The 59,169-nt window shown below is 35.5% G+C and overlaps 1 protein-coding gene and 3 pseudogenes across 1 annotated transcript; 1 reads left to right on the top strand and 3 right to left on the bottom strand.

Annotated features, from left to right (window-relative positions):
* Nucleotides 1-8,086: 8,086 nt before the first annotated feature.
* LOC143690018 (olfactory receptor 6C74-like) lies at nucleotides 8,087-9,022 on the bottom strand (annotated as a pseudogene).
* Nucleotides 9,023-27,600: 18,578 nt separating this feature from the next.
* LOC143690017 (guanine nucleotide-binding protein G(I)/G(S)/G(O) subunit gamma-10 pseudogene) lies at nucleotides 27,601-27,803 on the top strand (annotated as a pseudogene).
* A 2,592-nt stretch (nucleotides 27,804-30,395) lies between these two features.
* Nucleotides 30,396-31,334, bottom strand: LOC143690016 (olfactory receptor 6C74-like). The gene has a single exon (XM_077168030.1). The coding sequence runs from the start codon at nucleotides 31,332-31,334 to the stop codon at nucleotides 30,396-30,398; it is 939 nt and encodes a 312-aa protein (XP_077024145.1).
* A 24,449-nt stretch (nucleotides 31,335-55,783) lies between these two features.
* LOC143690015 (olfactory receptor 6C74-like) lies at nucleotides 55,784-56,717 on the bottom strand (annotated as a pseudogene).
* Between the last annotated feature and the right edge of the window lie 2,452 nt (nucleotides 56,718-59,169).

Below are 59,169 nucleotides of genomic sequence, written 5' to 3'. Positions count from 1 at the left end.
AAGCAGCATAGCCTACAGCAATGGAAAAGAAATTTAATACATTTCAATCATGTAATGTGTAGTAGAAGTCATGTTGAGATAAATTTAATGCACTATAAAGATAAGGATATTCAAACCTACAGCTAACTAGCAATTATAGACACAGCAATAATAGATAAATTGAATTGAAGCACAAAATACTTGCCAAACATTATGATCACATATTTATGCTTATTCTATGAGATATAGTGAGGGAAAAAATAAAGCACAACCACAAAGAATTACAGCTTGTATAGCTAGTAAACTGCAGAACAAATATTCAGCATTCAGAGATGCTATTTTCTGAAAGTATCACTTTAAAATTACACAGTTATATATAAGCACAATAACTAGCACGTTTCTTCCCCCCTCCCTTTTTTTTAGCATGTTTCTTTAAAAAAAATAACACCAGTGTTATTTCTATGGAGTATTTCTATGGAATAGAAATAGGTGACTTCATCATGAAAGCATAAATGATCATACTTCTTTTCAATGGGCATTATGTAAGGCAGTGTTTTCTGCCTTGAGAATATTAAGAGAATTATTTCTAACTTCTTAAACAAATTATTTTTAAAAGGCAGAACATATATATAAAAGACCATACAAAGAAGCAAAAGCTAATTGTCAAGTGAGTGGCTTTCTAACATTATGTAACACTATTCCAGAAGGATGCACCAGAGAAGCTGGATTCTAAGATGGAGCCTTGAAGTAGGTAAGAGTGGAGGCCAAGAATTTCAGGCAGAGGAAGCTCCATAAGCAGAAGCAAAGTGAAATACACAAACCAGATTTGGTTGCAACCAATGATATCAAAATCATCTGTGATAGAAATGTCAACATGCACTAATGGAAAGAACTGCCTCTCCACCTTTCCACCCACCTTGCTGAGACACTTACTCAGGCACATTTGGACAATTGTGGAGCAATCTAGTATATATTTTTTCTCATTTATACATTACCCTATGGTGACATTGATAATGATGCATACATATAAAACTTCTAAACAAGAGTTTCACTTTATCAAAGCATTTTTTTGCCCAACTGCAATAACACAAACATCAATTATCCCCACAACACAACCTTAAAGGCAACAACGAAATTCACCTGAAATCATTAGAACTTTGAAGATTAAATGCAATTATACTTAGTTGTGTTAGATATGGTAAATATGAGTCAAATAATAAAAGTTATAAATGTTTAATTCTGAGTCATCATTGTAATGTATTTTCAATCTCTCACTTTTATCCACAAAAAATTTTTAAAAGGTAGAATAAAATGAGGCTAATACTTTAATAGTAAAAAAACAAAAAAAAGAGTTATAGCTGTATCTAATGGGAAATTTATCTGTAAAAATTATTATATTTGGCATCCCAAGGCATCTGGCCAAAACACTTAAAATCCTGAACAGCTTCCCCACCAGCTGCTCAGTGCTGGTTCACAGAATAATTGGCCAAGCTGAAGTCTCCCTGTGTAAATTGAGCAGAAGCCTGTTTCCCTCCCCCCAGGCAGGTTATATATTTCCTCTGCCATGGGAAAATGTGCCCAAGGTACTGAACTGCCAGGCCGCCTCTTAACCCTGCAACACTTAGACCCAAGCACCCTCATATACCTGTTTCCGACTCATGGGCCATTGCCAATGGCTTATCAGTCTGGGAGGTTTGCAGAAAAAACATGTCTGGAGAATAAAAGTTTCTCTGGTGTTAGGAAGGGACCAATGGCAACAACTAGTGGCATGGAAAGCCACTGTCTATGTACCCATGATGATGTACATGGCAAGGACCCATACCACAATGAACATCATTGCAGATGGTAAAGCATGCACTGAGCTGATTTTTGCCTGTGATGAGGATGGACATCCTCATGAGAGAGAGGCAGAAGATGAGAAGAAATTAACTTACTCTCAGTAACATCCATGAAATAGTTGAACTTCCCAAGACTGCTTCCGCCACGGGGGGATCTATCTCCAAATAGGACATGGGAGTTTGACACTTTGAAATTATGAATGTGCATAATATAATGTTCAATAAACTCTGAGGAGTCAAGAATGCAAATGAAAGCCTTAGAGAAATTATTAAATAAAGATAAAAAGAATATGACTAATTGACATATTAAGGAAATAATACTGAATATTTAAAATATTCTATCAACATCCCCCCCACTAAAATTGGTTATATTAGTTTTCCAATACTGAGTAACAATTACTCACCAACTTAGTAGCTTAAAAAATATATTTTCATAATATCCATTAACATGGGTCAGCAGTCTGGGCACAGCTTACATGGGTCCTCTTCTCAGGGCACATGCCAGTGCCAAGTTGTTGGCCATTCTCTGTTCTCATCAGGATCCTCCATTGAGGAAGAATCCACCTTTGACAGAGTTACTTTCATTGTGACTGTACAATTGAGGTAAAGTTGGTGGAGTGCAAAAGAATTATTCAGGTAGAATCTTGGGAATTTTAATTTTTAGGAATCCATCATAGGGGTAACGGCAAAAGGAATTGAAATTTCTCTGCCAATACAGTTGAGAAAAACAGATAACAATATATCATTGATCCAAGGCAAAGATGTTACATTAAAAAGGAGTTCAATTATAGTGAGTATTACTAAGATTCATTATGATTTCAATAGTAACATGACTCAGATATGAAAACATTGACTTGGGTAAAAAATGGTAGTGGATTGATGGGTGTTTTATAAATAAGCTAAATATGACCTTTTGTTTAATAGCTCTGTTTGGTGTTTCCTAATTCACAGAAGCCTTGATCGATTAGAAAAGTTTGCTGGCACCAAACTCAAACATCTATACATCTAATTATATGAAAAATAGCCCAAATAATTTTTAATCATGTAGAGATAACTTTCTTCATATATTCTATGAAACTTCACCCTGTGTGTGCTCCCAGCTGATAGGTCACTACACTTACAAAGCCTCTTGTTGTTTCTATCTCTCAGAATCCTTTAGCCAGGGGCAGACCCTGTACCATCACATAGATATGCAAGAAACCGACTTCCTTTCTGTTCTCTCCTAATGGTTTCAGAGTTTTCCTTGCCCTGCTACCTCACAGTTGGCTCCCTAATGTCACGGGCCTCTGGGCGGCTTTTTTTTTTTGCTGTGAGGAACTTTCCCTCTCATGCAAACTTGTCAAAACACGGCCTCCAGTAAAATAATTTGTGTGTTCTTGCAATCTAGTGATCAATCATTATCTTGGACAACTCCAAAAAGTTCAAATTAAAAATCACTATAGTAAGTTACAAACCAATAAGGGAGGGTTGAAGGGGATAATGTGAAATTCTAAAGTAGCAGTAGAAATAATGGTCACATGTAAGCAAGGGTTGAAGCTTTCCAAATTCAGATTTAAAAAACATGCAAGGAGGAATATATATACTTTTCTTACTTGTAGAACATATTTCAGAGTTTGGCATGGGTTACAATTCCATGCCAATTTTAGGTTTTTACTTCTAGCATCTCTAAGATCCTGGAGACTAAAAGAGATATCAAGTTAATGATTCAGCAGTAATATTCATTTGTTGAATCCATCTTCTCTGCATGTCTCCACCATCACCTTTGGTCTTTCTATCCCTCTCTTTAAGGGTGTTTGGGCTTTGGCCATCCTACCTTTTTCATGTTGTAAGGGACTGTCAATAATACAGAGTAGGGAGATGGAGCTACCTGATGTTCTGGAGAGGCTGGGCACTCTATGTTTCAGGACCTAACTGGTCCAGGGACCCATCTGGAGGTTGTAGGTTTCTGGAAAGTTACTTTCTAGTCATGAAACCCTTGTGGAATCTTATATATTGCCCTAAATATTCTTCAGGATTGGTTGGAATGGACCTTGTTAGGGTTTGGCAAGTTATGGTAGGTAGCAATGTCTAATGGAAGCATGCGGAAGAGTGACCTCCAGAGTAGCCTCTTGACTCTATTTGAACTCTCTCTGCCACTGACCTTATTAGCTACTCTTCTTTTCCCCCTTTTATTTTGGATGGAGTTGTTGATCTCATGGTGTTAGAGTAGGGCTCATCCCTGGGAGACACCTCCCAGGCCACCAGGGAGAATGTTATCCCTGGATGTCATGTCTCACTTACAGGGGAGGACAATGATTTCACTTTCAGAGTTGGGCTTACAGAGAGTGAGGCCACATCTGAGCAACAAAAAGAGGTCAGGAGGCATATTTTTTAGGAAGAAAATATTTCATGTATTTTATCAAAATGGAAAATTTGATTCAGCTTTCAGTAAATATAACAGGAAGGAGATGTAAAAATAATTCAAATTAAAAGGCAATTAAACTAAAAAAAGAGACCATCTCTAACTAAAAACTACAAATTATGATGAGAACATTAAAAATGAATAAGAATGTATTTGAATATCTGAAAATAGTGATATTAACATATTTGGGAGAAATGGAGCAGTAAAAACAGCATATAAACTTAAAGTTTAGAAAAGTGCATTTTGAAATGTTCCCCAAAGTACTAGATGTCAGTCTGTAACTTATTCTAATAGGAAAATGATCTATACATCTAGAGGCTAACCACAGGAAAACGCAAATAAATTTAATCCTCTGATTGTGTTTTAGCTTAGTTAAAATATTGATGTTATATTTTTAAAAAATCAGCAATAGTTTTATTTAGAAGAGAAGAGGTTTTATGGTTATGTGTAACTCACAAAAACTTGATATATGTTTTCTGAGGTAGGGCAAGGAAGCTTCAACATATCTCTTTTGAGTAAAAACTAAAATTCTTTCAATCTTGAGCATATTATTTAAATTTTGGAAGACACACTTTGATAAGGAAAACATATTTACACACAAAAATTGGTGTAAAAGTATTTATCTATTAGAAGTTATTTTAACAAAACTAATTCAAGCCAGCAAATTTTATTGGGAAATCAACTGGAAGATTAGAATGAGTTTTAAATAACAGATGGCATGGAATTTTTTAAAAAGAGTAGTGATATAAATGAAGTTGCACAGAAAATTGAGTGACTATCACTGCACTGAGAAGACAGATGTTATTAAGACAGTTGATATTTAAATTGAGTACTTAGAGGGTTCAGGATAAGTCTATTAATCTTGTAACAAGAAAGAATGAGGAACAGAAGATAGCAGTATAGGAGTTTCAGGTCTGAATGATTGCATAAAGTTATAAATCAATGCAAATCCTATCCCATCAGCTTGAACTCAGTGCTTTCCATGGGAGGAAGGAAGGAAAGAAGGGAGGGAGGGAAAGAAGGTGGGAGGGAGTGAGGGAGGGAGAGAGATGTGTCATCTATCATGCAATTCAGGAATTACTGGAGTCTAGGCTTAACTTTAAAAGATATCATGATCTCCTCCCAGACTAAAGAAAACTAAACTATTGAGTTTAAATTTGGCTATTAGTTTCAATTCCTTGTCATCTGAAATTGTCTTAACTTCTCTCAGCTCTATTTTGACCCCATGTGTATTAGTCAGGGTTCTCTAGAGAAACATAAGCAGCAGGAGATACCTGTAATTATGGCATTCATAAAAGTGTCTTGCACAACGTGGGGATATAAGAGTCCAAAATCCGTAGAAAAGGCCACAAGGCAGGCAACTCTGATGAATTTCCTCAATGAACTCTACAGGAGAGGATGGCTGACTGAGGAAACAAGTGAAAAGCTCTTCTCCTTTAAAACCTCTTTCCACTGATGGGATATTATCCAAATGATTGGCTGAAATCCAACTGGTTGACACACCCTTAGCTGATCATAGATGTAATCAGCCACAGATGCTATCAACTGACTGATGATACCTTTTGTTTTATCCACCTGCCATAAAATATCCTTTCAGTAATGGTTAGGCCAGTGCTTGCCTGGTCAGACAACTGGGAATGCCCATCACCTGGCCAAGTGGACACCTGAATTTAACCATCACACCTTGCATAATGTTAATTATAAATTTTATGTTGAACTATTGTTTCAAGAATTGTGTTATTTATAGAAACACTTAAAAGTGTCTGGAATTTAGTGGGTATTCAATAAAATATAGGTCTTATTTTAATATCACAGTTGTCCATCCTACCTCAAGGAGAAGAAAAGCAGGAAGCATTTCAGCATAAAGTATTTGAGCATTTCAGGTGGAATTTCCTCAAGAACAAAGTTATACACATATTTAAGACATTGTGTTAGTATTAAAGACTCAATTTAAAAACAAAACAAAATTATCAGTAGTAAACTACCTGGGGAATCAGAATGCAGAGGTCAGTGTTGATGGTTCTAAAGGATGTAAATGTAAGAGTATATGTCATAAACTGAGAGAAGTCCCAGAGAGAATGAATCATTAGTTCTGCCTGGGAATGGGAAGGAATGGGAAGGAATGGGAATGAGCAAGTCTTAGTTTAGATATGTTAGTCTCTCACTGAGAACTACAGATCATCCTCTATGGTAAAAAATTTGTAGATAATAGTCATTTTAAAATACAAAAAGAAAATATTTCAGAATAGCTCAATGTTAAATTCATGGTATCATTTGGGCAATATATTTTAAGCAAAATCATTCTGATCAGCACATAAGAGAATCAACTCTACGAAGAATATTGATATGAACCATAATTTTCATTTTAATTCATTTTCTCAAAATGAGATATATACATATATACATATAAAGCTATTCATGCTCTTAATTTTTAAATTTAAATAATGCTCTAAGATTATTAGGTCTATTTTCTCCAAGTGGAAAAAAGTGACTAAAGGAAAATATGACCATCATTTAAATAACCATTTGTTATTTATATAATATAAGCCATATTATAAACCCAAACACCTTTTAAATAATCATTTGTTATTTATATAACATAAGCCATATTATAAACCCAAACACCTTTTAAATAACCATTTGTTATTTATATAATGTCATATTATAAACCCAAATATCTTTTACAATCCTCATCATTGCACATATTATGAGAGAAACTTGAATTGTTGTTGTCATTTTTTTTAAGAACTTTATTTCCCTACCTGGCCCTATTTTATTTTAATGCTTCAGACAGTATTTTGGAAAGATATTTCCTTTTTTTTCAAATCAACACACATATAGTTAAAAATAAAGAAAGAAGCAATATTATGGCCAATTACACCCACACTTCCAAAACACAAATTTTATGAAATACTATATTTTTATTTGAAAGCATTCTAGTTATATTTCATTTGTAAAATTCTTGTCTTTTCAAAGCAATTAACTTCAGAGTCCCCTAATAGACTCTGGCATACCGTTAGAAAATCTTTTCTTAGAACTGAATTAATTCCTACAATTTGAATTCTAAAATAATTTTGAGAAGAATAAATACAGTGGCAAGCATTTTTTCATCATTTAAAGCACTCATTTACCATTCAATTTTAAGTAAGCTTCATAAGAATCCCAAATTAATTAGAGAGTGTTTTTTGTGATATGGAAAAATCAATTACATGGTGATTACAATACTAATTTTTAAATAAGCAAATAAGATAAATTTCTCTCAACTATAATTCAAACACATGTTAATGTAAATATCTCTTGCATACAAACTAAATAACTAATTTCTATAAACTGTACTTTGAGGCTGCATTCACAGATTTTTTAAATAAATAAACATTTCCAAAGATGATGGCTAATATCTGCCATTACAAAATTTTCTTTCCTGTAATATGCACCAATAAATTGGTTTCAGGACATAGATGTCAAAAAGATTAATCCAAATGTGTTGTCATTGATTGCCAGTAACAGCATATTAAGTACAGAATAGTATTGCAAACTTTGCATTATGTGATATATTAAATGAAAACATTTTAGGTCTTTAACTAACTAGATATACCTAAAGACAAAAAAGACAAATTGAAAAACTTTAGATTCATTTCCTCCAGATAGCTAAGGAAAGGAAGTGAAATGAGAAAAGGAATGTCTAAAGAAGACCAAAAGAAAGATTATTTTCTTTGTAACAAAGACTTATGAAAATGCAGCTTGAAAAGAGATAAAGATGAATATCAAAGAAATGGAAAAAGTAAAAAAGATAGAAGCTATGTACTGGAAACTATTAATGAAAATTGATAATATTTTTCCATGCTCTTTATATATTGCAACAGTACATTCATTTCTTTGACAAAGAGACAACCCTTTGTACCATATGCATGAAGGCTTTTTTTGCTTATTGGTTCTTTAGAGTGTAGATGAAAGGATTCAAAAGTGGGGCAACTGAGGTATTGAGTACTGCAATTCCCTTGGAAAAAGAAGTTCTTTGTTGTACTAAGGGTTTAACATACATAAAATTGCAGCTGCATAAGAAATGGAGATCACAATCGTGGGAGGAACACGTGGAAAATGCCTTTTTCCTCTGTTTGGTTGAAGGAATTTTTAAGATCGTCAATGTAATGTAGGTGTAAGATAGTATCACCATCACCAACGTGACCAGGAATGTCACTAAAGCTGAAATGAAAGCAATCCTATCGATGATCCAGATGTCTGAGCAGGAGATCTGCAGCAAGGGGGTAGCGTCACAATAGAAATGATCAACAGTGTTGGAGGCACGGAAGTCAAGGTTTAGACCCATGATAAGACATGGAAAGATGGAAAAGAACCCAGAGAACCAACAATTGAGGACAAGCTGTACTCAGACTTTGATACTCGTGATGGTCGTGTAGTGCAAGGGCTTACAGATGGCAACGTAGCGGTCATAGGACATGGCCGCCAGCAGGTAAAATTCAGATGCTCCCAGAAAGAAGGCAAAAAAAACTCGAATGACACAACAGTTATAGGAAATGGTTTTGTCCCCAGTTGCCATTGTAACCAGCAATTTAGGGATGCATGTAGTAGTATAAGAGATTTCTAAGAGGCAAAAATTCCTAAGGAAAAAATACATGGTTGTCTTAAGGTGAGCATCCAGCAGGGTGAGTGTGATGATGATTAGATTGCCTGTGATGCTGAGCAAGTAGGTAACAAGCAGGAAGGTAAATAATACAACTTTCAATTGTGGGTCATCAGTCAAACCTGCTAGGATAAACATGGTCACTCTTGTATGGTTTCCCATTACTGTTCTGGAAATTCTATCAAGTCTGAATAGAAAGATAAGAAAAAAAAGAACACATGATGATCCCTATGTAAACAGCAGTGTTAAAGCTACAGTTTACAAAGCAATGCTCAGATACAGTAATACAATACTCATTTAAGTTTTACAGAGTTATTCTGGTAAGAAAAAAATAGATTGCATTTCCAGAGTATCTGGATATAGAATTAAAACTTAATCCACATTTACACCAAGGAATAAACCACATAGTAGTTTTAACTGTGGGTTATTTTTATATGAATAACATAGAAGGTCCTATAAACAAAGAAAAATGCTTTTCTCTCTAGATAATAAGCAAGAATTGGGATATCCTCTTACGTTTCCTGATCAATTAAAGAAAGTTGCATGTTTGAATCAAAATTATACTCCTCATTATAAGTACATCAGGCCATATTTTGTATCTAGCATGCATGCACACACACACATATGCTGCAAACACACGCCAACCCTGGTCAGTAACCAAAGACAGTACCTCAAAACATTTTATTCAACTAGTCAAACTCAAGTTTCTGATTCCTTTCTCATTTATTTCATGTCTAACAGTATTTGAGTTCAGATAAGTGAATATGGGACATAGGTCAATTTTATTTGGTCTTTTCTGTTGTCACACAGCTGCTTTCCCACTTCCACCCAACAAAAAAGTCAGCATTAAAAAAAAAAATGACACAGCTCTACAAAGTCTCTTTCCTCAATAATTTCATCAGCAAACACATTTAAGAAATTATATTTTGTCTTCAAGATATTAAGAGAATTATTTACAACCTCTAAAACATACTTTATTATTTAAAAGGACTTGTATATAAAGACAATAAATATATGAGGACAAAGGATAGGTAACTGTAATATTATCTAGATGATTCACAAGATGAAAAGGTAGGCTATAAGTTAGATCCTAGATAAGACAGGCTATCCCTAGCAGAGGAAGCAATAATTAAAGATCAGCTATCCAAATCATGTGTATTAATAATGCAAACATATATGAGTTTAAAAAAAGAGATTTTTTTCCTGGGCATTTCTTTCATAGTCAAATAATTATGAAATAATCTATTATGATTTTTTCTCAGTTGCATAAATTACATTGTGCAATTGTAGGAATGAATATATCTAAAACATCTACACCAGAATTGTATCATGTCAACTCATTACTTTGTCTAACCTTAGCAATCACAAGCACCATCTATATCCTAACACAACATTTAAAAGAAAACAACAAAATTCTTATTGTGAAACCATTAGAAGTCAGACCTACAAATGCAATGATGTTTAATCACATTAGATATTTTGAATAACGGCTTCCTTTTAAAAAAGCTTTTCAATGCTAAATGATCAGTTTACTCTATCTTTAATTTTTAACTATTTTCTTTAATCAGAATTTAAAAGGCTGGAGAAAAGGTTAATGTTTTAAAGAACCAAACAGATTAAAATATATTTAACATGGTGTTTTATTTGGTTTGTTAATTTTTTTAATTAATAAATACATTAAAAAATATATATATTTAACAGAAAATATCACCTTTTAATTGTAGAAATACATATTTTTTTTCATCTTTGTATTCATAAAGCAACCTGCCAAATGTGTTTAGACCGCAAACAGCTCTTTAAGAAGATATACATGCATTTCCTCAGGCAAAATGATTTGCTCTTCGATGTTTAGCTCTCTTATCATCATGCTGAAGGAGCACACTGATACTCTATTCCTCTCTACAAGGACCAAGTCCTACCCAACAATTGTTTAAATGGAAATCTCAGTAAAGTTGTGATTAGAAATACTTTTTCAGGTTTTTAGGCTGCTGTATTGAAATTTCTCTTTCACTATAATTTATTTATGTGTTGAATACATTCATGAGTATAACACAAAGTGCCGTATAAAAATTAAACAACTCTTGATCCCATGGAGTATTTGTCTCTTTCTGTACCTTGCAGGAAAATTATTAACGATAACAAAGAATTCTCAGAGGGATTTGAGTTCCAGGAACATCATTTCCCCACAGATTGCCCATTTGTATGACATAAAAATGTTCTCTGTGGGCACTAAATAATTTTAGAATATATGTATATATTGTATATAGTAATATATCTATCTATAGCCTACTTCTTTTAATTATTCCTCCAGAGAATTCTGTATAGCTTTCCCTAATACATGTCCGGCCTCTCACATATGCCTGTTATGAAATGTTAGATACATAGAAAAGGATTTGGAAGCAGAATAGATGACAAGTTATTTCAGATAGGAATAAAAAGTGAGACTATGAGGTGGAGTGCATTTCTTGTCAGAGACAAAGTTGTACCTTACATTATTATTAATTAGTGCTATTATTAATTATAGTGCTATTATTAGTTAATAATAAATTATGAATTCCCTAGTCACAGTTAACATTTCATATCCTATGTAGCCTTTAACTTCCTTTCTGCAAACTGTCTTTATGATATTCTCTAGTGGATCAAAAATAATATTTCAGAATAATTAAGTATTCTCCAATTCTTCCATATTAATAGATTATCCAATTACATATAGGACTAACCAGAATCAAGATTCATTACCCCAGCCTTCCTTTCAACTTGCTGTAGCTCTATGATTTGTTTTGGACAATGTATGTAAATAGCAATAATTTGTTTAATTTCTAGTGATTGCCCTGTGATCAAAGGGGTTTGCTCTCCTCTTTCTTTTTATTACCCTCTTACATTTAATGTACATGTGAAAATATACCATCCTGAGCCATGAAAATTAACAAATGCACTGGGGATGACTATTGCAAACAAGACACAATGAACTTATGCAACAGTTTCAGGATATTAGCCTGAATATTTAAATGAGAGAGAAAACCAAATTTTATCTTATTTGAACCATTTCATATTTGTCTTTCTCAATAAATTTGCCAAATTTATTCTAATATCAAAAACTGAGAGAGTCTAAAATTTTACTCTACTTGCAATATAGCAGGTTACCCTCTCTCCTTTTTTGTAGATAATGAGGAACCAAGACACCAAGGTCAGAGACAAAGGACTTTATTATCCCCTGCACAGAGGGCAGCATGGACAACATATTCTCATCAGTTCCCCTTTTCCACAAATCCTATGGTGCTCTAGTTGGAGGGGGTCCTAGTTGATGTTGCACACATGAAAAGCCTGAGTCTCAAATGAGGATCTCCCAGTTTAGCAAATTTTCCAGTCTTTTAAGCACTGCCTACAACCTACCTAATTCTGTCCACTGGCAAACATTGTTTTTAATATTCTGGTCATCACATAATTATGTCTTCTACCAAAAAGGGAGATGCTATTTCTATCTTCCAAGGCAATCCAAGATAAGAGCTGTCACAAGGTGTGTAGAAATGCCAAGCAGAATTGTTTCTTAGAAACCCATGCTTCTTTTCTAAGCCACCATGGCTCTTGGTGAATTTTCCCGTAAATAGGTCACTTTGTTGGTTTCTCTGATTCATTTGAAGCTCTTTGTTAACCATTCCTACTGTGCAAGGCAGAATGATTCAAAAGGATGACAAGCCAATGCCTGACCTTCACACAGGAAGTACAAAACCAAGGGTGCACAAGGCCCCATGAAAATAAATTGCTTACAATTTTTGGAGGCCACCCATGTTTCACCTTCAATAATCAGAGTGAAGTTCAACAATTCCTCACAGCTGGCTGGTAAGCCTTAAGACTCCCAATTCAGTGCCCTGTTTTGTTTAGTATTACTTGAGGGCAGTTGATTTAATCTGTCTTATTTGTCCACTACTCCTGCTCTTGTACTTCGTCATGCACATCTCAAGATGCTTCCTCACCTCCATCCTCAGTCATTATTTCATTTGTGGCAATTTAATCTATAAAGCCTCTACAGTGCTATTTTTGTCTTCCACATATGTATTTATCCATGTGATAAGTCTCAATTTCACAGCCTTATTAGAATTGGGAGTGGGAGGAACAAAACTTGCTAGTCATGACAGCAACAAAAGAGTATTCTGCCTGCAAGTACCCCAGGGAAGGGCCCATCCTATTTACTCTAGAGGGGTGGAAGTCACAGTTCTGCTGCATGTAGGAAAGGTTCTTCTTCCTTACTGTAGAGATGATGGAAGTTACAGGCTGTTCAGGGGAATGAATCCATCATGTTATTGCAAAGGAGTGGTGGTAGAAGACAGTGTCCACCCAACAACTCTTGTTGCAGTGGTCATTGAGATGAGGGAGAGGATGTGGATATTTATCTTGGTGTTTGCCTTGTGAACAGGCGTGTAGGGTTAAAGCATTTGGGCCTGCTAGGCTGAACCAATCACCCACATGTTTATCACCTCCATCTTTTAAAGGTATTAAGGACTACCAGATTTTGTTCAGACTATTTTATGTCTGCACACACAGCATCTGGGAGGGGCTTCTTCTAGTTCTCAGGTTGGTAAACATAGACGATTAGGGAAAAACTTATAAGGAACTTCTGCTGAGTAATCTTGAGTACCAAAGTCCTTAATCAGTCCTTATTACACCTTGTTCAGAATAAAAATTATCCAATTATAAGTTTTAAAATAAACTTGGTATTAAATTATATCCATAATGCTCATAAATGATGATATTTAAGCTAAATGACTTTCATGAAGCAATACTTTCATTCACAATAATTCACATCAGGAACCAGAATATTACCTATACAGAGGAAGACACCACCAAACATGGCCCCTCCCAAATGTAAATACTATTTTATCCCTTCATCTCAGTTTAAATTTTCCAAATTTTGAACTGTTAAGAAATGAAATTTTAGAAGAATTCTGGCAAGATGGCAGAACAGGATAGGTCGAGTTCACCCCTGCTCCACGTAACAGCTAGAGAAGTGATAGAAAAATGACTGGAACAGCAATTCCAGGGTGTAAGTGACCTGCTAGGGTCTTCTACACCACATATAGAGGCCCAGGCTGCAAAAGCTGAAGAATTCAATTGTATGGAAGCTGAGACCATCCCACTAGTGCAAAGAGCCTAATGTGCCTCTTTCCAAATGGAGGCCCAGAGCCCTCAGGGGTACACAGACAGGGAGACAAGGACAGGGAAGTAAGCCAAGCCACATTCCTTGAACACACTACACTCATGCATGCCAACAGCACCCTGTGTCTCATGATTCTCCGCACAACCCACACATTTGAATCCTATCACTGTCCCCTCTACTGTGCTCCAAGTACCCCCACCCTGACCCCCACCTGCATCCCTGCCACACACTCACACCCACACATGCACACATGCCTGCCCCAGCCAGCATGCATGTGCACAAGCTTACCCCACCCATTCCAAGAACTGCATACCCACACCCAGACCCTTGATCCCTCCACAACCTCAATGCCCCCTGTAGGCAATCACCTGTGTATCTGGACTCAGGCATTCACCTTCATACTCAGACCACATCCACTCTCAATCTGTATAATTGCACAACCCCATCTTGTGCCCCCTGAGCTCTGTGCATGCATCCAGCAGCATCTGACTCTCCCATGCTTGCTCATGTGCACATGTGTACCCAGGACAGGCCTTCCCATCTCTGAGCAAGCACTGACCTGTGCATCAGGGCAAGACCCACCTCTGGCCCATGCTGGCACAAGCCAGCTCCACTGGCCCTGAGCTCTGCACATGTGCACACAAGGGCCCCACCCACCACACATGCACAGCCACATCCACCCCACTGGGCATGTATGCATCTGTGCACTGATCTCTTGGCAACTGCACCCCACAGTCCCTGCTCCATGCACACGCACACCCTTGTCCCAGCCCCTGGCACAAGTGCCCTGCTCCCACACCTGGCAGATGCTCATGTGCACATCTGTGCCACATAGTCCTGCCCTGCACATATGTGCACCCCTGCATCACCCTTTTTCCACTAGTCACCCATGCCAGGGCCCCACCCACCTAACATCACCCACTCCTGACCCACATCCCACAACACCAAGGACCTCTGCACCACCCCTGAACACTCACACATCCACATCCCAACCTCTGTGGATCCCTTCTACTGCTTAAGGACACACCCATGATCTGCTTTCCCTGTGCCCCAACCTCTGTGACCCATACCCCAAACTTTGATACCCATGATCCCTACCTACTTACAAAATAATCCTGTCAAGATGTTTACATGTCTTAAAGGCAACAGAAGTCATACAGCACATGAAGACACAGACAGATATAGCCCAAGCCTAATGACCAAATTAAAACAGCAGAGGAGACACAGATTTTGGAACAACTAATCAAAGATGTTCATATAGCTCTACTAAATAAAATCAATGGGTTGGTTATTGACATAAATGAGATCAAGAAGACACTAGAAGAGCATAAAGAGGAATTAGAAAAAGAATCAACAGAAAACTACCAGGTATCACAAAGATTAAAGATACCTTAGACCAGATAAAAAAAATATATTAGAGCCCCAACAGCAGATTTTAAGAGGCAGAAGAAAGAACAAGTGAACTAGAGGACAGGACAACTGATCATGAACACAGAAAAGAGCAAATGGCAAAAAAGATGGAAAAATTTGAAATGGATCTCAGAGAAATGATGGACAAAACAAAACACACAAATATAATAAACACTGCAGTTCAGGAAGGAGAAGAGAAGAATAAAGGTTAGGAAGATCAGTTGAGGAGATGATGGGGAAAACATCCCAACCCATGCAAAGACATAAATGTGCAAATCAAAGAATCCCAATGAACTCCAAATAGAAAAAATCCAAATGGGCTGTAGGAGAGAGGATTAACATAAGACCTGCGGAACTACTTGGGAGTAGATGGCATTAGGGTGGTGGCAGCAGTAAGCTGCTTTATGTTATCTGATTTATGTAAGATAGTTTAGGAGGAAGAGAATGTTTGTTTACCCCAAATGGTTATTTTAAGTACGAAGGAAGAACACTGAAAGATAAGAACTTTGTTCCCTCAGGAAATGCATGCATGCCTATTGTCATCCTGTGGTATATAACCAGGATCTGGTTAAGAATAAAATTGTCTGAAGTCTGTCTGAAGTAAACTCAAGCTTCAGACCCTCTGAGCCCGTCTGTGTCTTTCTTTCTCTCCTTCTTCCTTTCTTTCTCATCATTCCTTAATATCCTTCGAGCTCTGTTCAAACAGGAAGCAACATTTGGCACCCAATGTGGGGCTCGAAGAAGAAGACTCCAAATCAATATTAAGGAACCAAGGAAAAGTCTCATTAGAGGCATGTGTGTCCAGCTGATAGAAGAGGACTTGAGTCATATTGGTAAAGTAAGCATTTTCCTTGGATCATCAGGGTAACGGGTAATTATAATAGGCGGCTGGAGAAGTATGGAGTATGTATGTATGTATGTTTGTATGTTTATGTGCTGAAAACATCATCAGGGTGTCATTACTAAAATAAGGTTCTAATAAAGTTTGAGTTATTTTGTATTTTAAAGGAAAAAAGACTTTGTGGATAAAGCAGAGAAGAGTTTAAAGCAGACTCCCCATAGTGAGATGGGAGACATTGAGGGAAAAGGAGTGAAGAAAGTTCTGAATTGAAAACAGTTTTCCATGACAATACAGTGAGGCCACATGGGGCAATAACAGAAGGGAGTTTAGGAAAAATAAAGAAACTGTGTTCTTGTTGTTAGGAAGAAAATAGTAAAGGGGAAGAGTTAATAGCATAAAGATGACACAGCCAGGAAATAATAGCCAGGGACAAGGTAACTCTAGTTGGGAAAAAGAGGTTAAAAAAGCTTCTTCAAGATTTCTTAAAAAAAAAACAAAAAAAAAACTTCAAAATAGAAACACAGAAGTGTAAACCTGAGGCAAGGGAAAAGGAAAGCAAATAAATAACTTAAGATGGGATGCATAATTATAAAAATTTTACATCAATATGAGCTACTTTTATATAAAAATTCATATACACCTGAGTCAGAAAATATTCAATAGGAACAATGCCATGCCAAGCAAAAGTCAGTACTAATTAATGGTTCCTGTAGAATTATAATAGATCAGTCCCCTAAGGGATATGCAATTCAGGATTGTAGTTCTGACTCAAAGTGTTCTGTTAAGTTACCTTAGTTTAATCTAAATAATTATTCTACTGAAATTATACCTATGCTACAAATAAAACCTTGTGACAAAGAATGGGAATAGTAACCCCATCTCCTTTTACAAACAGCAATTTGGAAACTGGCCATGAGTTTAGCTCCTACTCATATTTTAAAAAGAAATATAGTTTAAGAACCTTAAAATGAAAAATTCTTGTTAAAAACTATATATTGATAGTTAATGCATATTTGAAACATTAATTAAAGTATTTTAAGTATTTAACATTATTCTAAAAAATGTAATTTTGATGGTAATTATATGTGGTAAAATATTTGTTCAAAGTAATGATTTAAGTATTAAAAATATGAAAGATGTATTTTTATTAATAGGAAAACAGAATAGTTTTATCCTAAAATGAGTAACTGTTACTAAATGACAAACCTAAACTAATATAATAAGTGCTGAGGGTTTGTAAAAAATAGAAATTATGGTTAAAATCAAGAAAGATTTAATGAGTCTAAAATGACAATGTTTTCTTGGACTCTTAGCCTGTTCTAATGAAAAGATATAAAAAAAATTCTAAATAATTAGTTAAAAAGCAAAGAGTCTGTGTTTTATCAAAATAACTTATGTTAACTTTTATCATGTTGTTATCTGTATAAAAAATGCTGATTTTCTCCTGGGTATCATTATACTGGCAAAAACTGCTTCTTTTCTTGCCCTAAACCAGGTGGCTTAATCTATTAATCTAAATACTATGACTATAAATGAATCTATTACTGGATAAATCATATTCAGATCATATAAATACCTATATTCCTTTAAGCCAAAATATCTTAAGGCTTTGTCCAGTCTTTATATAAACTACATATGTATAAACTAAATTTATCCTAAAATAACCATGGCTTATTTTGGGAGCAGATCAGATTTGAGGGCTGAATGCAAGGAAAAAATATACTTATGGAGTCTTTTTTTCATCTGATGTTCCCATTACATGCAACTGATGTTGCTATCACATGACCTTGGTAAGGAATAATTAAAATGTACATTCTAGCTGGAAGGACTGGCTATCCCCCCAGAAGGAGGTGTACTTTAATAAAGATATCTAGGTCCCAGGAAGCTCCTCTTGGTCCCTAGCCAGTTCCCAGAGGACCCAACTGGGCCCGGTCATGTAAGCAAATTGAAATTTGGCCACTATTGTGAGAAAATACCATAAAAACTGCATGCAATATATTTATATTTAAAATTAGCAAAAACGCACAACCAGTTATAAAGAATCCACATTCCTGCATTTCTTTTAAATCAATCCAATGAATTCAATTTTAAAAATCTGGTTATTTACTATGGGTACACGTCACTATTGACACTCTGCTTTCATTTTTGCTACCTGCTACTTTAGGGATTCCTAATTATATGTTACAAAACTTGTTTGATATTTTACAAGGAGATTCTGATTTATTAAGCAAAAGGCAGTTAACAGCTGCAGCTGAATGAGAGTTACAATTAATTGAACAATGCATCAAAAAAGGACAGCTTGTTCAAATAGATCTAAAAAAGCCTGTTGATTTTATTATTTTCTTTACTTGCAATCTCCCACAGGCCTATTTTAGCAAGATGGTGTTTTAAAATGGATTTTTTTACCAAACAATTGACAAAAATGTTTAAATACATATTTGCAAAAGATTATTTCTTTAATAGCCAAAGGTCACCAAAGATATTATCAATTAAGAGGTCATGATCCTAATCGCATAGTGTGTAATCTCACAAAGGAAGAGGTTCAAAGTCTATATATTTTCAATACCTTTTGGCAAATAGCATTAAGTGACTTTAAAGGACAAATGAATAATCATTTGCTATGTCAAAACTTTTACAATTTTTAAAAATGAACACAATGGATTTTGCCTAAAATAGTTCCAGCTTCCCCGCTAGCTATTACTGTCTTTACCAATGATAATATTAATGGGAAGGCTGCATATGTCACCCCAGTGGAAAACAAGTTAGAAAATGCCTTATACCTCAGCCCAGCTTACTGAATTAGCAGCTGTAATTCAAGTATTGCAAAGTTTTCCACAATCTCTTGATATTGTTTCTGATTTTGAATATGTTTGCCAAACAGTTACTCACATTGAGACAGCTTCTTTGTTTGAAAGAGATGAACTCTCCTGAATGTTTTTACACTTACAAACATTAGTCAGAAGTCAAATTAATCCTCTTTTTATCGTGGATATAAAGAGCTCATACTAATCTTCCAGGTCCTCTGTCATTACAAAATCAGCAAGCAGGATAGTCTTGTGAGTTTAATTCAAAATCCCACAACACTTCACAAATTGACTGATATCAATAGCAAAGGGCTGCGAAAGAAATTTCCATCTTTATCTAAACAGCAAACTCAGGACATTGTTAGGACTTCTCAAATCTGTGGAACTTTAAATGCACTCCCATTTGCATCAGAGGTTAATCTTTGAGGTCAAAAAGCAAATGAATTATGGCAAATGGATATTATTCATATTTCACATTTTGGTAAAATGCAGTATCATAGACACTTTTTCTCATCTCATCTGGTCTACCTCACAATATGGAGAACTTTTCTGCCATGTTTGATCACATTTACTTAATGCTTTTGCTGTTATCTAATAAAATGGCAATGGTTCTGCTGATACAGGAAAACAATTTCATAAATTTTGTACTAGTTTTAATATTACTCATATCACAGGAATTCCACATAATCCCTCAAGGCAAGGAATTATTAAGTGAGCAAACCAGATGCTAAAGTCTATGCTTTTGAAACAAAAAGGGGGAGATGATGATCAGGATGATGTTATGAAAATATGTACACCAAAAGATCAATTAATGAAACCACTGTTTACTTTAAATTTTTTAAACATTTATGATAATTCATCACAGACTCCAGCAGAACAACATTTTAGCAATTTGGAAAAGAAAAATGATATATCCCAAACAGAACTCCAGCTGCAGCCAATCTATTGGAAAGATGTTAAAGATGATTTATGGAAACCAGGAATGGTAAAGGTGTGGGGTAGGGGATTTGCTCTTGTCATTGCAGATGACAGAACCTTGGTTTGGATTCCCTCGAAGAGAATAAAACCCAGACATGTCAACCTGGACAAAAATAACTAAATGGGTAATGTATATCATAGGACATATAATTTTAATTGATGAAGGACAGGGACATCTTTATACTTATTGGGTTTATCTGTGAGCCCTAACATGGGCCAATCCAAATTTACCAAAATAATCTGAACACAAGTTTAGGATTCCCAGGTCCAGTAAGAAGAAAACTGGTGTCAAATTTAATTCTTCCTAGAAAGACCTGTATGCATAACTCTACAGATACAAAGGATATTTGCCTGATAGATGGGAAAGAAAGTTGGAATGGATGGCAGTCATGTCATATGGATCAAGCAGTTATCATAATTAATGATTCCTATGGAATTGTAAGATTCCCCTGTGGGGTTGAAGATAACTGAGACTATATGGATAGGCAAGTTAAACCAGAGTTATTACATAGAGGATGATTTGTACCAAAATTTGGGATGATAAATATGTCACAGAAATTAATGGGAAATTTTTCTTAGGACTGGGACCAATCTTTACAGCATATTCTAGTAACTATAACTTCTCTCTAAATAGCCACCATAAACACTATACACATACAGGAAATCAAACTTTTAATTATAAGAATTATTCTCTATTCACTTGTCTCCAAGAATTTATATTGCAGAAAAATGAGATGATTTTAGCAGCAAGGAGAAGAAGAGGTATTTGGCTGCTGGTGCAGATGTCAAGATCCTGGCAATCCTCTCCAGAAACACATATACTGATCCATTTGGCAAAAGAATATCTAAAAAGGACTAAGAGACTAATTGGACTCATTATTGTAGCTGCCATTGGAATCATTGGAAGCATCACAGTGGCCGCAGTCGCTGGAACTGCATTGCAACAAACTATACAGATGCAGCATTGTTAGAAAAACACCAGTGAACTGTGGCATAGACAATCTCATTGATGAGCAAATTAATAATAGACTAAATGATATAGAAATGATATTGGTTCATATTGGAGATCAAATGTATAATTTAAATTTTTTTTACAAAGTTTAAAGTGTAAAAGGAATGAGAGCAATTTTTGTATTACCCTCTTTTAACATATGGCCTGTCTGAAATTGAATGGGAAAAGGGAAAAGGCATCTTTTAAGGCTTTCAGATCTAAGTCCTGATATCTTAGAATTACCAAAAATGGGTATTAGAATTATCTCAGAATAATTTACATGTAGCCTAGGGAGGTGATATTACACAATCACTTACCCAAGAGCTAAATAATCTTAGGTTCGGGGCTGTTTATACTTTGCTTCCTCCTCAGCTGTGTTTAACAACAGATAATCAAAGTCAGAGAGCTTGACTGGCAGCCAATGATGGGTAAGACCCTTCAGAGCCTAAAGGCAACCTAAGACAGGTGCGGTCACCTCGACTTATAAAATAAAAGGGGAAATGTAGGAGATAGGATTAACATAAGACCTGCAGAACTACTTGGGAGTAGATGGCATTAGGGTGGTGGCAGCAGTAAGCTGCTTTATGTTATCTGATTTATGTAAGACAGTTTAGGAGGAAGAGAATGTTTGTTTACCCCAAATGGTTATTTTAAGTATGAAGGAAGAACACTGAAAGATAAGAACTTTGTTCCCTCAGGAAATGCATGCATGCCTATTGTCATCCTGTGGTATATAACCAGGATCTGGTTAAGAATAAAATTGTCTGAAGTCTGTCTGAAGTAAACTCAAGCTTCAGACCCTCTGAGCCCGTCTGTGTCTTTCTTTCTCTCCTTCTTCCTTTCTTTCTTTCTCATCATTCCTTAATATCCTTTGAGCTCTGTTCAAACAGGAAGCAACAATGGGCCTACTCCAAGACACATACTAGTCAGTCTATCAAATGTTGAAAAGAAGCAGAAAATTCTGAAAGTGGTAAGAGAAAGAAAATCAATTGCATGCAAGGGAAACCACATAAGACCAAATTCAGACTACTCAACTGGCACTATGTAGGCAAGAAGGCAGTGGCATGACATTTAAGATCCTGAAAGATAAATACTTCCACCCAAGAATTCTGTACCCAGACAAATTTTCCTTCAAAAGTGAGGGAGAAATTAAAATTTTCAGACAAACAGATGCTGAGAGACTTTGCCCACAAGAGACTGGCCCTACAAGAAATACTAAAGGGAGTTCTACCAATTGAAAAAAAATGACATGGGGAGAAGGAAGTCTGGAGGAGGGCATAGGATTGAAGAGTACCAGTAAATGTAACTTGAAGGACAAAAAGAGAAAGAGGGAAAAGAATATATAGATCTGACAGATAAAATCCAAAAAATAAGATGGTGGATTCAAGAAATACCTTTTCAATAATAACTTTGAACATTAATAGACTAAACTTATCACTTAAAAGATACAGATTGGCAGAATGGACTAAAGAAATATAATCCAGATATATGCTATTTGCAAGAGATTCATCTTAGACACAAGAATACAAATAGATTGAAAGTGAAAGGATAGAGAAAGAAGTTCCATTCAAACTGTAACCAATAGAAAGCAGGAGTAGCTATAATAATATCAGATAAAATTGACATCAAATGTAAAGACATCATAAGGGACACTGAAGTGCACTATATATTAATGAAACAGACAATTCACCAGAAAAAAATAGCAATCATAAATGTTTATGTTCCACTCAAGGAGCTCCAAAGTACATGAGGAAAATATTGGCAAAACTGAAATAGATATTTCAATAATAATAGCAAGAGATTTCAATACACCACTCTCCTCTATAGATAGAGCAACCAGGGAGAGGATCAACAAGAAAAAAGAGAATGCAAACAATGTGATAAATGATTACATCTAAAAGACATATTATATAAGTCATTACACCCCAAAATAGAAGGATATATATTCTTTAGTGCTCATGAAACATTACCAGGATAGATCATATGCTGGGGCACAAAACAGGTCTTTATAAATTTAAAAACATTGAAATTATTCAAATCACTTTCTCCAGTGATTTTTATTTATTTTTATTTATCTAGACTGCACATAATTAGAAATAAATTTGGTACTAAATTCACCAAGTTTTTGAACCAGCATTCTTCCTTACAATAACAGTATTCATAAAGGGGAGAAGAGACAGAGATACTACAAAATAATGAAAGGAGAAAGAAATTTATGCTTGAGTCAGTAATACAGCCATGCATTTATATGCCTTACATTCAGAACATTACATTACAATGTGCCTAAAATCTCTCATTCCAATTCAGTACTGCCTTAGACTAGCTTCTTTTATTGTAAGCTTATATAAATTAAAGGGAACACACCCAAACAGTATAAAAATGTATTTGTTTAATTTACCATAGCTTTCTTTTATCAGAGAATAAAAAAATGTCTCTTTTCATGATACGTTAAAATTATAAGCAATTTCAAAAGTACATTGAAAAACATAGTACATTGACTATCAAGTCCTGGCAAATATACTACAATTGTTTAATTTTTCCCAAGCTTACATACAGGAAAACTTCCATATTTCTTAAAGATCTTTCATTTTACTCCTGAAATTTGATTAGATGTTGTTTTAGTTTGCTAGCTGCTAGAATGCAACACATCAGAGATGGATTGGATTTTAATAAAATGGGATTTATTTTGTTCTTCAGAGGAAAGGCAGCTAACTTTCAACTGAGGTTCATTTCTTACATGGAAAGGCACAGGATGGTCTGCTGCTGGTCTTCTCTCCAGGCCTCTGGGTTCCAACAACTTTTCCTGGGATGATTTCTTTCTGTACCTCCAAAGGCCTGGGCTAAACTGTGAGTACTGAGATGACATAGGCTGAGCTGCTTGGAATGTGCTACATTGAGTCTCTCATTTAAGCACCAGCCAATTAAATCAAACATCATTCATTGTAGCAGGCATGCCTCCTAGCCAACTGCAGAAGTAATCAGTAACAGATGAGGTTCATGTACCATTGACTCATGTCCACAGCAACAGAACTAGGTACCTTCACCTGGCCAAGTTGACAACTGAATCTAACTACCACAGATGTTATTCAGTTATTCCTATTTCAAGGATATTTACATTTTAATAATGATCTGATTACTGCAGTTACCATTGCAAAGGTTTTATTTGAAAAAAATATTAACAAACATAGCTTATTCTGTAGCATTTTTTATGCTTACCATTTCTAATCTACAGGCCAGTAAAAAAAAAAATAAGAACTCTAAACCACACTTAACCATATTTTTCTGTGCCTAGCCCCCCCCATAACTGCTCTAGGTGGGTAAGCCTTGGGGCAGGGATAGGCTGGACAGAAAGAAATTAGGTTTTTGAGCTTTGATTTGGAAGTTTTAGGTGAGGGTCATGGAATTTGGGGAGTTCCTGTACCCTTCTTTACAAATAATTAAACTTAATTATTTAGATATATATTTAATGTGCTTATGGATAAGTTAACTAAGATATCCATTTTAGGTGGTTAAGATTTCATATGTTAATTGTAAGCATATTTGTATCTTCATATTTTCCTGAAATAAGGAAAATATTTAGTAATGCAGATTGTTACTATAGCAATGCAGATATTTCTAAGAACTTTCTACTTGATATTTTGAGAACATTCACAGTTTTGACAGCTGATCAAATGGTATCTAAGTTATTTTTTGTTTTTGTGGCATGGGCAGGCTCTGGGAATCGAACCTGGGTCCCCAACATGGCAGGCAAGAATTCTGCCACAGAGTCACTGTTGCACTGTCCTAAGTTAGTTTTTAATACTTAGAATGTAAGAACTTTGTTATCAGAATATGTAGATTTTTTCCTTGTTGCCTCAATTTTAAATTCATCTATGAAACTTATTGCACAAACACAGGTTTTACAATGATTGTATATACTTCATTTGAATATGCTATATTTAAGCTAACTAAGATATCCATTGTCATGGTTCTAAGTATGCTGTTTTCTTAAAAAATATGTGAAAAAAGAAATAATTTTATTATTAATAATCAATAAATAATTAGACTTATTAGAAATAAATTAAATTTATTTCACAAAAATGCTGTGATCAAGACCATTGGAAAAGGTTTTCACTTTTTCCAGAGGCAGCCTTTTAGCGGTTTTCTGCCGCCTTAGAGAAATTCCAGTTTCTTTCTAAGTCCAGTTTGTTGATAGTAATTACAAAACTAAAGTTTCTGAATCTTGCCTTTTGGAGGTTTTTTTTTTCTCTCTTTTCACTTTTTTACTTCATAAGTATGAGTTCATATATTTATATAAGAAATCTAATTATTTTTAATCAGTTCAAATAGAGCTTTTTAAGATTTTTTCTTATTAATTTAGTATTACCACTAGGTGATATGAGAATATACATTGAACATGCAGATAGACATAAATAGAAAGTTAGTTACACAAGAAATGGTAACACAGAAATACTTCTGAGAGGGACAACTAAAGGGCTGAATATCTTATCTCATCCAATTTTTACCTTTTTGGAGAACAAATTTTAACTGTAATATCTTTAATTTTAACTGTAATGGTAATATTTTCATTTTAAATAATTTTGAATCCAGATTAGGTTAAAGAAGCAAACATTCTCTTTATAGACTCATAACTAAAATCTTCCCAATTTTCAATACAGCCTAAAGGTTCCCTTTTACAAGAATTTCGGTAATCAGTAACCAATTAGGAACATCTGAACAATACAGGTAGATGTAGGAACATACCAACTAAAAAATTCAGATAGACACTTAACACTTATTATATTTAAGTGATATAACTAAACTGAATACATCAACTAACAAACAGGCTTTGAACGCTTAGATCTTAGCAGGAGAGGTCATAGGATACAGTAAGGATTAGAATTATTTAATAAATGGGGTGGGGTCAATAGAGAAGAACCTAAATATTGTTGTTTGACTTAAGAGGTCAAAAATGGAAAAGGGAAAATGGCAGCAGTTTCGGGTTAATTAGGAGGGCTGTGTAGGGAGGTGGTGGAGGAGGGGAAGCATAGGAAGAGGGCTGAGATTCTGTAGTGGAATCTGGAGATGGGGGAGGAGGAGGAGATGGAGAGGGTTATTTTCTGGCTGTGCCACAGCAGCTGTGGCTTGGCCAGGAGGTGCTACATGGTGGGGGTGGGGGGTGGAGAGTGGCTTTGAGGAAAAGGTCTTCAGTGGGCTCTATGGAAGAGACAGGGAGAGGAGGAGAAGGGGCATTGGGTTCTGAACTAGATTGTTTTGGGAGAGAGGACTGGAGAAAGATTGATAAGTAGAACAAGTTTGGTAGAGAGAGGGGAACCTATGCAAGCCCAAAAAGGCTTGAATATATGGGACTTCATTCCACTTCCCAAATGAGAATAATGTCAAGGTCTAGAAGAACTTGTGGGTCAAGGGTTCTGTTTTCTGGCCAAACCAACCCATTATCTAATTTGTACACTGAACAGGTGGTATTGCAATAGAAAAATAATCTCTTGGGTTTTAAATCAGTAACAAGACCAAGGACTGCCTGTTTCCCATGAAAATGGGTAGGGTAAGGAGAAACTCTCACTCTTAGATGACTTAGAAACAACCAAGTGGGCATCCCCCCCTTGAGAGTTTTAAGTCCAGTGAGTATGTGGAGGAGAGAATGGAGGCACCCCACCATTTCACTCATTCCTAGGGTCTAGGACCCAGCACAGGCAACTCTCCCCTAGTGCTAGGATTTAGATGTATTGTCCAGGACAACAGAGAAAGAGAGTGCCAGGGAGAAAAGTGGAGACCATTTTTCCTTACTGAGATGATTCACCAGTGTTGGTGCTGAAGTCAGGCAAGTGGGTTCCATGCCTTCCTATGGAGGTTCTGTCTCCATTCCCAGTCTCAAGTATCAGCACCAAAATGACAGGTTTTTCAACTGAGAGGGAGGAGAAGTGATTAAAACTTCAACAAAGGAGCTTTATTGGTAGGCTATGAGCAGATAGGCTAAGACATGTCACTGGGGAGGCTTAACATTTAAATATTCCCTTAGTCATGCAGGATTGCAACTGCAAGAGGGTGGTGTTGGGTAAAGGGAGTTAATTGCAAGATAATATCTGCCAGAGGGCAAAAAGGCATGACCTAGGTTGGGCTCAGTGGGGCTCTTGGAAATCATGGGTGGGGAAAACTTCATGTAATAGGGGTTGTTCACATCATGGGGGAAAGGGTTCTGCCTAACATTACCTGTGTCCTCCAATATTTGGGTTTTCCCTGTATGAAACAAACTTGTATGTGTGTGTACTTCAGTAAATCTCCTTTGAAGAGAATAAAATGATTCCTTTAGCAGTCATTTACCAAGAAATCTGCCCTTGGCTTCAAAGAGTATGCCAATTTAATTGGAAGTGATATTTTTTCTTATGGACACACTATTTAAAGAATGCACCTACTTTTGGCTTTTTGAAAATGAATGATGAGGTAACATATTTGCTCTCTGGGATAAATTCAAATACACCTAACTGTAACCACCACACATAGAATAAAACAAATGATAACTAGTTACCGCAAAATGTTCTTAAAACCAACTTAGAGGACCCCATGTCTCCAAGAGACAGTGTGAATGCTCTGCAGTGCGTGGTGGAACAGCTCAAGCCTGAAGCCCATGAAAGGGATCAGTCTCCCTGCAGGTTGCAGAGCTCCAGCAGTGCTGCATGCAGCATGCCTGTGAGGATGGCCTGCTGGTCAGGGTGCCAGCCAGGAGGAACCACTTCTGGGAGCCCAGATCCTGTGCTTTACTCTGAAGATCCTGGGGAAGAAGTTCATTGAGGAGTGCCTTCTAGCACAGCATGATAAACAACTGTCTCCAAGTTTCAAGAAAACTTTTCTCTAGCCAAACAACTTTTAAACATTTGAGACTGTTTTCATCTGCCAAAACTGCCAGAATGCAACATACCAGATATGCATAGGCTTTAATTAGGGGATTTATTTAGTTAAAAATTTATAGCTCAGAGGAAAAGCAGCTAGCCTTCATCTGAGGTTCTCTGGTACATGGGAAGGCACATGACAACATCTGCTGGCCTTCTCTCCTGGCTGCTGGGTTCCAATGGCTTTCCCCAGGGTGATTCTTTTTTACATCTCCAAAAATCTGGGCTGAAATGCAAGTGTAGAGATGAGTATACTGAGCTGCTTGGACTGGGCTGCATTGACCTCTCTCTTTTAAGCCTCCAGCTAATTAAAATAAGCATCACTCATTGCAGAAGGCACTCCTCTTAGCCTAATGCAGATGCAATCAGCCATAAATGAATTTCACATACTAATGATTCAAGTTCACAGAAACAGAATGCCAGGGGCATTATCACCTGGCCAAGTTGACACATGAACATAACTCCACAGAGACCTTTCCTGTGGCCTCATCCTATACTGAAAATTCCACTGAAATTGATGCTTTTCTGCTCAAAATAGGAAACTGAATAGAAAAGTAGATTTTTTATATAATAATGACCTGATTCTATTGGTGAAGTGCTCTATATTTTAAAATCCTACCACCAAATATACCAAAATACATCTCTTTCATAAGTGAATCACCAGCATTTCTATATCTGAAATACCATGTGTATGTTTTTGCTTTTAAAACCAAATATTTGTAATTTGTTGTTTTTTAATTTTTACGCCATTACAAAATCTGTTCTTATCTCATAAATTTAGTGTCTACATGAAAATAAGCAATTACAAGATTCAGAGGAAGAATAGGCTGTAGTAATCAAATAATGTTTGATTTTTCTAAATGAGAAGACTTTCATTTTTAAACACTAAACTTGGGAGCTGTTTTAAGCAGACTTTTCTGGGAAAAGATTAATATTGTGTTATGACTGAGATTGCCTCATCCTGTATATGAAACACATTTGATCTTTGTCTTGTTAAGTTCCTTTATTTTATGATTGTGCTTTAAGTAATACTGCATTATTTAATGTCTTTAATAAATATTTAAAATGTACAGTGGTAGGATGCTCGCCTTTCATGCAGGAGACCTGGGTTGGATTCCTGGACCATGCACCCAAAAAAAGAAAAAAAAGTAACCTATGTTGAAATGGTTAAATTCAATGAAATGTGAAATATTATTGCCTCAAAGAATTCTTAATGTCACAATGTTTTAGTTTAATGATGTGCCTTCAGTTTGATTTGGGACACTTTTTAAAAGAATACTTTATATGTGTTCGTAAGAATCTCTAACAAGTTCAGAAATAACATTTTTGTTTACTTCATCAAAAAAACAAGTTAGAATTCTTTAAAAGATAATTTTATTAAATATATTTAGTATTCTTATGGATAACAAAGGACTAATAATTTATAAATAATAATTTTATTTCAGGACAGTTTTATATTTATAGAAAATGAGTGAAGAAAGTGCAGAGTGTTCCCACAGGCCTAACATCCATTTTCCTCTATTACTGAATAATACATTAGTATGAAACCTTTTTACTAATAATGCTGCAATTGATTTATTATCATTTACTAAAGTCCATGCTTTATTCAGATTGTCTTATTGCAAAATTTCCTTAAGGATACTACACTATATTTATCATCATGCATCCTCAGGCTGTTGTTGGCTATGACATGATTCTCAAAGTTCGTTTATTTGATGACTTGACAGTTTTGAGTAGAAAAGGTAACTATTGCGTAAAATGACCCCAAAGTGTCAATTTCACTAATATTTTCTTCATGGTTAGGCTGGGGTTGTATCTTTTGGGTGGAAGATATGTAGATAAACTGCCATTTTTATCACATCATTTCACGGCTGCATACATCAGCATAACCTGAGGTAGTGTTTGTCAGATTTCTTTGATGCAAAGTTCCTCTCTTTTTATCTCCTTTTCCATAATGATTTCTAGGGAAAGAAATGACTTGTTTGGACTTACTATTATTTGTCATGTAATATATATACACAGTTGGTAAAAATATAATAGTATCCTATAGAAATGATAATTCTAATTAGGTTGTGACAGACTGAAAATTATTATTTATCAGTCATGTAATATAATAAAATGTGCATTATATGGTACACTAAATAAAGAAAAAATTAAACACTATATTAAAGCCTTGATATACTGAATTCTCAAAATACAAGAGATAGATGGAAAATTTTAGCTATTTTGATTAGCTATTCAAAAGAAGAGAAATTAAAATTTAAAATATTTCTAATGGACAAAGAAAGGCAACAGCTTCTTTCTGACAGCATTTTTGTGGGAAAAAAAAAGAAAGTTTGAGGAGTGATATAGACCAATAGCAAAAAAAATGGCAAAAAGGAGGAAACTAGGTATTAAAAATTATAAATGGATAATTGCATATCAGCCCAGACTCCATATTTCACTCACCTCCCATAACTGAACATATTTTCATTTTCTTGAAAAAGAGATAATTCTCTGTATCACATGCATGAAGGCTTTCTTCACTTGCTGGTTCCTTAGAGTGTAGATGAAAGGATTCAAAAGTGGGGCAACTGAGGTATTGAGCATTGTAACTCCCTTGTTAAAGGATATTCTTTGTTTGACTGAAGGTTTAACATATATAAGGATACAGGAGCCATAAGAAATGGAGACCACAATCATGTGGGAAGAACATGTGGAAAATGCCTTTTTCCTCTGATTAGTTGAAGGGATTTTTAGAATCGTCAATGCAATGTAAATGTATGATATTATCACCATTGCCAACGTGACCAAGAGTGTTACCAAAGCTGAGATGAAGCCCATGGTCTCCAGGAGGCGTGTGTCTGAGCAGGAGATCTGCAGCAGGGGAGTGGTGTCACAGTAGAAATGATCCACAATGTTGGAGGCACAGAAATCAAGGTTTAGACCCATGATAAGTGGTGGAAATATGACAAAGAACCCAGCAAGCCAACAACTGAGGACAAGCTGTACACAGACTTTGCTGCTCATGATAGTCGTGTAGTGCAGGGGCTTACAGATGGCAACATAGCGGTCATAGGACATGGCTGCCAGCAGGTAAAATTCAGATGCTCCAAAAAGAAAGGCAAAAAACACTTGAGTCAAACAAAAGTTATAGAAAATGGCTTTGTCCCCAGTTGCCATAGTAGCCAGAAATTTGGGGATGCATGTAGTAGTATAAGAGATTTCTAAGAGGGAAAAATTTCGAAGGAAAAAATACATGGGTGTCTTGAGGTGAGCATCCAGCAGGGTGAGTGTGATGATGATTAGATTGCCAGTGATGCTGAGCAAGTAGGTGAGAAGCAGGAAGATAAATAACACAACTTTCAATTGTGGGTCATCAGTCAAACCCGCTAGGATAAACATGGTCACTCTTGTATGGTTTCTCATTACTGTCCTAGGACTTCTATCACATCTGAATAGAAAAATAGAATAATGCCTGATGACCCCGATGGCAAGATAGCAGTGATATCTAATAATTAACGTTAGGAAACCAATATTTCAGAAAGTATATTTATGTTTTATGTATGTTTATGCCAGTATAAATAAGTATTATTCATTTCCAGAGTAACTGGAGAGAGACTTAACACATTAAAATATATACTCTAACACAGGAAAAATTCTTAAGAGTAGCAACTGTTCATTATTTTATGTCAATGAATTAGAATGTTCATACATCTAAGTAAATGTAACTTCTGTCTGGAAGATATGCAAGCATTGGGATAATATGCCATTTAATTGGTCAGTTAAAGACATTGTAAACTAATACAGAAATGGCAAGTGCATCAGTTTACTTTTAGCATTTAAAACAGTATCCATACATACCAAGGCTATATCTCTCAATATCTAGGATAGTGAGCCCTTCACTGTCTACTCGGTGAATCAAAACTCAAGTTCCATGATTCTTATCTGACTGCTTTCATTTATGGCTGATATTAGAATTTAAAAATGCTACTGTAAGTTAGAGAACAATTCCATTTGCTTTTCCTGTTAGGATTCTCATCCTACATCTCCTTTGTCACTCATCACAGATATCACTTACTACTGCAATGCACATTTGTTATGAACAGGTGGTATTGCTTATATAGAGAGCAAAATACAATATTCTTTCTGCTGGTTAAGGTACTGAGAATGGAAGGGTCGAGTAAAATGAAATAGAAAATAAAGGGATATAGAAGCAAATCAATATCAAAACAAGTTTAGGAAATGTTATGAAGAGGTAGAAGTAAAGGGGAGAGAAAGTTAAAGTGTCATGGCAACCTAAAGAGAATTAAAAGGGAGTTTTTAGACTGAGTTAGTTTATTAGGTAAATGAGCTCAAGAAAATTTAAAATATTGAACATTGTGTAATTAATTAAATAATGGAACAGTATCTACCAAGGAAAATACTTATATACTTAATACGTACCACTTTGCTCACTTCCTAATGTAAAGAAAAAATTATGACTCGCTTTTAAATCAGCAAGCTCTAAAAGAAAAAAGAGAGTATTTGGTAAATTACAAACTCACATGATTGGGAGGAATGGGGCTGACACAAATTTTAGGTAGACTATATTGTCCTATCCCAATAAGAATACTGCAATGACTGGTGAATGAACTATTAAGAAATTTTGGCAATACTAAATACCTGGATTCATTGAAGACTATGTATATGACAAGCACTATTCTTACTATTTTCCTATATTATATAAGACATGGTGAAATTAAAAATGAAAAGCAAGAATGTACACAAATATCCCCAATGGCAACATTTATACAAATGCAAAATTGCAAAATGTCTAAACTAGATTTTCATCACATCAAACCATTGCTTTACCCAACTTCAGCAAGCATACATACCACCCATCACCACCAATCAACTATAAAAAGAACAACAAAGGTCATATAATGAAATCCTTAGAACACAGGTAATAGTGGCAGTCAAAATTCATTTGTTAGGTATTCTTAATATTAGATAAACATTAACAAAAGTCTTTTTCTTTTTACATCATTATTCCATTTTAGGTTTTTCTCAGTTAGCTCCAATTTAAACTGTAAATGGTGGTAAAAAGCTAACTATTTAATGTAAATAGAAGAGTAAAATTGTGTTAAAATCTATCAACTGAGAAAAATTATCCATAATTTTAGAAAGATTATCATTTTCAAAATTTAGATTCACAAAGTAATCTGCCCAATACATATATGATTCCAGATAACTTTATTTAATAAGGTAATATGCAGATTTATTCAGGCAAACCTTCTGTATTTGGATACTTAACTGTTTTATATTCTGGTGAGCAGGGCACGTTGAAGCTCCATTTCTTTCTCCATATAATTTGCTCCATCCTAAAACACATAAAATACTTGAATAATGGTCTTAAAATTATGTTTGACTAATTTACTGCACATTATCTAGGAAGTTTATCAAATTATTCCCTTGCTACAATTGACTTATATTAAGTATGAAACAATCATCTCTTGATTCCATGGAGGATTTATACTTTCTGAACCCTGAAGGAAAATATCTAATAAGAATGAGGAATTCTCAGAGGGAACTGAGATCCAAGAACATCATTTCCAAAGTCACCAAATTGTACATTACTGTATGACATAAAATAACACACACACACACACCATTTCTTTTAATTATGTCTCTAGAGAATTTACTATAGATTGCCATAATATGTGTTACTTTACCACACATCAAGGTTTGAAATGCTAGGCACATAGATAAGGATATAGAAGCAAAAGAGTAAAGGTTATTTTAGATGAAAAATAAAGTAAACCTTTAATTTTAGATGAGAATAAAAAGTGAGACGGTAAAATGAAAATACATTCTGTTGTAGATAATTGACTGCAAACTGAAAATGTCACTTTCAATTCTCAAGGGGCATTTAAATATTTTGCACATGATTTAACCTTCACCTTTTTCTAAAGATTTTCATTTCTCCCAATAGTTTGTGTATATTACATGGTAGGTCAGAAACTAGTATAAGAGTCATAAACATTCTGTAATACTTTTTTATTACTACTAGAGTTTCCTATCTTATATGTGGCTACCCAGATGAACATCCAATTTCCAATTCCTATTCTTCTATCTGTATATTGTGCCCAGTTCTGGCCAGTGTGCCTAAATGAAATTTATGCATGCAGTATCTTGACATTGCCTTTATTAATAGGGTTTTATACTTTCTTGTTTACATTCTCAAACTTCTTTAATGAAAATATGATGGCAAACTCTATTGAGCTTCAGGAATGAGCAAAACATCCTAGAGATAGCAACTGAATAAGAAAGAATGCATTCAATTTCCAGGATGCCATACTAGTATACTAATCCCAATGAATTTAACATTTTTGTAATACCAGCATGCATGCTAAAATGAGATAAAAATAAATTTAAGTCTTGGTTAAGCTTATGTAACATTTGCCTTTACTCTACCCTGCAAAACTCATGTCATAACCCATATAAAATTTGGCATCAGATGTGGTTGGATCAAAGATACACTTTTAAAAAAAGATACCCTTAAGCAGAGGAATTTGGAATTGGTTAACTGATTTTGAGAGTGAGGTAATCATTAAAGAATGAGATACACATAGTAAGGTCTCCAAGTTTTCTAACTGTAAGTCATCACTTGAAGTCAATTGGAGGGAAATATATATTAAAGACTGCTCATTCTCCAACTCAGTCTCAGATAATACTTGAAAATATTATGAGAATGTGAAATAAGAGTGCTCAAAAAGTGATATGACCAGTTTCAACAACATTGAAATAAATGAGAGGCTTTGAAATAAATGACTTTACATTCTTGGCTAATTCATTGTCAAAAAACCTCAGATTTTCCATGACTGTCCCCAATAAAGTTCTGTCCTTGTGCCTCATGTCTGGTGTAGTTGAAAACTAGAACAATTTCTGATCTTGCACTTTGTGGCATAGCAACATAGTTTGAATTCACACCATACTACGTTTCATTGCAATACATTGATTGGAAATGATGTGAGAGGGACACCATTTAGAATGGACATATTTGGGATAATTGGGGTAAGTCAGGTTAAACTCAATCCTGAAATTCCACAGGAACACATTGCCAGTTGCAGTTTTCTCTATTCCTCTGTCTATGACACTGAGATTGGCTTTTGGAAAGACTGATGGCCACAATGGTAACATCTATCTTCAGAGTATCCCAAATATGCTCTTGTCCAGGACAAACAAAATTCACTGCCTCTATATTGATAATTAGAGTTATAATAGAGAATGCTAAAGGGGACTATTAAAAGGAAAACTGGGATGAGAAGAAATGCTTAAAGTATTAAAATATATTGCCAATTTATATTGACAAAAGCATGGAGAATATATGAGGAAATAGAATTTAAGGCCAACAGACCAGAGAGGAAGTAAATATAACTTTATATATGGATGACTTTAATAAAGCTGTTGATATAGGTGCAATTACCAGACTTGTTAGATCAAATAGGAGAGCACAAACATCTGCTGCTATAATTTTTGTTTTAAAGTTTATTCCACCAGATAACTAAAATTGATATTTTGATAACCAAAATAGCATATTAAATGAACTTGAAATGTGTTATAAGATAATATATAACTTTCATCATGTACAACCCACATATTTAACTCCTAATTATGTCATTGGAAAATAGCCAGAAGAAAGTGCTTTCTATAAGTATGCTCTTTGGGCAGGCTGAAGTAGCTTTGTAAACTATTGAGGTAACTGATGCCCTGAAATGAAGATGTGTTAAAACAGATTCTCCAATTTCATTTGAGACAATCAACTCCTAGGAAGACATGGTCCAGGGAATATCATTGAACACACATATGCAAGGTTGGGGTGGTATGTTTCACTAAAATTGATGTATATAACTGAAAGAATTCTAGTATAGTTTAAAGAGGCCTGACTTCAGCTATCATGATGGAGTTAGAACCACTTAAGCAATTACATAGCTCAGTTAGTTCAAAGATCCAGAAGTCATGAGGAAGCCAGAACACTTTAGGAAAAATGATGCACTGATTTCACCTATATGCAAATATTCTTCCATCTTCCTCAAAAGGACATATGGCCTTTTGTGTGCAGAAGTGCTCACAGAAGAGAGTGAAACTTGGAACTTCAAAGAATTATTTGACTCCAGGTCTGAGTTACTGCATCCAGATATCTAAGCTGAGGAAAAGGGGGAAGAGGAAGGTTAAGAGATAAGTATAGATTATGCCCTGATCTATTAGAAAATCATTGTAGTGCAGGTGCCTGATTTCATATTTAGAGTAAATATACTCAAGGCCAAGTAGAAGACCATGGAGTTCCTTTGCTATCAAATAATAAAGCTAAGAATCATTATTTCACTAAAAAAACTTACTGACATTAGTGCCATTGTCCAAAACTTAAAAATATCAAAGGAGTTGTTATGAGTTCTATATAAATGTTCAATTCAATCATTTGAATGTTGCCTAAGGCAGACAGTTTATTTTTTTGAGAATAGCACTGAATCATTTATAAAATAAATATGCTTATGTGTGTATATATACATATATATCTTGACACCAAAGGCACCTGCTGTTCAATATACCATCAATTTATAGTAGTTTATCACTATGAATTCTGGCACTAGGTATACAGGTGTTGAACTGTTAAATGCATTATTTATGAATTAATAGGTAATACCAGAAGTATCATTTAACCACTTTAAATACCAGATGTGGTATTTAATAACTTTAACTAGTAGGTACAATAATATACTTTCAAAATCTTATCATGAATTATCTTTCTGGGACTTTTACCCTCTCAAATTTACAGAACATCACAATGGTCTACTGAATTTAGGACATCATGAAGATAGGATCAGGTAAGTAGGGAAATTTTGGTACGTCAATACCTTGCCTTGGCAAGAGAATGGAATATGTATGAAATTAACTTCATCAGCCTGCCACCATAGTGAAGCTTTCTAGGACACAGTCATTTGAGCCATGTCAACATATTTCTCCCAAAAGAAAAGAGGTTGTACATCTCAAAAAAACAACTAAGAAAAGTGATTATGACCCCCTTTGGATTTTGGCAGTTATATATAGAAAATTTTCTCTTTCTACTCCAAAACATTCAGTGAGAAAAATGACTGGATGCTATAATTTTACTGATACCCATAGGAAGAGAAGATTCTCCAGCCAGCCAGATTGTAGTACCATAACTCTCATAATTGTTCCCAAATAACTTTTAATGGATAATTAACAGTCATAACATAAGTATCTAAAGAATTAGAACTTATCTGTTCAATACAGTAGCTGCCAAAAACAGGTGACTGCTGAGCGCCTGAAATGTGGCTAGTGTGATGGAGAAACTAATTTTTGAATTTATATAAAATTCAACAACTTAAACTTGAAAACTAAATATGGAAAATCATTTTCCATTAAATTCATTTTTATTATTTTGGTTGCAATACTACAACCTATATTGTGCAATATATTATTGCTGTAATGCTGTATGACTGACAGGGATGTGGGTCATTTATAGTATTACACATAAATATATCAATCATCTCATCAGAGCCAAAGGCTTCATTCAGGTGAAATGATTTATTTCATGTTCCAATGTAAAGCTAGAAGTGATTCTTTGAATATTCCATGAAGAAGGCACAATTTAGTGTGTTAGCTAAGTAATTGTGATTTATAAGTCAATGATAATAATTATCTTACTAAATGTTAAAGTCATTTTTTATAATTTAAAAATGTTTGGACCAAATTTCAAATTTAAAAAACATACAACTGATGCAGAAACAAGTGAATATTCAGAAGCTTGTATTTCTACTTGTACATTAAAGAGAAAAGAAACTTTAAGAAAATATTCATAAACTTCATAATGAATAGGAAACCAAAAAACACATTTATTTATGTTCAAATAAATTTAAAGATAATAATATGGAAATTATACTCCATTGTCTAAGGAAACCAGTATCTGTCAGAATTTGCCAGAGAGATGGCTCTAGGTGAAGATACCAAAACCTAGGATGAAAATCCTGTATTTGAGAAATAAACTAAGAACATTCTCAGGATTGCAACCTAGACTTCATGTTTCATGTACCCTGATGGAATGAAGATGATAAGCCACCACTTTATTTGCCAAGCACAAAGACTGGTAAACATTCTATGGAGCCTGTTTTAAATTTGTTAAAGCTGGCCAGAATGCAATACATGAGATGGATTGGCCTTTACAAAGGGGATTTATGTAGTTACAAATTTACAGTTTCTCAAAAGAAAGACAGCTGGCTTTCCTCTGGGTTGTTGTCACATGGAAAGGCACATGGCAATATCTACTTGCTTTCTCTCCTGGCTTCTAGATTCAAACAACTTTCCCTGGGGTATGTCCCCTCTGCATCTCCAAATGTCTGTGTCTGTGTCAGCTCTGAACTCTGAGCTGGATTTTGCTGAGCTGAGCTGAGTCGCATCTCTCTATTCTGACTCTTTCTTTAAAGCCTCCAGCTAATTAAATTAAACCTCATGATTGCAGAAGGCACTCCCCTTAGCCAACCACAGATGAAATCAGCCACAGATGAAATTTATATGCTGATGATTTAAGTTCACAATGACAGAACAACTGGGCACCATCACTTGACCAAGTTGACACCTGAACCTAAGTACTACAGTGTCTGCTTCTTTTCAACTTATCAACTATACATACCACTTTAAGATACTTAATCTCTCAACAGAAAACAATAACACACATATTTTTTCACCTGATAATGTTCATCTGTCCTGCATACAATGCCCTAAATCATGTGCCAGTCACCCTAGGAATTCCCACATATACATAGATACCCATGTACCCTCTTTCCTAGAAGTGTTTCCCTCACAATAGTCATACTACACTGTATGTCCTACAGCCAGCAAGTTTTTGCTCCATACAGCACGACTTAACTATGCCCCCACAGTATTCTGAAGAGCTTTGTGAGCCACATTCTTCATGTAGGGCAAATTCTGGGGCAGCAAGTCCCTTAGACGATCACTGACAGATTGATTCAGACATATATGCTTTGACTATCTGCATGAGGGTTACTCTGTTCCATCCAGAACCAGGACCAGGGATCTGCCCTAGGAGTGTCAGCTGACTCCATGCAGAGCTGATGAGGGAATGGAAGAGGGGCCTGTCTGGGCACCACAATATAACTAAAGATGTATTAGTTAGTGTTCTCTAGAGAAACAGAATCAACAGGGAACACTCACAAATATACATTTATAAATATAAATTTATAAAAGTGTCTCATGTGACCGTGGGAATGCAGAGTCCAAAATCTGCAGGGCAGGCTTTGAAGCCAATGACTCTGATGAGGGTCTGGATGAACTCCACAGGAGAGGCTCACCAGTTGAAGCAGGAAGAGAGCCTGTCTCTATTGAATCTTCCTTAAAAGGCTTAAGCATCACTCATTGCAGAAGACACACCCCTTTGGCTGATTACAAATGGAATCAGCTGTGGATGCAGCTGACATGGTCATGATTTAATTCTATGAAATGTCCTCATCACAACAGACAAGTTAGCACATGCCCAATCAGACAAACACGTACCACAACACTTGGCCAAATTGACACATGAACCTGACCATGACAGTCCACCATTTGCCAACTTGGCAGCTATGCGTACTACCTTAAACCATACCTAATTTCTAAATAACAATAAAATACACGTTTTTCCTTTCACCTAACAATACTCAACTGTCCTGCATATAACTGGAAACACATTAAATCTCTCCAGAACAGGGCTCAAGTCCTTGGATAACATTCATTCTTAAACTTGATATCTACAACTTAAATAGTTTAACATGAATAAAGCAGCATTACAGTCCTCATTTCTGTAACTGATCACATGGACAAAGTTCATATTTCTCCCACTACCCACTACATATTTATCACTACTTCTTCCCTTTACCCTCAGCAAGCACTTCAGCTGGCCATGGTTCTTTGCCTGGTGGGTTTGCTTTCCCTGCACATAGTGCTTCTACCATAACTACCATCTGTGGGCTTACAGAATGCCTTATCCATTGTCATGGTATTCCACATAGCATTGCTTCTGATCAAGGAACACACTTCACAGCAAATGAAGTGCGGGAATGGACACATGCTCATGGAATTCTCTAGTCTTACCATGTTCCCTATCATCCAGAAGCATCTGGATTGATAGAATGGTGGAATGGTCTTCTATCCACTGGTGGGGTGGATAGATAATGGTGGGGTGACTCAAACCTTCATTCCTGAAGTTTCAGAGCCATTGGTAGTCCTGCCTGGATTGGGTTGCCACAGTTTTCCATTGATTTTAATCACAGGGCATAGTAGTACTAAAAGATGCCCTAGGGGATCTCCTATATTCCAAGAAAACTCTTCTTTACCTCCATTATGTAGTTACAGACCTACTTCCCTATGATAGTCAGTGTCAGTCACCCCAGACAATAATGGAATTCCCTTTGGGATTGTTGATCCAGTGGTATAAGTAGCCCAAAGTGACCAGACGGCAGTCTTAGATTCCAGTTCAATGGAATGATTATTGTTTCTCCTGGTGGAAGCACTCCCCATTTTGGAACTAAAACCTATAGACTAGCAGAGCTCAGGGTCGCAGGGACAGGAAGCAAAAATTTTCCTAGTGGATCACTAGGGGTAATAGGGAGTGCTGTCTCTCCCATTTCCATCCCTTTGTCCCTGGACCTGTGGATCCTGGTTATGGGAGAAACAGCACCGTACAGCAGAGGCTGATTCAGAGCATATACAGCTTCCTGGAGAACATTACCTCAGTTTTTCAAGAAGTTGCCACCTATTTGGCACTATAATTTAGTTTTCAAAAGGCCATTCCACCGTTCTATCAATCCAGCTGCTTCTGGATGATAGGGAACCTGGTAAGACCAGAGAATTCCATGAGCATGTGCCCATTCCTGCACTTCATTTGCTGTGAAGTGTGTTCCTTGATCAGAAGCAATGCTATGTGGAATACTATGATGAGGGATAAGGCATTCTGTAAGCCCACGGATGGTAGTTTTGGTAGAAGCATTGCATGCAGGGAAAGGAAACTCATATCCAGAGTATGTGTCTATTTCAGTTAGAACAAATCATTGCCCCTTCCATGAAGGGAATGGTCCAATGTAATCAACCTGCCACCATGTAGCTGGCTGGTCACCTTGGGGAATAGTGCCATATCAGGGGCTGAGTGTGGGTCTCTGCTGCTGACAAATTGGGTACTCAGCAGCGGCTGTAGCCAAGTCTGCCTTGGTGAGTGGAAGTACATGTTGCTGAGCCCATGCATAACCTCCTTCCCTACCACCATGGCCACTTTGTTCATGAGCCCATTGGACAATGACAGGAGTTGCTGGGGAAAGATGCTGACTGGTATCCACAGAATGGGTCATCTTATCCACTTGATTATTAAAATCTTCCTCTGCTGAAGTCACACTCTGGTGCACATTCACATGGGACACACATATGTTCATGTCTTCAGCCCACTCAGAAATGCCTATCCACATACTTCTTCCCCACACCTCTTTGTCACCAATATTCCAACTATGGTCTTTTCAAGTCCCTGACCATCCAGCAAAACCATTAACAAAGTCCCATGAGTCAGTATACAGACACACCTCTGGCCAGTTTTCCTTCCAAGCAAAATGAACAACCAGGTTCACTGCTCAAAGTTCTGCCCACTGGGAGGATTTCCCCTCACCACTGTACTTCAAGGATACCTCAGAAAGGGGTTGTAATGCTGCAGTTGTCCACTTTCGGGTGGTACCTGCGTATTGTGCTGAACCATCTGTAAATCAGGCTTGAGTTTTCTCTTCCTTAGTCAATTCACTGTAAGGAACTCCCCAAGAGGCCATAGCTCTGGTCTGGAAAAGAGAAGGTAATGTGGCAGGAGTGGAGACCATGGGCATTTGTGCCATTTTTTCATGTAACTTACTTATGCCTTCAGGACCTGCTCAGGCCCTATCTTGTATATACCATTTCCATGTTACAATAGAGTGCTGCTGCACACACCCAACTTTATGGTTTGGTGGGTCAGACAACACCCAACTCATGATAAGCAACTCAAGTCTCATGGTAACTTGGTGATCCATGGTTAAGCATTCTGTCTCTACTAAGGCCCAGTAGCACACCAAAAGCTGTTTCTCAAATGGAGAGTAGTTATCTGCAGCAGATGATAAGGCTTTGCTCCAAAATCCTAAGGGTCTGCATTGTGATTCTCCTATAAGGGCCTGCCAAAGGCTCCATACAGCATCTCTATTTGCCACTGACACTTTCAGCACCGTTGGATCTGCTGGATCATATGGCCCAAGTGGCAGAGCAGCTTGTACAACAGCCTGGACCTGTCGCAGAGCCTCCTCTTGTTCAGGTCCCCACTCAAAATTAGCAGCTTTTCTGGTCACTTGATAAATGGGCCAGAGTAGCACACCAAATGAGGAATATGTTGTGGCCAAAATCTAAAGAGACCAACTAGGCGTTGAGCTTTAAGAAAGGTGTGTCTGCCAGTTCTTGCTTGCTGTCTAAAATTCCTGTTGGGTAAGGGAACACTGAAACTTCTCATTTTGAGCAGGGTAAGGCCACCTCACAAATTTTTTTAAATGTATTTTTTATTTCCATTTATTTCAAATATTTTTCCTTTCTCTTAAGAGGCTTAAATCATGTATTTTTTTTAAAATGTGCTTTTAATTCCCAGATAATTAGGGACATCTAGCTATATTTCAGTGACTCATTTCTAGTTTAATACCATTGCAATCTGAGAAAATACTTTGTATGATTTTATTCTTTTAATTTTGTTAATGCATATCTTATGACTCAGAGTGTGGTCTATATTAAACATGCCATATAAACTTGAAGCAAATTTGCATGATGCTGTTGGGCAGAGAATTCTATAAATGTCAACTAGGTCAAGTATATTAATGGTGCTACTCCAGTCATCTGTATCCTTACTTTTATTTTTTGTGAGTCCCTGACCTATCAATTACTGAGAAAGGGGTGTTGAAGCCTGCAAATACAATAGTGGATTTGTCTGTTTATCTTTCCAGTTCCATTAGTTTGCTTCATGTAATTGGACACTCTATTGTTGGGTATTTATGGTTTATGACCATTAGGAGTTCTTGGAATATTTACCCCTTTATTATTAGGTAGCGCACCTTTTATCCCTGAAAGTTTTTATTATATTTGATTCTGCTTGTATGAAATTAATATAAACATTCCAGTTTCCTTTCAGTTAGGATCAGCATCATTTGTCATTTACCACCCCTTTCCTTTTTATTTATTTATTTATTTATTTGCATGGGCAGGCACCGGGAATAGAACCCAGGTCTCAGGCTTGGCAGGTGAGAACTCTGCCTGCTGAGACACTGTGGCCCACCCACCCCTTTACTTTTAACCCATCTCTGTCTTTATATTTAAAGTGGACTTAGCAACACAAAATATTGGTTCTTTTTCTTTTTAATCCATTCTGACCATCTCTGTCTTTAAATTGGTGATTTAAATGATTCCTTATAATGGTGATTTTTGGTATAGTTGGATTAATATCTAACATGATTTTAACCACATTTTATTTATTGGATGTGTTCTTTGTTTCTTTTTTCTTCCTATTTTTCTGAGTTCTCTTGCTTTATTGTGTTTTATCTCTTCTCTTAGTGTGTTAATTATACTTTAGTAAAAAATAGGGTTTACTCAAAAGTTTACAATACAACCTTTAAACCAATCTAAGTCTATTTTCAAATAGCACCATTTCAAGTGCAGTGCAGGTAATTTATAACTGAGTATCTCCAATTATTCTCTCTCAACATATGTGATACTCATCATTCAGTACGCAAATCCCTATACTCTAACAATCAAATGCATTTATATTACTATTGTTAAAAGTTAGATGAATAAATTGTTTTATTTCCACTTTTATTTATTCTTTTTCTAATACACTTCTTTTTTCTTATTTAGACCTGAATTTTTTACTTATTTCATTTTACTTCTCCCTGAAGAACTTCTCTTAACATTTCTTGCAGAAATGTGCTGAAGATTAATTTGTTAAGTGATATTATTAAACTGGTTAATTCCATTAAATTTGCCTTTAATTAAATGGAAAATACATAATATTCTAATGAGATGCTAAGAAATAACAGGTACTTTGTATGAGAGATTCAGAAGTTCTCAGGTAAAGTATTTTCAAACAGATATATTAAAAAAATTATGCAACTTTATTTTATAGATTTATACATGTCAATATGTTCTAAAATGAACATATTCCAATTTTCCTTTTTCTATGCTATCAAATACCCATAAATTTTTAAAGAAACTTGCAAAGAAAAAGGAATTTTGAAAATTATTGTATGAAATTATGGCCATGGTTTTTGTTACTGAAAATTATATAAGCTCATTAATATTGAAAATGTGGACTACCCATTGGAAAAGCATGTAAACAATTATTTCTACCTCTTTTAAAAATCTTCCAAATAAAAAATCTCTGTGTGCTTTAAAAAATATTTATATAGAAATGCAAAGTCAAGACAGCAGATTAAAATTAGAGTGGGCAGAATTTATTAGATTTTATTAATAATACATATTGATTAGTACTGGAGAATAACTATTGTAACTTTCACTTCTTTAAATAAGTAAACCTGTCATTGGAATTATTAATCTTGTCTTATGGCAACACTCCCAGCCAAGTAGCACAGTAAAATCAAATGGAATAAGATTTATAGATTATTTATCACAGTTTCAAAAAAAGTAACAAAAATAATTAAATTGAGTCCAATATTCATACCATTAACAAATAAAATAGAAAATTATAAGATATATTGCTTCATTCACATGATTTCCTTCCCTTGATTTCTATTTTCCTATTAAAATGTGTACAATCTTAGCTGTAGTAAAATACATATTTATATACAAGCAGATATACATATACTATCAAATTATACTATTTTTTTTACTTATAGGATTATGATAAACGTCAACTAAAGACCTCAAATTATAGTAACAAAAACAAGTCTATAACTTTTGGTGGCATAGTGATCTTCGTATTTGAAGAAAGTGTTCATTTCCCTTAAAGGTAATTGCTCCTTTAGCAGCCTATCATTAATACACTAAATATTTGCTCCTATGGACACAGTTTCCAAGTTTCTGACAATATCCATTATTCTTCTCTGATTGCAACCAGGTTTTTCTAATGCCCAATATAAAGGGTGAAAAAAAATTAAACACTATTATTGAGAGATAGTACAATGGAACTTGGTCGAAGCATACAACTTAACTATCTCCTCTCAGCACTCAAATGCACCGTGTTCATCATGAGCTTGCAGTTTTACTATACCTAAACATTTTGTTTCTTGTGATCTGTTATAAAATCTATCCATCAGTTACTTCTGTAATTGACATTTTTAACACTGCCTTAAAATTTCATATTGATCTTCATCAAATGCCAATTTTTTAAATCTTACTTTATTACTGAATGTATTAACCTCACTCATTTCCTGTCATTCACTATTGAATTCATTTATTCATTCATTACATATTAGACACTGAGCTAAATACTGAGAATGAATAAATCCATAAGATGTAGACACTACTCTTGAGAAACTTGGAATCCAGTGCAGGAAATAGATACCAACAATTAATTACAGTACATATGATGTGATATATGTGATCTGCAGTATGGTGTGATTAACTTATTCTTATTGACCAGAGTCTTCCACAAGAGACTTTATTTATTAATTTTAATTAATGATTGAAGTTTCATCAGTTTAGCAGAAAAGATTTAGACAAGAAGCATGCATTCCTTCTTCGTGAGAGCTCTAAATTTTTGCAATTACCCTGTGTTGTTCAGAGAGTTTTTGGGCTTCCTAATTTGGAAGTGGTAAGACATGAAACTGGAAAGAAAGACCAGGTTATAAAAACATTGAGAAGTTTAAATATTATATATTGTAAGCAATAGAAAGCCATCAAGATTTCTTAGCAAGAGAGTGGCATGATCAATTAATATTTTAGAAACTTAAGCAATAGCCGAGGGACATTAAATTTAAAGATTGAAAGCAGTACAGTTACTAAAGAGGCAATTGATGTACCTTGAGGATTGCTTTTCTTTTTTGTTTTTAACTTTTGATCATTCCATCCTACATATATAATCAGTAATTCACAATATCATCACATAGTTGCATATTCATCATCATGATCATTTCTTGGAATACTTGCATCAATTCAGAAAAACAGATGAAAAGAAAACAGAAAAAATTCATACATACAATACTCTCACCCTTCCCCCTCACCGATCACCAGCTTTTCACTCTAAATTTATTTTAACATTTGTTCCCCCTATTATTCATCTTTATTCCATATGTTTTACTCATCTGTTGATAAGGTAGATAAAAGGAGCATCAGACACAAGGTTTTCACAATCACACAGTCACATTGTGAAAGCTATATCATTACAAAATCATCTTCAAAAAACATGGCTACTGGAACGCAGCTCCACATTTTCAGGCAGTTCACTCCAGCCTCTCCATTACATCTTGACTGATAAGGTGATATCTATTTAATGTGTAAGAATAACCTCCAGGATAACCTCTTGACTCTGTTTGGAATCTCTCAGCCATTGACACTTTATTTTGCCCCATTTCACTCTTCCCTCTTTTGGTTGAGAAGGTTTTCTCAAACCCTGATGCTGAGTCTCAGCTCATTCTAGGGGTTTTCTCAATCCCCTGATGCTGAGTCTCAGCTCATTCTGGGGGTTTTCTCAATCTCTTGATGCTGAGTCTCAGCTCACTCCAAGATTTCTGTCCCATGTTGCCAGGAATGTTCACACCCCTGTGAGTCATGTCCCACATAGACCGGGGGAGGGTGGTGAGTTTGCTTGTTGTGTTGGCTGGAGAGAGAGGCCACATCTGAGCAACAAAAGAGGTTCTTTTGGGGGTGATTCTTAGGCCTGATTGTAAGAAGGCTTGACCTATCCTTTGTAGGGTTAAGTTTCATATGAACAAACCCAAGACTGGGGGCTCAATCTATAGCTTTGATTGTCCACACTGCTTGTGAGAATATCAAGAATTCAACTTGAGGAAGTTGAATTTTCCCCCTTTTTCATCATTCCCTGAAGTGGACTCTGCAAATACTTTTTCATTCACTGTTCAATCACTCTGGGATTTATCAGGGCATCACTCTGGACAAACCAACAAAATCTCATGTCTTACTCAAGTTTCCATGTACTTATGGTGTTCAATTAAGCTGTCTACATAAGTTATATTTCATTTGTGGTCAGAGCCCTCCTCCCTCTATTATTTTCACATTTAGCTTCATTGTTTTAACATAATTGTATTACAGTTAGGTAGTATTGTGCTGTCCATTTCTGAGTTTTTACGTTAAGTCCTGTTGCACAATCTGTATCCCTTCAGCTCCAGTTACCCAATATCTTACCCTATTTCTACCTCCTGATGGTCTCTGTCATGAATGAAATTCTCCAAGTTTATTCACTAAGGTCAGTTCATATCAGTGAGACCATACAATATTCGTCCTTTTGTTTCTGGCTAATCTCACTCAGCATAATGTCCTCAAGGTCCATCCATGTTGTTACATACTTCATAAGTTTATTCTGTCTTACAACTGCATAATATTCCATCATATGTATATACCACAGTTTGTTTAGCCACTCTTCTGTTGATGGACATTTTGGCTGTTTCCATCTCTTGGCAGTTGTAAATAATGCTGCTATAAACATTGGTGTGCAAATGTCCATTTGTGTTCTTGCCCTCAAGTCCTCTGAGTAGATACCTAGAAACAGTATTACCAGATCATATGGCAATTCTATCCTTAGCTTCCTGAGGAGCCACCACTCTACCTTCTTCAGCAGTTGTACCATTTGATATTCCCATCAACAGTGGAAGAGTGTGCCTCTTTCTCCACATCCTCTCCAGCATTTGTCATTTTCTGTTTTATTGATAATGGCCATTCTGGTGGGCATGAGATGATATCTCATTGTGGTTTTGATTTGTATTTCCCTAATAGCCAGGGAAGTTGAACATCTCTTCATGTGCCTTTTGGCCATTGGTATTTCCTATTCTGAGAAGTGTCTGTTCAAGTCTTTCACCCATTTTGTAATTGGGTTGGCTGTCTTTTTGCTGTTGAGTTGAATAATTTCTTTATAAATTCTGGATACTAGACCTTTATCTGATATATCATTTCCAAATATTGTTTCCCATTGTGTAGGCTGTCTTTTTACTCTCTTGACAAAATTCTTTTATGTGCAAGTGTTTAATTTTGAGGAGTTTCCATTTCCTTCTTTCTTTCTTCAATGCTCTTGCTTTGGGTGTAAGGTCTAGGAAACCACCTCCTAGTATAAGATTTATAAGATATTTCCCTACATTTTCTTCTTGCAGTTTTATTGTCTTAGATCTAATGCTTAGGTCTTTCATCCATTTTGAGTTAATTTTTGTACAGGGTGTGAGATATGAGTCCTCTTTCATTCTTTTGCATATGGATATCCAGTTCTCTAGGCACCATTTATTGAAGAGACTGTTCTGTCCCAGGTGAGTTGGCTTGACTGCCTTATGAACGATCAATTGTCCATAGATGAGAGGGTCTATATCTGAACACTCTATTCAACTCCATTGGTCAGTATATCTATCTTTATGCCAGTACCATGCTGTTCTGACCACTGTAGCTTCATAACATGCCTTAAAGTCAGATAGCGTGAGACCTCCAACTTCATTTTTTTTCCTCAGGATACTTTTAGATATTCAGGGCACCCTGCCCTTCCAGATAATTTTGGTTATTGGTTTTTCTATTTCTGAAAAGTAAGTTGTTGGAATTTTAGTTGGTATTGTATTGAATCTGTAAATCAATTTAGTTGGAATTGACATCTTAACTTTATTTAGTCTTCTAATCCATGAACATAGTATGCTCTTCCATCCATTTAGGTATTCTGTGATATCTTTTAACAATTTCTTGTAGTTTTATTTGTATAGGTCTTTTGTCTCTTTAGTCAGATTTATTCCTGAATATTTTATTCTTTTGGTTGAACTGTAAATGGAATTTTTTTCTTGATTTCCCCCTCAGATTTTTCATTACTAGTGTACAGATTTTTGAGTGTTGATCTTGTAACCTGCCACTTTGCTGTATTTATTTATTAGCTCTAGTAGTTTTGCTGTGGGTTTTTTTGGGCTTTTGACATATAGTATCATATCATCTGCAAACAGTGAGAGTTTTACTTCTTCCTTTCCAATTTTGATGCCTTGTATTTCTTTTTCTTCTCTAATTGCTCTGGATAGAACTTCCAACACAATGTTGAATAACAGTGGTGATAGTGGACATCCTTGTCTTATTCCTGATCTTAAGGGGAAAGTTTTCAAATTTTACCCATTGAGAATGATGTTTGCTGTGGGTTTTTCATATATTCCTTTTATCATTTTGAGGAAGTTCCCTTCTATTCCTATCCTTTGAAGTGTTTTCAACAAGAAAGGATGTTGAATTTTGTCAAATGCCTTTTCTTCATCAATTGAGATAATCATGTGGATTTTCTGCTTTGATTTGTTGATACAGTGTATTATATTAATTGATTTTCTTATGTTGAACCATCCTTGCATACCTTGGATGAATCCTACTTGGTCACAATGTATAGTTCTTTTAATGTGTTGCTGGACTCGATTTGCTAGAATTTTGTTGAGGATTTTTGCATCTATATTCATTAGAAAGATTGGTCTGTAGTCCCCCCCCCCTTTTTTTTTGTAATATCTTCATCTGGCTTTGGTATGAAGGTGATGTTGGCTTCATAGAATGAGTTAAGTAGCTTTCACTCCTCTTCAATTTTTTTGAAGTGTTTGAGCAGGATTGGTACTAATTCTTTCTGGAATATTTGGTAGAATTCACCCATGAAGCCATCTGGTCCTGGACTTTTCTTTTTGGGGATCTTCTTAAGGACTGACTCAATTTCTTTACTTGTGATTGGTTTGTTGAGGTTGTCTACCTCTTCTCATGTCAAATTTGGTTGTTTATGCCTTTCTAGAAAGTTGTCCATTTCTTCTACATTGTTGTATATTATTAGCACAAAGTTGTCCATAGTATCCTGTCATTACTTCCTTTATTTCTGTGGGTCAGTGGTTATGTCTCCTCTTCCATTTCTGATCTTATTTATTTGCATCCTCTCTCTTCTTCTTTTTGTCAATCTTTCTAAGTGTTCATCTATCATATTGGTTTTCTCATAGAACCAGTTTCTGGTTTTGTTGATTTTCTCAATTGTTTTCATGTTCTCAATTTCATTTTTTTCTGCTCTAATCTTCATATTTCTTTCCCTTCGCTTGCTTTGGGGTTAGTTTGCTGTTCTTTCACTACTTCTTCCAAGTGGACAGTTAATTCCTCAATTTTTTCCCATTCTTCTTTTTTGATATGGGCATTTAGGGCAATAAATTTCCCTCTTAGCACTGCCTTTGCTGCATTCCATAAGCTTTGATATGTTATGTTTTCATTTTCATTTGCCTCAAGATATTTAGAGATTTCTCTTGTAATATCTTCCTTGACCCACTGGTTTTTTAAGAGTGTGTTGTTGAGCCTCCACGTATTTGTGAATTTTCTGGCACTCTGCCTACTATTGATTTCCAACCTCATTCCTTTATGATCTGAGAAAGTATTTTGTATGATTTCAATCTTTTTCAATTTATTGAGACTTGCTTTGTGACCCAAGATATGGTCTATACTTGAGAATGAAACATGAGCACTTGAGAAAAAGGTGTATCTGCTGTTGTGGGGTGTAATGTTCTATAAATATCTGTTAAGTCTAGCTCATTTATTGTATTATTCAAATCTCTGTTTCTTTGTTGATCCTCTGTCTAGATGTTCTGTCCATTGATGGGGTGGTGAATTAAATTCTCCAACTATTATGGTAGATGTGTCTATTTCTCTTCTCAGTGTTTTCAATTTTTGTCTCATGTATTTTGGAACATTCTGGCTCAGTGCATAAATATTTATGATTGTTATGTCTTCTTATTGAATTGTTCCTTTTATTAATACATAGTGTCCTTCTTTGTCTCTTTTAACTATTTTACATTTGAAGTCTAATTTGTTAGATATTAGTATAGCTACTCCTGCTCTTTTCTGATTGTTATTTGCATGAAATATCTTTTCTCAACCTTGCACTTTCAACCTATGTTGGGTCTAAGATGTGTTTCCTGTAGACAGCATATAGATGGGTCTTGTTTTTTAATCCATTCTGCCAGTCTATATCTTTTGATTGGGGAGTTTAATCCATTAACATTTAGTGTTATTACTGCACGGGTAGTATTTTCTTCTGCTATTTTGCCTTCTGGATTTTATATGTCATATCTAAATTTCCTTCTTTTTACCTTTACTGATAGTCTTCCTTTCTACACTCTTCTCCACACCTCTCTCTTCTCTCTTTTCATATCTGCCTCTAGTGCTCCCTTTAGTATTTCTTGCAGAGCCAGTCTCTTGGTCACAAATTCTCTCAGTGATTTTTTTTTGTCTGAAAATTTTTTAATTTCTCCCTCATTTTTGAAGGACAATTTTGCTGTATATATAATTCTTGATTGGTAGTTTTTTTCTGTTTTAGTAATTTAAATATATCATCCCCCTGTCTTCTCACCTCCATGGTTTCTGCTGAGAAATCTATGCATAGTCTTATTGTGCTTCCCTTGTGGGTGATGGATTGCTTTTCTCTTGCTGCTTTCAAGATTCTCTCTTTCTCTTTGACCTCTGAAATTCTGATTAGTAAGTGTCTTGGAGTACATCTATTTGGATCTATTCTTTCTCTACACTGCACTTCTTGGATCTGCAATTTTAAGTCTTTAATAAGAGTTGGGAAATTTTCAGTGATAATTTCCTCCATTAGTTTTTATCCTCTTTTTCCCTTCTATTCTCCTTCTGGGACACCCACGACACATATGTTCATGTGCTTCATATTGTCATTCAATTCCCTGATTCCTTGCTCATATTTTTTCCATTTTTTCCTATATTTTCTTTTGCTTTTCAGATTTCAGATGTTCCATCCTCCAGTTCATTAATCCTATCTTCTGCCTTTGAAATCTAACATTGTAGTTTCCCATTGTTTTTTTTCATCTCTTCTACTGTGCCTTTCATTCTCATAAGTTCTGTGATTTGTTTTTTCAGACTTTCAATTTCCTCTTTTAGTTCATTCCTTGCCTTCTTTATATCCTCCCTCAATTCATTGATTTGATTTTTGATGAGGTTTTCCATGTCTGTTTATACATTCTGAATTAATTGCTTCAAATCCTGTATCTCATTTGAATTGTTGGTTTGTTCCTTTGGCTGGGTCATATCTTCAATTTTCATAGTGCAATTTGTTATTTTTTGCTGGTGTCTAGACATTTAATTACCTTAATTAGTTTATTCTGGAGTCTGCTTTCACATCTTTTACCTAGGGTTTGCTTGCTGGATGAATTTGTTGTCTGCCTGTTCTTTGACATTCAGTTCAGCTTTTTCTGGACCACTAGCTTAGGTTTGGTTTAACAGAGGAGAATTTTTCAGTTTCTGTTTTCTTATTTCTTGCCCTGCCTGTATGGCACCTTCCCCTCCCCAACCCTCCATTCTTAGGAGGGTTTACTTAGGTATTATAGATGCCAGCCAGATTTTCCCAAACCAAACTGGTCTCCTGTCAGAAAGAAAGAGTTGCCTGTGTCAGTTTTCCCTAAAGGTAAAACCCAGCAGTTTGAAAATCTTTCCTGTGAGGTCTCTGGACTCTGTTTCTCTTATCCTGTCCAGTATGTGGTGTTTGTCTGCCTGCATGTCCCACCAGCATAAGATGATGTGGTACCTTTAACTTGGCAGACTCTCCCTGCTGGGGGCATGGTGGAGACAGAGGAGAGGTTGTAGGCTGGTTTTAAAGGCTTCAAATTACCAAACACTGTGGAGTGAATTTCTTGAAGGAGGGGCTCCACCTGAGTTTGGTCTCACCCCTCCCGTGGGGAAAACACTGGTTTCTAATGAGCCCTCAAAGAAGCTAGTTTCTGCCTCTGCCTGGGGCAATTGCAGCCTGAGAAGCCATACCGCTACATCCAAGGGCAACCAACACTCCATAGAAACACAGTCACAAAAACCTCTGTTCTTTTTTTTTTTCTTTTTCTATCACCTCTGAACTCTTAGTGCCGGGACAAAAATCAGTGATTTCTGCTTTAACCAGGTTTGCCTGAGCTGGGGGCCTAGTTGTAGTAGTCAGAATTTGTGAATTAATTCCACACTTGAAACTTATTTGTGCTCCTTTCCTCTCTGGGAAACAGCCTGTGGGGGAGGGGCACCAGCCCTTGCAATGTGGGGAACTCACCATTCTAGGGGGGCTCACAGCTAGCCCAGCTGGTCCAGACTGGGGTACGCTGTGTGTTCGGTTACTGACGTGGCCCCAGGAGCTGTTCTGTACTGTTCCTGACTATTTAGTAGCTGTCTGGCAGAATGAACTAAATCCCACACCTTGCTAAGCTGCCATCTTGGCACCTTCCCCCACCCTGAGTATGGCTTTTCTTAACAGTCAATATTCATAGTGGAACAGAAACTCTTAGTTATTATCATTGTTTTTTAACTTTCAGCTCCAGAAAAGAAGGAACATCATGGAAGGGATAAGTACATACAGCAAAGGAATGGTAAGAAAAACTAAAATATTTAGCACAATTTGAGAAATACATATCCATATAACACACTCTCATCTCTAGTATTCACAAAAGTAAACAGTTATTCACAAACTCATAATTTATTTCCAGTTAAGTGGGTGACAAATTCCATTAATCATTTCTTATTATGGCCTATGTCTAGTGGTTCTTTCCCTTTTCATTTTCCCTTTATTCACTTACACACAACCCAGGGATAGAAGAAGAGAAAAAGCTTATGCATTCAAAGTAAATGTATTTCTAAATTTCATGTACTTATCCATAATTATTTTTCATGAAAGAAGTCATAATCTTTGATTTATATGAAATGATTTATGGATTAGCCTTCATATCTACAAGAAATAAATAAGCTTCAGGTTTATATTTAATAATTAGATGAATAATTTATTAAATAAAGTAAATATTTCATATAATTGCATTTGGGAACAATTATGAGTCAAGAGAGTTCATAAGAAAATCTGAACAAATTGTTGAAGTAATTCTTGAATATGTCAGATGCCTAACATTTTATGTATACTTTCTTGACTGTAGTTCTTACTTATAAAATAGAAAATATTGTGCATATAAACTTGGGTTCCTGAGGCCCTTCAGAAGACATTGCTCTGTAAAAGACTGCCTAATTATTTTATGCCATAAGGAAAGTTGAAGAGTGCTTCTTTAATGTGTCAATTCTACTGTCAAATGAGATACACTTTAAGCTCTTTTGGTTTTATGGAAACCACTTATATATGCATGCCCCTAGTTAAAAATATATATTTGAAGTTTCTCTGCTTCATTTCCATAACATGGTTAATATTCATATAGATATATAGATTTCAACCTTGTCACTGATCCTCACAAAATTCATATTCAATAACCTGAAGGTCTAATAGAGTCATATTTACTTTTGGAATATATTAGGACAAAATCCATGAAACAATTTGGTAAATGAAAGAAAATAATAACCTTACAATCAGAAATTTTCATATATTACCTTATGTGGAAACTAAATGATGGACAAATATTCACTGAAGAAATTTACATGAGTCTTCCTGGGAAAGTTAGCTCACTTGATTACATTGCGATATGACATCATTTCAAAGATACTGGGAAGTCATCCTACTTTGAAAATGATCAGTTATTGTACAAATATTTAATGCTCAAAATCTTTGTTTGAAAAATAAGGTACTTTGCTAGGTGTCATAAAGTCTTAATTTTATTCATGCCATTCTCTACAATATATAGAGTGTTCTATAAAGATTCTGCTGTTCTTTTGCATCTCAAGTAACACAGGGACAGACAGAGATTATTCATTTTACTTTGTTAATAAGCCATAACAAGGACATGGAGATTAAGGGACAGATCCTTTTTTTTTTCCATCAGGCAGTTTTTTTTTTTTTGTCAATGTCAAGATATGCCTTAGATTTTTTATGCATAAAAATTTTATGCATAAAATTTATTTTTTATGCATAAAATTTCATGATCATGAAATACCTTTCTTAGAGAGTTTTGAAGATGGGAACTAATAAATTTCTCAGAGCCTGGTACATTGTAAGCAGTCAATAAATGTTAGCAGTAGTTTCAATGTGATATCTACCATGATAGTAATTATTTAACTTCTCTGCAGTCTCTTTAATCTGTTCCTGAAGATACATTTATCTCTCATCACCAGTTCAAATTTTGGAACTATCAAAATGTGCAATTTCAAGAAATGCTATTAAATTGGTTTGCTCCAAATAAATAGAGTAAGAAAATAATTTTAATACATCTATAATAAATTAAGTGATCAAATGTAGGTAGGGTAATAAATTCAGTGTATAATATACTCCAATTTGAATCTTAGAATTCCAGAATAGTGAAAGGAATATGGAAAAAATTAAATTCTTCTTTGCATCCCTCTGAAAGCCTTTTGAGAGGAAATCAATGGAGGCACCAAATAGAGTAATGTGACCTTTACCCAAAATAGAATTATCTTACATGTGTACTCTCTGCCTGAGGGAATAATTGAGATGAAGAGTAACCTTTGGAGATGAGGCAGACCACAGTGAAAATTTTAAATTAGTTAAGTAATTTTTTTTGGGGGGGAGGTGCATGGTCTGGGAATCGAACCTGGGTCTTCTGCATGGAAGGCCAGTATTCTACCACTGAACCACCCGTGCACCCCAAGACAGGTAATATTTCCATGAATACAGATGTTGAACTATCTGTGACACACTCCACCCTTCTTGTTTTGTTTTAATCATAGCTTTTGTCATTGTTTTTATGCTATTCACTTCATTGAAAAACCTTGATCCTTTTGGTCACATGTTTTAAAGCATCTTTTACTTGTTTGTTTCTCAGTGTATAAAAGAAGGGATTCAACATAGGGGCCACAGAAGTACTGAGAAGAGCTATCCCTTTATTTAAAGATACCCTTTCCTTCGCAGAGGGTTTCACATACATGAAGATGCAACTGCCATAAGAAATAGAGACAGCAACCATATGAGAAGAACATGTAGAAAAGGCCTTCTTCCTCTGTTGAGAAGAAGGCATTTTCAGAATAGTCTGAATGATGTTTGCATAGGAGAGAACCACCAACACCAGTGTAACCAGGAAGTGTCAAAGTGGCTGAGAAAAGCATCATTAATTCTATTAAATCTATGTCTGTACAAGAAAGTTGCAGTATGGGAGAAACGTCACAGAAGAAATGATCAATGGTGTTAGCTGCACAGAAATCAAGCTGGAGACCCACAAGGAGTGGTGGGAAAATTATTAGGAAGCCAGCCAACCATGAAACAAAGACCAGCAAATTGCAGACTCTGCTGTTCATGATGGTTGTGAAATGCAGGGGTTTGCAGATGGCCACGTAGCGGTCATAGGACATGGCAGCCAAAAGAAAAAATTCCGTTGCTCCCAGAAGAATAGTAAAAAACAACTGTGCTATGCAACTGTTGGAAGAAATGGTCTTATCACCTGTTGCCATACTAACAAGAAATTTTGGAACACAGACTGTTGTGAATGTGATTTCTAAAAATGAGAAATTTCGGAGAAAGAAATACATGGGCGTCTTGAGGTGCGAATCGAGTAGGGTGAGGGCAATGATGGTTAGGTTTCCAGCGACACTCAACATATAAGTGAAAAAAAGAAGAAGGAAAATGACCACCTGTAACTGTGGATCATCGGTCAGTCCAAGAAGAATAAAGCTTGTCACTGTTGTGTGATTTCTCATAGCTGATTTCTACTAAACAGAGAAAAAATTTTAAAATGATATAACTATATTTCTATGTTTCCCAGATGCACTTTGCTACACACACCCAATTTCCCCTAAGATTCTGTTAGTCAGAAGTTTGCATATTTAAAAATTTGACCTCACAGTTTTTGCTCAAAATTCACTAACCAAATACAATGTTAAGAATTTGGTTTTATTTCCCATAAAGCCAAGCATGTCAAAGGGATGTTACATTGATAAAGTCAAAGTTAAACCCAAAACAAGAAACAAATAAAGAACTCTCATGCTATTTGAATTTTTATGTTCTGTATTTGCAATTAGTTTCCTATCAATTTACATTAAATTATTTTCAAACATCTGGTGACTCTTCTACTTTGTTAAATTAATCCATTTACTGTGTTCATTGCTCCTTGTTATAGGCTGTTATTCTGTAAATCACGTGCCAGTTGAGGTTTCTCCACCTTTTGAAATATACATAATGCTGACTTAAATATCTCTAGCTACTTAGAGTGAGAATTCGGTACCCTAACCAAACTTCTGAATGTTTTTCAAAATTCACATTCTCATAACCATGTTTAGTACAGCTTCCCCCTTTTCTTCTGAGGACATGAACTTATTTTCCTTTCAGTCACCCTGATTTTTCTTTTTCCTCTAACATATATTAAATTTGACATAAATTTAAATTAGACAAAAGTCTATATGCTGGCCAATTAAATAGAATCATGCTTCAAGACATTAAATTCCTCAGACTTTTGGAAGTCACATGTTTGCGACCAAATTCTCAAGCTATGCATTCAATCTGCAGAAAAGTGAGAGTTTTAAATTGAAAGTTACAGTCTTTTTTTCTTTTTCTTTCATTTCTTTGTTGTTGTTGTTTAAAGCCTATTTTAATGGTTAAAACACATAGGAAAATGTCAATCAGAGAAAGTGTGATGTGTTAAACAAAGTCCCAGATAATAAATTCAGAGGTAGATTCACATGTTGATACTGTCTAGCTTAAAATTAGATTTTAAAAAATCTTAAAATAATGATTATAAGTTACTAAACAACTTTATTTTGCATCTTAATCCCACTAATAATGTGCTTGCTAGGTGATAGTAAACTAGGCATACATTTCCAACCACTATTATAGTTACAGGGGTCACTATGGTTACTTTGGAAATGTAAAGAAATGAGATTCCTTTAGGATATGAGAATTAAATTTTGCATGGAAAATTTTAAATTTATTGAATTAAGTATGATTGCATGATAATCATGGAGGAAATAGCCCCTAATTCAAAACAAACCCACCTTTTGGTATCCTTCTCCACAGTGTTTGCAATGACCATGTATACTAGAGGCATATAAAATCATAAATTCCATGAGGAAGGAACAAATTTATTTAATAAAATGTATTTCTGAAATCCATTAGATACTGTGAGGGATAACTGTACAAAGCTTGATTCCCACAAAATGAAAGGTTCAAAGTTTTCTTAGAACATATTTGATTCCTACAATATAAGTTTCAAAACTTGGGTCTGAATTCACTGAGGAAGGGATTCCACCTGAACTGGACCCTACCCCTCTTCTGGGGAAGGCACAGCCTCCAGTGAATTAATTCCTGACCAGCCTCTCTGTTCCTGAGACAAACTTAATTCCACCCTTGCCTGGGGCAGTTGGAGCCTGAGAAACCTTGCAGTTCTATCTAATGAGCAGTTAAGCAGTAGGAACAAAGCAAAAAAAAAATCCTTTTCAGAGCAGGTTAAGAAACCCCATTCCACAGATTTCTTAATCAAAAGCTTAAGTTGGTACATTTCTCAGTGTATGTATCTCCAGGTTCTATGTGCACACTCCACCTTTTTTTAGGGTCCAGGCTTTTTAAAGTATTTTGTGCTGTCCAACTCAAAAAGCCTGTTTTTTTTTTTTTTTTTTTTTTTTGCCCATCAGCCCTTTCCCCTCTGTCTGGGGCAAAAACTCTTAGTACCTTTATCTCTTATTCAAGGTTTATCTGATTTGGGGGCCTATTTTCAGTAGTTAGAATTTGTTAACTAATTTCACAATTGGAGCATCATTGAGCTCAGCCTCTGCTGCTCATAAAGATCTTTCCTTTCCCCTCCAGGAACCAGCCTGTAGGGGAGGGATGACAGCCTCCATGGCTTGGGAAATTTACAGCTCTTGGTGGGATCACAGCTGGTCCAGTTTGTCCAGACTGGTGTATGCTATTCCACACTTCACTCAGCCACCATCTTGGAACCTGTTCCCTCTCTATATATTTTAATAATGATCTGACTACTATAGTTCCCATTGCAAAGGTATTATTGGAAAAATAATATTAACAAACAGTTTATTCTATAGCATTTTTTTACAATTTGTAATCTCCAGGCCCACTAAAATATAATTCTGAACCACAGCTTCTTTTTCTCTCTGTGCCTTGCCTTCCCCATAACTGCTTTAGGTAGTTGGCCCTTAGAGC

The sequence above is a fragment of the Tamandua tetradactyla genome, chromosome 7, assembly GCF_023851605.1.
Source record: "Tamandua tetradactyla isolate mTamTet1 chromosome 7, mTamTet1.pri, whole genome shotgun sequence".
NCBI lineage: Eukaryota > Metazoa > Chordata > Mammalia > Pilosa > Myrmecophagidae > Tamandua > Tamandua tetradactyla.
This window is presented reverse-complemented; position numbering and strand designations above follow the sequence as displayed.

Excerpts from the sequence above, each read along its gene's own strand:
- LOC143690016 (XM_077168030.1), bottom strand. The coding sequence starts at position 31,334 with ATGAGAAACCATACAAGAGTGACCATGTTTATCCTAGCGGGTTTGACT.